This window comes from Notothenia rossii (genome assembly GCF_949606895.1).
Source record: "Notothenia rossii genome assembly, chromosome: 9".
NCBI classification, from domain to species: Eukaryota; Metazoa; Chordata; class Actinopteri; order Perciformes; family Nototheniidae; genus Notothenia; species Notothenia rossii.
This window is the reverse complement of record NC_136907.1, coordinates 58940782-59012870: the sequence shown is the minus strand read 5'-3', so window position 1 is coordinate 59012870 and position 72089 is coordinate 58940782. Positions and strand designations below refer to the sequence as shown.

The following is a 72089-nucleotide window of genomic DNA, read 5'->3' as shown; positions in this document are numbered from 1 at the left end:
TTTAGACAACATCTTGTAACTAGCCTGGTAAAGAAGTAAAAGCCATAGACTGTCTAGATCATTATGGGGATGTACATTTAATTTAAAGTCATAATAGAAAGACATTGGATGACAGTATGTTGGATTTCTGTATTCATTTTTCAGCTTGATAATATCCAAGCAGTGACAGGTAGAAGCAGTCTCGCCTGGAAATTATTCACTTTGTCAGTATCATGATTTTAGTTGTTTTTAATCCATAACATTAGTGTGTTTCTTTACCAGAAACATTAGCAGTTCATATTATATTTAGATTTTAAATGGGATCTCAAGGATTTCATTTATAATAACACAGATGCTTGTCAGGAATTCAGAGCTATTGAGATATGTTATTTAGTTCACCTGAAGATGTTGGGGTTTATTTTGTTGACACAGGCCAAGTATTAGAATTCTGAAGCGGCCTACCAGTGGTGGGTCAAACACCTGAGGGCCCAGAAGCACTGAGCGTAGACTTGAGGGGTGGGTATCAGATTTCTCCACACAGGTTGCTGACGCCAAAAGGGGGACCCGAGGAGCAGGAGGCCGACACAGCGGAGTTCGTCAGGCCTACGTGACTCAACCCCAGGTTCTCCGGCCTCTACAGAGTGACCCAGAGGACATCTCATGCCGTCCGCCGAGGAGCAAAGGGGGACATCTGGTACTACTGGAGCCAGTGTGCGGCGAGGAACACTCCGGCTAGGACCTTGGAGGACATCAGGATGGACCTGGCTATCGTCAACGCGGACATCCCTACAGCAGACGACTTGGAAGCAGGCATCAGCGGACTGGAGGAGAAGGACCTCGCGGACATCCCTACAGCAGACGACTTGGAAGCTGGCATCAGCGGGCTGGGGGACTTCTCGAGGCAGCAGAGGAGTCTACTTCTCTCTGATCAGATTCATCAGTTCCACCTTTGAAGGAAAGGCCGAATCTCCCCCTCCCTATCAGCTGCCCTTGTTGGCGTATTCCGCTGAGGGGGGGCCCTGATGATTCAACAACACGCAAGGATGCTGCCGTCTGGCACTCAGGCTCTCACTCTGATAGTTTCTTCACTGTCATTGGAGGTTGTTTTCTGTTCTCAAAGGTTTAATGAAGGGGGACAGACACAGTATCAAAGAATGACAGTAGTTTGTTTCAAATGTCTTATGTGTGTTGGTCTCGTTAATGCGAGACCAAAAAGGGGGAATTGAAGGATTATTTGAATTATTTGAAGTATTAAAGTAACGGGGTATGACAGGAAAGTAAAATCTGGTATATTCATTTTGGTGTCACCTTATATATGTTCATGTGTGTTAAATTTGAAGGGACAAAGTATCCTTTCCTCCCCCAATATATTGAGGTGAATTCTGTGTGTTTACAGAGAGATGGGAGCAGGGGACACCCTTATTTGGGAATAAGGCCAAGGCTCTGGAATGTTTCCCTCGTAAAAAAAAGGGTGTGCGTGACACAATCTTGTAGCAGATGTGTATGTGTTTTCATTGAAGTAAATATAAATGCTACATGATTACTGGTCAACTATACCTCTGTTCTTATTCTTTCATGTGTGGGTACTAAATGGCTACAAACATTGTGGAGAAATTAGCTTAAACATCTTTTATTACTCTATATGAAATGGAAGCAGTTTTTATGACAGGGACGAGAGAGGTGGGGGAGGTAGCGCATTCCGAGGAGTTTCAGCATGTCAATTGTCAGGGGAATCGACTTGTTTTCAATAGAGGTGTGTGGTTGGTTACTTTGTATTAATAATAACAGTATGTGTAAAGGAAGCTGGAAATATACAATGTGAAACCTTTTATTTGAAGTAAAGATGTGAACAATAGCTCAAACAAATGGAGGGGCTATAGGACAAATGAGTGTGTTCTCCATAGGTAAGCCTGTGTGAAGTTTGACTATTTGAAAAGCATCTCTAATACTGCTTAAGAGTATAGGTAATGTGTTCCTCGTTGTTATTGATATGAAAGTAATTAACATGTATTACGTATATTTAGCCAACTATAACAACTATATCTTAAAACATACTTTTAACTTGTGTGTGGCAGTCAGGAGGCGGGAAGATGGACTCAGGGACAAAGGGCCATAAAGGAGATGTGTGTGTGCTGGCTACAAGCTGCTGTGTCGCACTGATTGGGTGCGACAGGCCATGTGTTGGTCTCTGCCAATAAGATGACCTCTGGGGGAAAGCACGTACACCACCTCCTCCTGTGTTTTAGTATGAAAGCCTGTGTTTTCCTTTGGTTCGCGCTCTTGTTTTTCACCGGCCGTTCCTGAGACCTGTCTCACACGGGTTGAGAACCTGAGCCCGGAGTACTCTGCAGAGTGCTTCGTGATTTCTTTGTATTTGTATCGTTACTGTATATCATTAAAGCAGGATTATTGTTTAACTTGTATTCTGGTGTTTCTTAATCCCTCCCTTTTTTACGAATTCACCCAGCTTAGCAAACGACACGCGGAGACGAGGTTGGTTTTCAACATCCTCCAAATCTCCAACAACCCTCACAGGGGGAAAACAGTATTTCCGGTCTCGATGTTTTCACAATAAAACCGGAACTATTCCCCTCACTGTCAAATGATTACACAGGGATATCTGCATTACTCATCCACTAAAAAACATCAGTTTATCTGTATTAATTACACAAAACTGATTGGTTTAAATTGTGTACAATGCTTTTGTGTTTTTAACCTTCGATTCGGAGAAACAAAATAGTTTTTTCGGAGTTTAGGATTGGCGAAGACACTACACTACCCATAGTCCTCAGCTATCGTTTGGGACTACAACATCCGCTTTGCTTGACAAACCCTGTGATTAGTCCTCAAGCTCTGTGATTGGATGTTGGATATGCAGTGCGCCAAGGTTACGCCGAGCTCTTTGAAATGGAATGAATCCACGGCAGACTATCCAAAACTGGACTCCCCCCTAGAACTAGCTAGCTGGCTATAGGCTCTGTGCACAAGATGGCGTCTATCAACTTCCGGTGGCTGGGTGTGCGCACCAGTACTTCCGGTCTGCGGTGTTGTGGAGTTTGAGCGGGTGGTTAGCGATACATACAATAGATAGAGAGAGAGAGATAAATAGATAGAGAGAGAGAGAGAGAGAGAGAGAGAGAGAGAAAGAGAGAGAGAGAGAAAGAGAGAGAAAGATAGATAGATAGATAGATAGATAGCAAGATACATAGCATACAGATAGCAATATATAGTTAGCATAGATAGATAGATAGAGATAGAGAGAGATAGACAGAGAGAGAGAGATAGAGAGATAGATAGAGAGAGATAGAGAGAGAGAGATAGATAGATAGATAGATAGATAGCAAGATACATAGCATACAGATAGCGATAGAGTTAGCATAGATGATGAGCGGTAAAGAAAAGCGATTGGCCTTCCAGCGGGTAAGAAAGTCGGCACTACATTGCTGTGTGCCCCTTTGTACACATTCGTCCCGTTATAATCGGGAGATAAGTTTACATGCATTTCCCATTGATGCTGAGGTAAAGGCTCAGTGGCTGATCAATCATACCCGTGTGTGTAGTAGGCATTTTCGACCAGGAGACTTATTGGTCACAGCTGGAGGACTGAACAGAGTAAAGAAAGGAGCTACACCTGTTCTCTTTGCTTGGAATAACTACGAGCTACCTACACCAAGACGTAATGTTTGGGAGCGTCGGCCGAGGGCAGAGAGTCCCACCCCGGACTTGACAGCTGAGTACGAGCTGGAAACAGTTGCGCCGCCGGATCATGAATACTCTGTACATGCAGCGACGGCAGTGATGGCAAATCAGGTGGCCGACGAGAACGAAGCCTTGAAAATCCAGGTTAGGGAGCTCCAACACCAGCTGGAAGTGTTACAACTGAGATCTCGTTTCGGGATACAACGCCTGGCAGGGTCGGACGAGGACATTCGTTTCTACACCAGGTTTGTTTATAAGGCTATCAGGATGTTGTTATGGGCACTAGTTTGAAAAACATGTTTCATTTGGGGAAGCTAATTTAAGAAACAAAACAATGTCTAACATGAATATTATTACATTCTTAGATTTGCCACATACAAGCATTTCCTCGCCTTTTGGAAATTGGTGGAGCCAGCAGCCAACACGAAGATGGTGCGGATCACCAACGCCAAGGCATCCTCTGCCAGCAGCTCGGATTCCTCTCAACCATCAACAACGGTAAGCAGCATACTGTACAAGCATGGATGTATATTAATAATTATGCACGCTGCGCACTATACCACCGTTTAACAAGTGCATCACCACACACACACACACACACACACACACACACACACACACACACACACACACACACACACACACACACACACACACACACACACACACACACACACACACACACACACACACACCACACCCACCCACACACACACACACACACACACCACACCCCCCCACACGCACACACAGAGAGAGAGAACAACAAACCCCAGGAAAATGTGTTACAACTGTACCCGGTCTCCCCTATAACAGTATCTACAGTATGCCTAACACTTATTTGTTTTCACAGAAACTTCCACCCATAGATGAGCTGCTGCTGTTCCTCATGCACCTGTCAGTGGGCCTACATCTGAGGGATCTAGCAGAACGGTTTGGCATTCACCGCACCACAGTCAGCAGAATTATTTCCAACTGGACACACTTCCTCTACCAACTGCTTGGAAGCAAACGTCTGTGGATCCCACGCGAAGTTGTCAGAGCTCACCTTCCACCAGAGTTTTCAGCTTTCCCTGACACACAAGTGGTGCTTGACTGCACTGAAGTATTCTGCCAGACTCCATCATCTCTCCTGCTGCAGAGTGAGGTGTATTCGACATACATGGCCTTAAATGCATGCTACATTTAAGGCCATGATCTAGTTGATGTGAGCTAATTTATTGTCACTATTATCACAAATCTGTTGCAAAACGTCAGCTAGCTGGGCTTTTTTGAATCCTAAATCACAGGCTACCTACTCTAGCTACATCAAAACCCCAGAACATGAACCCGATTGAGGCTTTGAACCGATGAACACTTTATATTTTTCTCCCTACTCTGAGATCGTGAGGCTTTTCATGCTTTCTCATGGACCTGTAACAGCTAGCCCTGACGCTCACTCTCCCTGAAGGTAGATCTTTGTTTGAAACTGTGGGGAATTGGACATCATTCATGTTATCCAAAACACGTAATAGTACATCATGTTTTGCTTTACACTGTATCAAGACTGTCAAGTTGTCAAAGTTAGCCAGTAACTACAGCTTTGTTTGTCATTTACCTTCATAATTGTCGATGTAACTGGATATGTACATCTTGAACCCCTTTTCTCTTTTGCTCCTCGGGGCTGAGCTTGCCGCTTGTACCAGCCGATGTACATCACTGATGTTAACCTTCTGTAGGTCTTGGAGACATCGAGTGTAAAATAGTGCCATCACGTTAACATTAGCCTTCTCACTTTGCTCTACCGCTATCTGTATGCTATCTATCTATCTATCTATCTATCTATCTATCTATCTATCTATCTATCTATCTATCTATCTATCTATATCTCTATCAATCTATGCTAACTATATATCGCTATCTGTATGCTATGTATCTTGCTATGTATCTATGTATCTATGATCTATGTATCTATGTATCTATCTATCTATCTATCTATCTATCTATCTATCTATCTATCTCTCTCTATCTCTCTCTCTCTCTCTCTCTCTCTCTCTCTCTATCTATCTATCTATTAATCGATCTATCTCTCTCTCGCTATCTATTGTATGTATCGCTAACCATCCGCTCAAACTCCACAACACCGCAGACCGGAAGTACTGATGCGCACACCCAGCCCGCCGGAAATTGATAGATGCCATCTTGTGCAACTAGCCTATAGTGTTTTGCAACATGGTCTATGGCACGTCTCTACTGGGAATTGAAGTTTTAAAATACGTCATCGTATTTCCCATAATTAGAACATCCCTGGAAGTTTAGGGGATACGAAACACATTGGTGTTATCAAATGTAAAACATATAATTCATAAATGGTTGAAAATTGCTTGTGTCCATAATGGGCACTATTAATATACCCACATGACAGCTAAGGTCAGAAGAGCTTTATTTAACAGCTGGTCTTATATCTGTGACCCCTCCTGTTGTTAATTGATAAGCCTGAAACATGCACTTGTCAAGGTTCAGAGGCAAATTGTGCAAATATGGCAGTAGACATTGATCATCTTAAGATAAGATAAGATATACTTTATTGATCCCAAGTTGGGAAATGTTTTTGTTACAGCAGCATGTACTACTTTGTTCTACTCCATTAGGTTAACCTGGTATTCTGGGGTTATTGCACTTGATGAAAAATCAAATCAGAAGTCATTAGGATGTATCCAATAAACATGTATGTCTGTACATAATTTAAAGGCAACCCATCTCATATCTGCTGAGATAATAAACTGTCATTGCAATTCCTAAAGCCCTGGTTAAAAAGTCCTCGAACAGGTAAAGTAGCACCAAGCTTTACAGATACTGTTGCAAAAGCTTTGGCCCTCAGCTATACTTGCTTCCGAGTGATGTCTAAAAAGTGTTTCCTTCGAGCTTAGGGAACTATCTTGCAGAGTTTAAAATATTGGCTACAGGCAATATTTCATGTGTTATTTGTTGCAAGGGTTGGATTGATTGTTGATGAGGAGACATGGGGAGTCTCAGGAAACCATCAATGAGGGCACCTGCGTTCAATTAACGCTTATTTGTATTATCTATGTCTCAGTAGATGCTTTTAGAGGAGCTGTTGGTCTGCAGCCATGTGCCAAAGATGCTACACAGTGTCAGTAAGTAGAGTGTATGAAAAGACTGTTCACTGATGTATTCCAGAAAGTGGAGCAGTAATAGGCTCCTGCCTGCAGCATGCACTTAAAGTATCATGAAGTGTTTTCTGTTTTCCTTATTGCTAGATAAAACAGACAGAACCAGAAGTACACTAAAGTAAGGAGCAGGAGAGATGTTCCTGAAATTAAAGAAAAGGATAATTATTTCATGTCTATCATCAAACTGCACTGTAATCTCCTTGTTTTCTTAGAATTGCAGATCTAAACATTATAACCATTTTCTCTTTCACACACTGTCTTTGCTTATCTCTAGGTCCACTGGGCGTTCAGCATTGAGCTTATTTCATTTATTCATTTCATTACATGGTGTCGGTTTCAAAAATATATTGAACAAGTAGTCACTACAATGTAGACAGGCAGCGCACACTTTTTACTTTAAGTCATCTTGCTTTCTTTCTTCCTGCTTCACTGATGGTAAGGACGCTCACTGCTTTTTTACCATCAAAACATTGACTTTGTCAACCTGAGTGATTTTTGCTAGAAGTTTTGTTTAGGTGCTTCAGTGCATTATGACAACAAGTGGAATGGCCAAGTCTTGCTTCAAAGGGTTTGTCAATCGGACCGGCCAATCCATCCAAAGTCCAATAACATTGAAAAGTTTCCATGCTTATTATAAGTTTTGCAGTAGACTGGTTTGTTTGAGTGATTGTCGTGTGTGATTGGGCCTTAATAAATCAATTAATCAGTATTGTATTAATCCAAAGGGGTAATTAGATTTTGTTGCACCCTATTAGAATAAAATAGCTACAAAAATGTGCATTAAAAGTTGTTGTAGCCCTTATATTACAATGGGGATAGCCATAGTTCCAACCACTGTGCTAATGTAATCAAACTACACACAAGTGTACATCATTTCAAATGCAGTTTATTTAAAGGTCTACTATTAGGAAAAATCCACCTTTTCATGCCTTTTATACATACATACATACATACATATAGTATTGTTTGTGTCCTCTCTGTGATTACAGAAAAAAAGTCTCATTAGTGTTGTCTTGATCCATTTATAAAAAAACCTGTCTGAAAATGAGCTGATCAGATTTTGGCCACTCTTTTTTGGGTTGTGCAACCATTAGCCACTAACCACCCAAGGTAACACCCGCCCACCTTATCAAATTAATCCTCCTAGAGCACCATTGTTTTCTTTTGACAGAGGGGTGTGGCCAGCAGCAGGTCATTAGCATTTAAAGCAACAGACACGGAATCAGCACTTTTGAAACAGGGCTGAAACAGAGGGGTTTATGGGATGCTACAATGCATGATTTGACACTTCAGAGACATGTTTTGTATATATCTGAGACTTATAATATATTGTTGAAAAAGAGTATAGTAGGGGACCTTTAAAGTTTACAACATGCATTTCCTGCTCCCTACAAATTCTGTTCAGCGTTGAGATGCCATATCTCAGCAATTAACTTGAGTGACATTACTACCCCTGACAAGATATCTAGGATACCACGCACACTGTCTATGACTAAAGGGAGATAACTTTCTAGATACTGAGACACTGAAATACTTTTTAGACAAAAGCCAACAAATGTTAGGTTGGAAAAGAAAATCTGAAAAAGTTGTTTTGTTGGGGTGGATTTGTATGGCTGATTCATTCAGTATGCAGTTGACGTTAAGAAGCTGAGCAAAAGTAAGGGAAGTGTGAAGAGGAAAATCCCCCCTTCGATGCTTAGACTATATACTAGGCCGTCACGGAAGGTTTCTTTGTATAGATGAGAGTCCACTGGGGCACCTCTCACAGAGAGAAACAGATATCCATAATTCTGCAACCACTAGCTGTGCTCTCTGTCTCGAAACAGCTGAATGCTTCGGGTAAATTCACTTTTTGTTTAGAAAGTAATGAGGTATAACATAAATCTGAGTATGGGGAGTGAGGGGAAAATGGAAACTAGCTTTGTGAAAGAAGACGCAAGTTTACTTGTACACTCAAAATTCAACAATGTGTCGTCACAAGGTTGACAGTAATGCAGCATTAATCAAAAAGATAATTTATCATACTGTGTATCGTGGTAAGTACATGTTCAAGAGGAGACATATGATGCATGATGATCCTCAAGTTACAACATTACAAATAAAAGATTTACAGTGTGATAATTAATTGATATAACTTCTTCCTAATTGTACCATATGTGGCATTGGCAGAGAAAAGTCTTGCATCATAGATGAACATGGTAATTTGTCTCATTAGGACAAACATCCATACTTCTGCAACCATCAGTGGTGCACTGTAGTCTGCCAAGCTTATATACTGACAACTGTAGCATTGGAGAACTGGCTAATTCAATCTACGACAAAGTAAGACACATATTGAAAAAAAAAAAAAAATCTTTGCAGTGCTTAAAGTGTTACTCCAGTGTTATGTAGCATAGGGTGTGGAAACTACAATAAACACGAGTCAACCAAGAGTCAAACTGCATTTCTGATTTCACATTTTTCCAACAGCAATTTTGAGGACAGCAACAAAAAAACATCAGTGAGAAACGATCAGCAAGAACGAACCTAGTTATTATAAAGGATATTTTATTATCCTTGCTCCATCCTGTTTTTTGTATCATTGTTCTTATAATTTTTAAATTAGGAAGTATTCAGTCTAAAACAGCATGATGCACACAAAGAAAACCTAATTGAAAAGGCAATCTTTTTTGTTTATTTCATCTTCCATAATTATAACTTTGATGAATGATAGTGATAATAAACATGCTGCTTTATATGCAGATCTTCTACTAAGGATTCTTAAAACAAGACACAATTAAGCAGTTATGTGTGATGAGACTGCAGCAGATTTTCACATTCCTGTATAATCACGAGTCTTCCTCTTTCCTATCTCCACGCACAGGCTGAGTCAAATACATAATAGAAGCCTGAAGTGTGTTGCTCAAGGACACTCTTGTAAGGAAAAGGCCTAATTCTGCTAAAACTGGATGACATTGCCAAGGTTGTTCATTTGGAAAGCAGCCGGGAAGCAACATATTTTCCTTTTGACAAACTAAGATGCACTACAAGTTGGCAGCAGTGAATGTGAGAGCAGGGAACACACACACAAAGCATCTCCGTCAGACACACATGTTCACCACCTTCTTGAATTGAGTTGCAGTCCAGTTGGTTGCTGCTTGCTACCTGTGGATTACTTAATACTCCAAGTCTCCTTTGAATCAAACAACTCTATGTTACTGACACACACACACACACACACACACACACACACACACACACACACACACACACACACACACACACACACACACACACACACACACACACACACACACACACACACACACACACACACACACACACACACACACGTACTGATAGAACCATCATTGATTTCAGTGAGTGGACTAACCAGAAATGGTGCGTTTTGAAATCTAGGCAGCATTCATCAGCTGTGAAGGTCAGCTAAAGGTCCTTTCGATCCCTCTCCGTAGTGCTGAGACACTGCCTTACATTACTCACTTAACGTCACTTTGAGAGCAAGGATGGAGGACGGTGATTGACTGACAGATACATATTGCTCTTGTCATGTGGAAACCTAAGAAATCCATCTTAAGTGTTTAGCTAAATGAAAGACCATATCATCAGTGGCTTTGAAAGCTACGCTGGATTAACTCCAAGCTAAATGCGAATCAAGGTAAAACAGCGGGAATCAGAAGCTTGTACTTCCTAAGGAGGCCCCTGTTGTTTGTCTGCAGCACAATGCTGTTGCTCATGGTCTGCTGAGAGCAATGGTCCCCAACAGTTCAACAACCTCAATCTACAGAGTATAATGAAGAAAACCACTCACCTCTTTCACACCTTTCTAAATGAACACAGGAGCACCTTCAGCGACAAACTGACACAACCCTGCAGGGCTATTTCTTAAGGGACTTGTCACTATGAATAAAATGGTGATGACAGTTAAATAGTATAAATTGATCCAGCAGAGCCGCACTACAGAGCAGCCCATCCTGTGTATGTGTTTTTACAATATATACTGAGAAACATGGGAAAAATACCATCACTTTCAGAATGAATAATGGTAGTATGATGTGTTTAGTTTTGTTGTGTTTTTGCTTCATAGCTTAACATTTTCATACAACCAAATAACTACTCCTTCTCATTTTCTTATTTGAACATGGATACTTTTTTTCCTCTGTTATTTAAACCGTTAATGGCTACCAAATTTGTGTTTTCACACAGAAGATACAATATGTCAAATACATGATCATTTCTGACTTGCCGTGAGGATTGTGTCAGTATACAATCATCAATATCAATAGGAAAGGTCCATACTTCAGAAGATGTGCAGATATGCAGAATAGTACATTTTTTGGCAGTTTCCCAAACCTTTCCTAAATATTTGAGGTCAAACTCAACTGAATTAAATGATTACGCACGGTGAATAGATAACTTTAACGGACAAAATGAATGTTGAAGCTATAAAGTATTCATGTGACAGACCCCCATGCCAGCAGCACAGTGATGGATGTCTGGACTTTGTTTGAAGACTTGGGGCCTCATTTATAACGCCGTGCATAGGATTCACGTGGGAAGGTTGCTTATGTAGTAGAAATCCAAAAAATAGGTACAGAAATGTTCCGACATTTTCCGATTCACCAAACATTGCGTACCGGCGAGGAAAGTGCGTATGGCACTTCCTAGGCCGGTTTCCCTTTATAAATCACAATCGACTCGAAATGCGGTGCAGCTTTTGCGGGCTTCACGAGCGCCCATATTTGCCTATAAGTAGTCCAAGTAGGGCCCATTCATTCATCCATTTTGACTGACTGCATGGAGAAGATAGCAGGAAATGACGACAGAACAGTTAAAAAAGACATCTCACACCGTGTCAGATTTTGGTTATTTTGGGGAGGTCGAGATTTATCATATTGTTTGGTGGATGCAGTTTGAACAGAGTAGCAGCATGGAGGTCGGATCGTCACCAAAATAAATAAATATGTGGTCCGAAAAAGGTAATGACAAAAAAATACACATAGCCTTCCTCAGGCAGTGTGTTTGTACCGGGGACAGGAGACCCCCCCTTGATGAGAAACTGTAAGAAATGATCGGGGAATCCCTCCGGAGTGGAGTCATGACGACTGGATCTGAATTATTTTTTTGTATTTGGTGGTTTGTGTCCCAGCTGTCGATCAGCTGTGCGCAGCGTCTCCACTGCAGCCTGTGCATCTCAACCCCCCCCTCCGCATCAACTCTATATCCACCAGTTAAAGGAAATACAACTGATGTGTTGTGTTATACTAGCTGTACAATTGACCACATGTTGTTCATAGTTTCCATACCTCCTGTGTTTTACGAGCGACGTATCAAGTCTTGGCAAACGGCATAAAACACGATTAAACATGATAGTATAAAACCATGCTGCTCGTATCTACAACCTATAGAAATGCAAAACGGCGTCAGTTTAGACGTAATTCTGTCCTCCTGCTTACCGCATGATTTATGAGAAAACATTTCATAACATTAACACAACATATTCGAGGTGGTTTTAAATAACATATCCGTATTTATTTATTTCTCCCAGTTATGTTTTTGTGTGCACTGAGGAGTCTCAAACAGGCGTTTGTTAAATCATTTTAAGATTGGCTTTAATCAATGTTTGAAAATGAATTCTTCATATATGATAAATGAGAGGTAACATTTTATTTATGGTATTATTTCCACATATTTCTCTCCATTCTTCCTTCTGCCAACGATGTCGCAGTTTCTCGTCTCTCCCGTTTTTGTGCTTAATGCGTACGCATGGGTTAGAGTTTGCGTGGAGGACCGTACATTTTTCCCGTCAAGTTAGTATTTTATAAATCGCAAACATTGCGTAGAAACTGACGTACGCCATTTTTTGAGCGTAGGCTATACTGTATCCCTTTATAAATGAGGCCCCTCAGCCTCACAAGAAAGATATCTATTCGGTTGGTACTGTATTCCCACGATACATGCATCTGATATTTCTGTCTTCATCCTGACTCCTCAACTTCAACATGGACATTCCTCATGACCTGATTGCTGCTTTCCCGCTGTGATGCTACGCTCTGTTGCCCACTGAAACAGATATCAGGGCATCGGCTTGACATGGAGCATGGAGTTAGGAATGATGGAATAATGAAAAAAAAAAGGAAGGATGACGACCTGTTGTGTTGGAGCATGGAACACACACTGAGAAGTAGCCTGTAAGCGGTTGGGCCTTATTTTTGTATGATTCTCAACTTCTGTAATTATCCATGTGCTAATTGTGATTCATTAATGAGAGACTGAATCAAGTTTGAATTAAATCAGGAGATAACTAGAACAAGTTAATGGATGTCAGAATGGAGATGAGACATTTTCCTCAGTAATTAAAATGTGTAAGATCCTTTGCAGGTGCCACAACATACAGTATTTTTCTAGTAAACATTACAGTTATGTGTAGCATGGGATCATTTTTGGTAGTCCTTCCCTTCAACTGCTATTCAAATTCATGTTTTGTACAAAATTGCAAAGTTAGCAATGTGACCTTTTTTAAAATTCTTTAGTAGCAATCCTGCTAACAAGGAGATCATTTTTAATCCAACTTTTCTCGGAATACGGTGCAGCAACTAGTCTTTTTTCTGTCTACTGCAGTAGCAGTATGCACCTTAAGAGAGAAGATACTGGCATTCAGTGCGATCTGTGTTTTATTATCTTTACAAAATCTCTAGCTGTAGGCTACGTTAAGCCAGTGAGTTATTAGTGTTTTACATAGTCACTGTTTTCACGATTCCAGTCAGACTCTAGTCATGTAAATTCTTTCTGTTGTACCGACTTAATCTCCTGCCGTCTCCTGCTCTTTCAGTGCGCATTCTGCTCCACTCTGTCTCCTCACCTGCATCCCCTCACTGGCCTTTCAATACTTATTCTGATTCATTTTCATGCATTGCCTATAGTGTTCCAGCATTCAGTTTATCAAAGTGAATAACAGAATACTGTGAAACGTCTTAAGTGTTTTTACAACAGGTTGTTTTATTTTAATTGCTGGCTGTCTGGTAATACAGAAAAGCTGCGTAGCAGATGGTGTTAGCCGTTGTCAATGTTGGACTCCGACTGCAGAGCTGTAGCTATTTCCTGGAGACGGTACAGACCAACAAAGAAAATGTGTATATACTCCTCCAAAAATAATCCATAGAAAATATTTCCTTGCACTTTTTTGCCTGCACTGACGAAAAGCATTTGAATCAGATAACTAAGTAGAGGAGCTTTTATCACATCTGTACTTCTGTCAGTGTCAAGTCTGAAAATGACACAGATTGCTTGTTTTTTGTAGAAACAGGTGTTCCCTGTCTGTAGATTATTTTTCCACTCTCTGTGTTTGGTTGAAACCAGGCTCTGGATGTGATTCCATCGATGGCCCGGGGGACGGTGCCCGGCTGAAGGGCTGGCAGGGTAACATACACTCAGCTCCTGCACTTCACTCTGGAGGAGAGAGGTTGGCTCGGCTGACAGTCATTTTCTCCATGAGCTGCTTCATCCACTGCAAACAGACAAAACGTTCGTGATGGCAGGGTACCACAGCACTGATTAATATGGCAGAGATGGAAAACAACACTCCCTGGCAGTGGCATCATTCCGTTCTGCCATTAGAGTTTGTGCAAATAGTGTGATACTCTGACTGAGGTCTTCCCATACTTGATTTCTAAAATATTCAAAAGTTAATTTCTACAACACACCAAGTTACTTGTCAAAAAGAAGGCCTGATGTTTGGAGTTGTTGTGTGAATACAGTCCGAAAGAGCAAACAGAATGATATGGAACAAGTTAATTATGCACACACACTACATACATTTGCATTAAGCAAGGTTATGAATATACTTCCATTTTGAAAAAAGTATTGAATACTATAAAAATATATTCCTTCAGGGTTTATTTTGGGATGTGTAATCACTTGTGCCATTACCCATTATTTGCAAAACCAAAAACTTTGTTTGGGAAAATATAACAGTTTTTCTAATCAGATACACATTTCTTATGTTGTTTTTTTTATAACCAAGGAGACATTAACATGACTAAAGAGCACAACAATATTTTTTCCTCGTTGAATTAAAGAGCATGATGCAATGTGATGTTTGACAATAGGAAAAGCAATTTCAAAAACAGCTTATAATTGATAAACCCTTAATACTGCTAGCATTATTCACTGCAGTCACAGATTCACATGCTTTTGTGGATATTCGCTGGTCAAGCTTAACTCAAAAAATGTAATATATCTTCCTTGGCAATTCTTGCTCAACCTGTAGTACGAATAGATAAAGATGCACAGAGAAATCAGCCATAGTAGCAGATCTTCAGGGTCTCTGTATTTAAATGAAGCGGTAAGGTTGTAATGTGCAAACAACCATAGCATGTTGTGAAGGAGCTACAGTAAGGAGAAGCGTTCAATGAATTCCAATCAGGACATGCCCTCGGTCTTTTGGCAATATATTTTTCCTGATTAAAATGCATTGAATGCTTCTCCTTTCAACACTGTGCCTCCTTTATAACATGATGTATGCACATAGGGATGACAGTGATAGATATAAATAATATTTGTAGATGTGTATTCTAGACCAGTGGTTCTCAACTGGTGGGTCGCGACCCGGACCCGTTTCGAGTGGGTCGCAGATGGATGAGTGAAAAAAAAAGAATTTGAAAAAGAAATTGCTGTGCATGCAGTAAGCGTTGGACTGAAAGTACCGGAGACCATAAACGTTTTGAAAACTTTTGTCAAGTAGTGATCACCTTCTCAATAAAGCATCTTTGCTGATGTTTTTTCAAGTCTTCTGGCCAATCAGAATCAAGATTGTTGCCGGAAGTCCCCACGGAGAATAACTTTGCGGTAGAACTATTCTTTATACACCCATGGGTACAACTTCAGATCAAAATGAACACATAATGAAATATGACCCCCGGTTTGATGATTGACAGGTCACAGAACAATGGGGGCTATCTACCCTTACTCACAATTTAAAGTATCTCACACAGACTATCTCCTCTTTGCTCTTCTCTCTGTGTGGAGCAGCAAGGGGGTTGTCGACCCTCCGCTTCGCGTCGGGCCGAACCACGCCCCTTAGCTGTGATATAATGAGCATATAACACGGCCTGTCGTGAGCTATTGCTTAATTATATTATAACTTAGTACTTGTTTAGCATATTGTTGTGTTGTTTGTTTATTATAATATAACTTGGTACATTTTTTAACGCATTTAATATATGCAACAATAAGCTGTCTGTGGCTCTTATCTGCTGTAAAGCTGCAAATTTCCCCTCTGTGGGACTAATAAAGGTATTCTGATTCTGATTCCTGTCACATTTCAAATGTTTCATTAATTGGAGTCTTTTTTGCAGGCTTATGTTTTTTTGCTCATGTTTTGTTAATTGATACTTTATGTTGTATTGCAGTCATGACTACTAATTCATTTATAATGAAATAACCCCTTGGAAAAATGCTTTTTACCTATAATACAGAGCAGGCATATAAACACGAACTGTATTAATTGCTTGAATCTCTCATTTTGACAATATCTCCTTAACATTCTTGTAACATTCTTTTGGACCTTTATTGAAATCCAGTTTTCCACTGTTTTATATACACGCACATGCATTATTATACAAGTACATACATACAAATACACACAGTGATGGTCGTGCACACATGCATTTTTGTACAAATACACACATGCACATGCATTTGAGAGGATCCAGAGCGGGAGCAGTTGGGTGCCTTGCTCAAGGGCACCTCGGCAGTGGCCCAGGAGGTGAACTGGCTCCTCTCCAGTTCCAGTTCCCTCTCCATGTTTTTGGTCCGATCGGGACGTGAACCGGCGAACCTTCGGCGACCTTTCGGTACGTAGTCGAAGACCCTTTGGACTGAACCACTGCCTTTACAGGGAGATCTAGATATATTTGACCTTGCCATGAATTGATATTTGTAGGGAAACTGAACATTACAAGAAAAAAATGTTTATGGTAATAATGCTAAGAGGTGTAACCCAGGGAGGTTAATGCTATCAACTGCATCGATTGTATTAAGGGCTAGATTTAAATGTTTTGCTTTTAATGATTGGCTCATTAGCTGCTATCGGTTTGTTACATAACTACTCTTCCTCACAGCTGATTCATGAAACTAACCAACCTTTATTATTATTACAGTATGTTTATGGAAACACTCTGCCACCCTGCTGTTTTAGGGCTATTTAGATTGTAAATAACCAATGTGGCTATTACACCCCGGGTGCCAAAAGCATCTGCCTTATTTTATGTTATGGGTTTATTAGGGTTTATTCAAACAACACATTATATGAGTATGCCTTAATTGGAGCCTAATGTGTTATTTATACACTCAAAATATACTGAGATGGTCCTAATGACTGACAACATTTGTGGTGTTTAACAACTCTCTCGCTTCTCCACCAGTGAAGCGGCTGCTGCCACTTCCTTATTAAAGCAGAAGGTTCAGTGTGATGATGGATCTTGCCTTCTCCATACATCTATTAACAAGTTTCTGCATACCAAGAACAGTGGGCTCCAATATAATGTTCAATTACTTCCTCAAATTACTTGCTTTAATTACTTACTTGGAATTCAATCACTTTTATATTAACTCATTTTGAAGAGCAATATCAACACTATTAATATGATTATGCAGCACTGGGGGATTGTGTGAGCCTCTCGAGCCAGCAGTAACTCAGTGACATAATTAGCAGGTAATGAGTGTTTGTCAAATACCATTTCCTCCATCTAGTTCAGTAGGATTTTCTAAGCAGACGTGAAATACTGTATAGCCATTTTCTCGGTTTTCCCTTTCACACAAAACACACAAGGTGATTGTTTGTTTGAGAAGTGTTCTCACTTCCAGGAATTACTCCTGTCTGTGAAGGCTAAGAGTAGCACCTGGACAGAAGGAAAACATAAAATAAAAACACAGCTGCACATTACTGGTTCCTAATTTAGTCATAAACGACCAAATCTCTTGAATTCGCCTAGGTTTTGTAGACCTTTTCTTAAATAACCCATCTTTTTCACCCTCCAAGGTTTGTATTTCCTTCGCTTTTGCTACAGTGCCTTGATAGAAATGTTGTAAAAGCACCAAAAGGCTTGCTGTGATTTCTCCGGACCCAATCTACAACGAGACAAAATTCGAAATCACACAGACTTTGTTCTAATGCTGATGGGGCAAAGTTCACAAACATGTCATATCTAACTTATTTGGATAAATGCGTTCTCACATGCAGCTGCTGTACACCAGGTAATTTCTACAATAGTTCCGGTATTGGTGCATGTTTGTTGAAGTCAAAACTAAACCAAATAAAGGAATAGTTCATCGATTTCGGAATCATGCTTCCACTTTCAACTTGCTACTTTGGAGGTAAACAGGGTTTTGGCAGGGTATGATAAAGTGAACATTTCTAATGGAAATTCATCAACGTTATGGCCACTTAGAGAATATTGTTTTTTTGTTCAGGAATAAAACACACTAAACTAAATCTGACATCAGTCTGATTTATGTTTCCTGAATAAAGCTGTATATATATATAGAGTTCATCATTGCTCCTTTTTGGCATTCCTTTGAAATACATTAAGTCAACTGCACAGACATCCTGTTTGTGAATATATTCTGTGCTCGTAGTCAGTCCTCCGAATTACATTAGAGTCACTCCAAAGCAGATGATTAAAACATGCTCTTCCTCGCCCCCCGAGTATCTGTGTGACAAATTTCCATTTTATGTCCTGCTGTGACACAAACGGGAATTACTGTGACCTCCCACATTGATTGGCTGGGACATCATTTCCAGGAGTCCCATAATTAGGATTGGAGTTAATCCGTCTCGTCCCTGCTGCATTTTCCCTTTCGAGAGCTGACCTCTGTCAAAGATAAGGAGCACACCTTCCTTGTCTCACTCTCGTTTCTCCGTTCACACGGGCACTTCTGAGCCGAGCTGATAAACCTTTCTTTTGAGGAGACTTTTTGTTCTAACCTCGCCCTCCATTTCTTACTGGCTGGTTGTCTCTGATTCAATCAGCAGCTAATTAAGAATACCTCATGCTGGTTCTATCCTCTCCTCTGCCACCCTTTCTGTCCTTTCACCATGTGGATATCTTGTCTTAACATAATTTAACTGGTGGCTGTGGTGGCTGGCACAGAAAACTCAAACTATGTTGTACTAGTAAGTTAAAAATTCACTAACGATTGGCTTGAAATTAGTGCAGATAGGTGCCACCTGGGTAACGGACCCTAATTCAAGAGATCCGATTCTTTCCAGTCTAAACACATGTTGTGTATCTGGAAAATAAACACCTATGCTGGGCAATACTCCACATTTACACTGCCTACCATCCTCAAGGAAAAGAGCAATACGACCCAATTTAAAACGTTTAATAAATAAAATAAAAAACTGTGTGTATCCTTGGATTTCAGTGTTGCTGGAAAACTAATAAGGGAAAATCCGAATGTGATTAAGTTGTGACAGGAGGATCCTCAGGGTGTCGTGGAAAATGCACCGTACAAACACCTCAGTGAAAAAGGAGTTACAGGCATTGGCTGGGTTTCTCGTACCACTGACCAAAACAGCTAGAAAGCGAAAGCTAAGTGTTTTGGACATATCACAAGAGCCATCGGGTTGCTAGCAAACACCATAATGCACGGTGAAGTTGGTGGAAGAAGAGGTTCGGAAAGGCCAAGGGGAGAATGGCTGACATTAAGAGGTGGACAGGGGAAGAGGTGGTGGAGTGCATGAGTTTGACGAGAGATCGGGATATCTGAAGACGGGCGGTGATGTCATGGAAGTGCCCCAATGGCACCAGGGAGTGACCTGACTTGACCGTATTAAGTTAAAGTGGACTTATCATACTATTTTCAAGCAATAGCATAGGTCTCAGATATATAAAAAAATATAAAAAACATGTCTATGAAGTGTTTTGCTCAAAATACCAAACAGATCACCCATTCTAGCCATGCCTCATATCCCTCTAATTCACTTCCTGTTTCAAAAGTGCTGATTTTGGGTATAAAGCTTTAAAAAAATAAAAATTGATAAAAAATAAAAAAGGAGGGGGCTGAGCTCATGCGGGACCTGGCAGAGCTGTCTAAACTAAATACTGTGGTGATGAAACGCCATGTCATGGATTATCAAGGATTATTTCTGAAACAGTATGGAGCTCAAAGGCTTTCTCTCTTGCCGGTTATACCAAAAGGTGAGTTCCTTTTTATTTCCTACTTCTTCACACACATGCTCTGTGCAGTACAGGTTAGCTCTGAGTGTTAGCGATGCTAATGTAAACACCGACCATATTACGTCCAAAACAGTCGGGCATTGTTTCTGATAGCAACGCTTCTGATTGGGCCGTGAGTGTAAAGCCAGCCTACATTTACGATATTACGTCATATCGGACGCAAATCTGGATCAGCTCCGTTGTAGCCCCGTTTTTAGAGATTTGGGTCCGGAGAAAAGAGAGAGGGTTTTATTTTCTGATGCGGCGTGAGTTCCCTGACACACCGGGGACACATATTTATGTATAAAAGACATAAACAAGTGCATTTTGCATGATAGGTCCCCTTTAAATGTGTTTTGAGGATTATCAAATTCAACCAATAAAAACATCCGGACACTCAAATCTCTGCAAAAATCGTTTTAAAATATTTCGAGCAGAGACCTTCTTCAAGGCAAGAACACATAGCAAGTGAATGTGAAGTACAAAGTAATTCAAGGATCATTGCTAAATTAGCCTTAATGTAGAACATGTGAAATGTTTTAGCAATACTAGTTACATTCTCTTCACCCTCACTGTGTTGAAATGGATACATAAACCTCATACTATGAGGTTTATTTATCCATTTCAACACTGCATATACTGCATACTGCATATGTCATATGCAGTATACAACACATTTGCCTCAAACCACCAAGAGTATGTCAGAAGATATGTTTTTTTTAACAAACAATTGTAAGTTACTCTGCAAGGGTTACACTTTAAGATTTGTATTAAATCCCTCTGTCTACTCAACACATTATTTCTCACTCCTCTATAAATATAATGTATCAATTTATTAAAAGAAGGACATTTCTAGTTTCACACATTTCACACTTTAAATAAAGTGCTATGACTTTCCCGTTAAAACAGCACTAAAGCAGATGGACAATATCACAGGAAAAAGTCGAATTTCATGATCAGAAAAGGTCACTTCTGCAAAGATCTGCCATGGCTTCAGGCACTGTTGAAGTGTTGCTTAATGAGTGAGGAACAACTTTCTGATGTGAGAAGTCTACTGCTGTGGCACTTTATTCCATCTTTGACTCAATGATGTGGGGTTTAAATGCGTCAAGTTTATTTTTTAACAAGCTGCCAGACAGTATGATGTATTCGCTATAGCTACTTCTAAGGTTGTTTTAACAGATGGGTAATGTCACATAAAGAAAAACAGAACCGGAAAATTCATCATTCAGCATGAGCGACAGAACTGTGTCTGCTTCTATTCTGCTCATTCAAAAATGTTGTGTTCTTTAACAGGCAGCAACCCGCTTTCTCCCCGTCTTGTTTTCTCTTGTTAAGTTAATTTAAATGTTGGATTATATCACTCTAAAAAACAACCTTCGACATAAGATCATAAGTCAGCGCGAGTGACAGATATGTGCCTGCTCACAGTCATGAAGGGAAGCGGCTAGCACATCCTTCCTTTGCCTTAAGCTGTCTGTTTATTCTCTGTTAGTCTCCATTATCTATTTGTGATGTCTGCTATTATTTCTTCAAACCACAAAGTATCATGGGTTTTGAAGCCAGTCGCTAGTAGCCTAACAGCATGTGGTTGTTCCCTCGCCCGCAGCAGCAGTGCAGTTTATTCAGCTGGTGATAGTTCTTTTACAGCTACAAAAGGCTGCAAAAATGAACCAAAATAAAAATATGGGTTTGAAATCGAAATCATTTTGCAAAGACACGAACATGAACACTTCCTAAAATACAGAATAGGGTGATCCAAACTCCATTTTGCATGTTCCCTGCATTCATTTTTACTTCTTTATATTGCAGGTGTTTGTAAAAATCCTTGTATTTCTTTCGTTGTTAAAATATATAGGCTCATCCTACTTTTAGGTTTGCAGAAATGTATCAACTTTTTATTTAAAGTAAATCAAAATAAATATAATCTGACAGATCTGATGCTCAAAAGGCGGCAATTTCAGCACCCGATGCAGTCTATGAGTTGGTTCTATTTCGTATATCGCTTCGCCCTCTAAGGCTATCGCTATTGGGTAATCCCCCTGCGCACCCGCGCAGCACTGAAACACTTGTAATCCACGCCCACCCGCAAGGTGGGCCCCGCCCTCGGGCCTCCTTCAGGTATAAATAGGAAGGAGGCCCGGCAATCTGCTCCCTCTTTTCTTCAGCAAACCTCGGCAGTTACTGAAGCACAGAAACATTAAACATCATGAGCAACAACTGCGTCCGAAATTGTCCCTCATGTGGCTCAGGATATATCATGAGCTATGACCAGCACGCAATGTGCGAATCCTGCCTGGGGCCAGAGCACGCGGACGCGGCTCTCAGCCAGCAGGTCGCTTGCTGACATTGTGCCCGTCTCCCATCAGCTGACAGGAAGTGAAGAGCGGACGCTCTAGCTGCTGCGGCCGACGAGGATGATTGGCCCGTCAAGCACGTGGACGACTCCTACCCCGTCTTCCTCCATGGTTCACTGTGCGGTTCTCCCCTCCCTCCTCTCCCCCGGACGAGGGAGACAGAGTAGGAGCAGGGGGCTGGTTTGGCGGCCGAGCATGCGGTCCCCCGCCACCCCAGAGACAGGGTCTCCCGGCGAGTCAAAGGGGAGTGAGGCTCCCCTGCTCCTGGTCTGCTCCGCGAGAGCCTCCGAGGAAGCAGAGCCGGTAATTAAGCCGGCTGCCACTAATTTGTTGATTAAGTAGACAGCAGGGCTCCGTGCAGAAGCCTGCTGGTTTTAACCTATCGGTTAATAACCTGCAGAGCTCGCGGCATTCCTCCGTCCGAGATACGCCTCCTACACACGTTCTTAATAACCCATGAGCGCCGTTATAATGCCTCATGTGGACAGCACTGCACACACCTCCACTCATCCTCTAAGCGTGTACATGCCTCATGATGACAGCCGGAGTGAAACGCAGCGTGTGGAGGCTTCCTCGCAGCCCTTTCGCCTCACGGGCAGCGGCAGTGAGGGCAATGGCGTGGCTCGTCACCATGACGACCAGCACAGCACATCACAGAGAAGCCAGAACGGGGGAATGAGCAGTATTCCAGGCTGAGTGCCCCCAGCGGCAGCGCCCGCAGTGCCATGGCGCCTAGGGCTTGCTGCAGAAGCCTGCTGGTTTTAACCTGTCGGTTAATAAACTGCAGAGCTCGCTAATTAAGCCGGCTGCCACTAATCTGTTGATTAAGTAGACAGCAGGGCTTGCTGCAGAAACCTTCCGGTTTTAACCTCGGTTAATAACCTGCAGAGCTCGCGGCATTCCTCTGTCCGAGATACGCCTCCTACACACGGTCATAACAAACCCATGAGCGCCGTTATAACGCCTCATGTGGGCAGCACTGCACACACCTCCATCCATCCCCTGAGCGTGTACGCGCCTCATGATGAGAGTCGGAGTGAGACGCAGCGTGTGGAGGCTTCCTCGCAGCCCTTTCGGTCCAAGCACACCTTGGGTTTCCTCACGGGCAGCGGCGGCAGGGGCTCTGGCGTGGCGTGGCTCGTCAACATGACGACCAAAAACACATCTCGAGCACGTGCGCCCGCTCTCAGAATTTTTCTCAGAGTGGCAGCGCGTGTGTCTGATGGACAGATGGATGAGCAGGCTGATCAGCAGAGGATACGTCCTGCAGTTCGCCTCTCCCCCCCCCACAGTTCAATGGGATACAGGAAACACTCCTGTCCTCCCAGAAGCTATGTCTTGCGCTCCAATCCGAGCTGCTGGAACTCCTGTTGAAAGAGGATATTTCCAGGGTTCCTCAAAGGGAGGAAAATCAGGGGTTTTCACTCCCGTTATTTTTCTAATCCCGAAAAAGACTGGGGGAATGAGACATCCTCGATCTGTCAGTATTCCACATGCTGACGATCAAACAGGTGCTGGAATGTTTTCACCAGGACGACTGGTTCACTTCCACCTGAAGGATGCATACTTCCACGTACCCATCATCCCAAAACTTCCCATCCCAGAAATTCCTGCGTTTTCTCATTTCAGTGAATATCAGACCAGACAATCGTCTGCCGTTCGGATATTTCCTGGCTCCTCGCATTTTTGTGTAGAGAAGGCTGGAGCCACTACACAGAGGAGGGATGAGAGTGTGGTTTTCTCTGGACGACCTGCTATTTGCTGGCTCGCTCCAGAGAGGAAGTCGCTTTACAGACGGTACATCTCGTATCGCATCTGTCAAAGCCTGGGTTTCATAATAAATTCGAAGAAGAGCTGTCCTCTTCCCTCTCAGACAACCGTTATCTGGGAGTGGAGTTAAACTCAGCCAGCATGAGAGCGCGGCTCTCGCGGCAGCGAGTGGAGGAACTGACAGCTCTCCTCCGGCGTGTCACAACTCACACAGCCCTCTCCGTGACGTAGCTGCTCTGCGTTGGCGTCAGCTGGTCACGTGATGATACCCCTGGGTCTCTTCCAACAGGGGGACTCCAGAGGTGGATCATTCGCTGCAGAAGCCTACTGTTTTTAACCTATTGGTTTATAAACTGCAGAGCTCGCGGAATTCCTCTGTCCCAGATATGCCTCCTACACACGGTCATAATAACCCACGTGCACCGTTATAAAGCCTCGTGTGGACAGCATGCACACACCTCTCATCCCCTTGGCATGTACGCGCCTCTTGGTGAGAGACGGAGTGAAATGCAGCGTGTGGAAACTGTTGCCTCACGGGCAGCGGCAGTGATGGCGTGGCTCGTCACCATGACGACCATTACGGCACATCACAGAGAAGCCTCTCCCCCCCAGCAGTTCCATGGGATACAAGAAACACTCCTGTCATCCCAGGAACAGTGTCTTGCGCGGTTTTTACGCCGCTATTTTTCTAAATCTCGGAAAAAAACGGGGGAGTCGCCCCGTTGCTGTACAAACATGTGTTGATTTGCACAGACAACAGGCCACGGCTATGGAAGCAGCCTACCTCAATCGCCAGGGAGGAAATCCGATCTGAGCAGCTTCTGAACGCAGCCAGGCGGCTGCTGTTCTGGGCGCGCACACACGTTGCTCTCATCAGAGCAATGTATATTCCCGGCGAATTGAACAGAGGGGCTCGCAGAGCGCAGCAGCCCTGTTATGCGAGGAGCACGGAGACTCAGACCTGTGTCACACGCACTGGCGCCTCAGTTGGCTTTGGTGTTACGCGCACTAAGCAAAGCCCCATTTGAACCTTTAGACCAGGTTCCCCTTAAACTGTTGTCAGCCAAAGTAGTATTACTTTTGGCTCTATCAGCGAAAAGGGTGAGTGACTTGTCTGCTCTCTCTGTGGCTCCGTCATGCCTCCGGATCCAAGGAGATAGCAGTTCAGCTGTTTTAAGCCCTAACCCGGCTTTTATGCCAAAGGTCATCACAAGCTCGTTAGAGTCGAGAGTGATCACCTTGGATGGCTTCTTTCCCCCTCCTCACAGGTCGGAGGAAGAAGCTGTGTCTCACCTCCTCTGTCCTGTGCGCGCGCTGTCCTGCTAGTGGTGCGCACGGCTGCCTTGCGCCATTCTCAGCGCCTGTTTGTGCACTGTAGAGAGCGCTCGATCGGGCAGCCTCTGTCTGCACAACGGCTGTCACACTGGCTGTGTGAAGCTTTGTCACAGGCATATGTCTCCTCATGGGGTGGATCCCCCGGAGAACATCAATGCGCACTCCACCGGAGAAATGTCCTCCTCCACGGCTTTGCACGGAGGAATGTCAGTGGAAGACATTTGCACTGCTGCATCTTGGTCTTCCCCCTGTTCATTTATTCAATTGTATTTAAGGGATGTCTCCCATTCCTCTCTGACACACCCTGTACGGAGTGTCTTGTCAGAGTGAGTGACGTCCGGGATCCAGCTGTGCGCCTCTCTCCTGCCTCTCGCCACGCGGAGAGCGGCCCTTTTTCCTTCCTATGAGAGGGATGTTTCCTTTTTTTTCTTTTTTTTTTCCTCTTGCACATTTTTGGTAAGGAGTGTCTTGTCAGAGTGAGTGACGTCAGGGATCCAGCTGGGCGCTCTCCTGTCTGACACGCAGAGAGCTGCTGTTCCCCTTCTATGATCGCTGGGCAAGGTGGGACCTTCGTCTCCACTTTCTCACAGCCGCTGGGTATATATTGTTCCCAGCCTTCATCCCGTCAGGGAAGATAGGCATGTTTTGATACGTTGTGCCCGTGATAAATAAATAAACACACACGCATGCACACACACACACACACACACACACACACACACACACACACACACACACACACACACACACACACACACACACACACACACACACACACACACACACACACACACACACACACACACAGCATCAATCAATCTAGATTTTTTGCCTTAATGGTCTGTTTTCTAATATTTCTGTGTTTCTGAACCACTCCTGATTTTAAATGGGAATCCAATTATTTGAGTTTTCCCAAAGAACCGGTGTTCTGCAGTTTGTGAGGGCCTATGTACTGTTGCACAGTTTACTGTAGAAACTATGTCCAGGACAAGGTATTTGGAAGTTTTGGAAGATTCATAGCTAACCACACTGAAGATTATGGAGGTATTGATCAGTCCTCTCATATCTCTAACATCACCAGAAGTCATAATTTAAGGGGTCATTTCTCAAAATATTCCCCGTGTGGTTTATTCACCAATACAATAGCCCCACCTAAAATAATTTCCACCAGCCGCCACTGACTGTCGCTCTCTCTTGTCTTTCTCCCCTTTCTTTTCTTTTTTGAAAGCCCTCTAAGGCTATCGCTATTGGGTAATCTCCCTGCGCACCCGCGCAGCACTGAAACATTTGTAGTCCACGCCCACCCGCAAAGTGGGCCCCGCCCTCGGGCCTCCTTCCGGTATAAATAGGAAGGAGGCCCGGCAATCTGCTCCCATACAAAATAACTTTTCTTCAGCTATTCGTAGAGCCAGTGGGGCCCAGCGCTTAGAGGGCTACGCCATTTACTCATAGAAGCTGGGGTTACAGTAGGTAACCTCAGTTCAATCAGGAGAGACGTGATGTATGGAATACATGTTTATTATCGGGTCACATTATATAAATGAAACATAATGATGACAGTTTATAACAAGTGAATGAAATGGTGTTTGGCGATTAGGCCCAGGTTTTGTAGGATGTCATTCGGGAAGGGAAGAACCGTTTCCGATGAACCCCCCCGGGTCTAGACACTGGTGGTGGTGATAAGTGGTTAGGTCCGGTTGGAAGGGAGAAGGTTGAGCTTGGCCCTGAGTTGGAAGCAGGAGGCGAAGGGGTGGAGGAGGGTTGCGCGTTGACACCTGGAAGACAGCTGATGGAAAAGGGGAGAGCATATATGGAGGGATTAACAGGTGCGATGATTAGGCTTGTGAACGGAGGGAAGTGATAGGTTAGCTGAGGAGTGGCGCTCCCTATCATTTAGTGAAGGGAGCGAGTATTGCCATGACGCGCAATACAAGTGATAGGTCTTCCTGCCTGAACTTGCGCTGAGCTTCATTTCAATCAGGAGAGACGTGATGTATGGAATACATGTTTATTATCGGGTCACATTATATAAATGAAACATAATGATGACAGTTTATAACAAGTGAATGAAATGGTGTTTGGCGATTAGGCCCAGGTTTTGTAGGATGTCATTCGGGAAGGGAAGAACCGTTTCCGATGAACCCCCAAAAGAAGTGAAAGTATGAAGTACTGAACGTGATGAAATCTTACCTTGTGGGATGCAGTGGAAATCTATGGATGAAAAGAGAGGTTAATACATGTGGGGATTGAGACGTACTGATGCCTCCTAGGCATCCTCCCTGGACGTACAGGGCTTCCTGGACGTACAGGACATCCCGGACATACGGGGCGTCCCGGACATACGGGGCTTCCCGGACGTACGGGGCATCCCGGACGTACGGGGCATCCTGGACGTACAGGGCGTCCTGGACGTACGGGGCATCCCGGACGTACGGGGCAACCTGACTTCGCAGGGACACATTTTATACAGACCCGAAGGTTACAACCTGGACGTACAGGGTTAGACATGCAAGGATAAACATGAGCCGCGGGGCGAATATACGTGCTGACATGCTAAGAACCACCACCAGTTATATGCATACGTACCAATTTGAAGGTTGGAGAGACCTTTGGATAGCCAGCACGGCACTGAGGTTCGGACGAATGTAGGATGAGAAGCGGTTGTTGTAGGGAAGAGGAACAATTACCTTGATTGCGGCAGGTTTGCTGCACCTATCCTGAACGAGCCCTGAAATGCTCTTAAGACACCACCACCAGTTATATGCATGTTTACCAGAGGTAAGCTGGAGAGATCTTGGATAGCCGGCATGAGCCGATGCCCGGCGAAGAGGGAGATGTAGACAATGTAATGCGGCTGTTAGCTTGAGTACAATGATGCATGAATATCATACCCTGCTTAACATAAGCCATGTGAGCATGAAACCAAATATATGAGTGCAATATGAGCAGCATGAAATAATATTTGCTTAGGTAAATGCTGAGACATGACCCATGATATAGGCAGGGCTCAACGCTAACTTTTAAAAGTGGTTGCCAGGCTGGCAACCAGGCATCCACTTTTGGTTGCCAACTGAAAATACGGTTGCCCTTTTTTTTGATACCTTATATTTTAAATAATTAAGATGCTATACAGTTATACATCAACTTAATAATGAACATGTGACACAAGAATGTTCAAATGCTTTACAATAAGTAATTAACGCACTTATTTGAACCTAAGTGGTAGTAAACTTGTCCACCCTCAATTGCTGGTATACAAAATACCAGTAGTGCTGCTGTTGTCCTGTTCTTCATAGATCCCTCACAAATGAATTGAGCAAGTCACCAGTTTCTTGATCATCCGTTGTCTCCCTTTCAAATGTGGGTTTTCTTGACCTTGTGCTGACCCCCACCATAGACCCATTGGCCCTTCAGCATTGAAGTCTTGGATTGGCCAGACTAATACATTTCTAATGTTAAATAAATGAAAACCATTCATAGTTAAACATTTGATATTAATTATTGATGCTGTAAATTACCTTTAATATGTCTAACTATATTTAAAATGTGTTACCTTTTTATAGAAGTGATTATAATTTAATGCAACCATTTTCTATGGTAAAGTTTCGTTTTGCACTTTTATTTTGGTAGTAATAAGATCGGGACTCTTATTTTGAAGGAACTTTTACCGGAAGTGAATGGAAAACATTCCTCTTTGTTTTTCGTTCGGGTTTTACCTTACGCTCCATCAGTTGAATCACTTTGAACATTCATTGGAGAAGTTGAGGTGTTGGCTGAACTTTTTATCACGCAGTCAAGCAACTTATTTTTGCTTCGCCATTTTGTTGAAAAACAAACACACGGCGCACCGCGCACGCGATTAAACGTGCATCGCTTTCTGGCTCCGTAATCACGCCAATGCACGTGCAATTTAAGTATCAGGTTCCGACTGGTCACAACAATTAAATATCACTCTTAAAAACGAATATGAACATTTATCTATTTTGGGGTGCACGTTTTGCTGTCCTTATTTCTTATGTTAAAAACTGGTTGCCACTGATGGCAACCAAAGTCCAAGAAGTGGTTGACATTTTTCAAATGGTTGCCAATGGCAACCTGGCAACCGTTACTGTCGAGCCCTGATATAGGACTAGCTTAATTAGCAGTTTAATTACGCCACGGTGAGACGTAGATGCTGATGTGCTGGTTGGGTGATTAGACTGTCTTCTATCCTCTTACATGAGCTTCTCTTTCTCCCTGAAGGAAACCCCCCAAAACCACGGATGGCAGCATCCGTGGCTGTGTTGCAGCTTGAGACAGCGGTACTTACTGAGCATTGTGACGGGTAGTAGTTACCCGAACTGCATAACTCCATGCTGTAACGCGTTACACCCATTACGTATTGCGCCGAGGCTTCGGAGCGTGTGTCGAGTAATCCCTGAATCTTTTTGTGAAGCATGTATCGAGGCTTGTATCGTTTCGGACCAGTGACGTCATCGATGACGAACGAACCTCGCTGCCTGTCGATACCACGTGACTGCTTCGGGAAGCGATTCGGATCATTTGAACCGTTGAGCCACAACGCTCATAATACCCATGAATGTATAACAAGAACCATATTACCCCTCCTGTACCCGGGTCCGCTGGTGACACGATGGAATTAAAAGAGCTCAGACCCTCACTTATATAGAGGTCGGAAAATGTCATAAGTATAAATAGATACAAGCATAAATAAATGTAGGAATAAAACATGAATAAATAAATGAATAAATGCAGATAAGATATATCCAGTGTTTTTTGGGTAGATTCAGCGTGTGGGCTGTGGCTCGCTGGAAAGCAGCCGACCCACGACCGCAGGGTTTGCTTATAGAAGCTACAGCTAAATGAAATAATGCAGTTAATAAATGTATTCCTGATATGGTTTAGCCTTCTCAGGCTACAACGTGGTTAAGTTTATGAATAATATTAAGGAATACGAATCCCTCTTTGCAATGTTTACCAGCCTCCTATAGGATTTTCAATCACAATCGTTCAACTGGAATGAAAACAATATTGTTAACATGAAAATAGGATTTTATGTCCGTTGTTTAGAGTTATTCTAAGGCTTTACTCATTGGGAACTCGGTATGAGATAGAGCGCAACTGTTGAGATTTCCAATTTGCCTGATTTACACGCTTTGACCAACAGGGGTTTATGTTCAAATGAAGCCCATGATGAAGCCTCATGAGATGAACCCTTTGCGAACCAATTGGCTGGAAAGCTTCAAAGCTTCATAAGGCTTCATCTCGCCATCACTACCTGCTTGCCACCTAAGACGCACTTAGAGACCAGTACTGCTACTGAGCCGGAAGGAGAAGTAGCTTCGATGACATGTAGCTTGAGCCCTGCCTGCCTGCAGGAGGGGTTGTGGTTGAAGCCGGAAGTGGGTGAAGCTTCGCAAGCGATGAGGGCCCGTTCCGCGTGAAGGCCGGAAGCGCCGCATTTGAGCGGCCCTGATGCCAGTGATGCCCTCTCGAGAGACTGAAGGCGTGTGTCAATTGTTTGCCTGAAGTAGCCCATTTCCATTAAGCCGGAGGAACTTCCGTGGAGCTCAGTATCCTTGTCTTTTTCTTCCGCATCCGGGTTTGCGGGGTGGCCGGCTAGAACCGCTAGCCAACTGGGGAACGCACCCTGTAGCTTAATCCGCAAGACTGCGGAGCTGATGAATAAATACCCGGAGCTGGGACGAAGCCCTGCTGCTGCTTGCGCGTTGACACCTGGAAGACAGCTGATGGAAAAGGGGAGAGCATATATAGAGGGATTAACAGGTGCGATGATTAGGCTTGTGAACGGAGGGAAGTGATAGGTTAGCTGAGGAGTGGCGCTCCCTATCATTTAGTGAAGGGAGCGAGTATTGCCATGACGCGCAATACAAGTGATAGGTCTTCCTGCCTGAACTTGCGCTGAGCTTCATTTCTACTTTGTATATGGCTTCGCTCTCTAAGGCTATCGCTATTGGGTTAAGGGCGAAGCATGATGTAGTCTGCGCCCCAATGGGTCCGCCCGGCACTAGAAGCACAGACACACCTGCTCAATAACACCCATGCCTGTTGTGCCATGCGTAACGGCTCATCACCGTACCTGGAACATAGCAAAACATGCCTATCTTCCCGACGGGGTGAAGGCTGGGAACAATATATACCCAGCCGCTGTGAGAAAGTGGAGACGAAGGTCCCACCTTGCCCAGCGATCATAGAAGGGGAACAGCAGCTCTCTGCGTGTCAGACAGGAGAGCTCCCAGCTGGATCCCTGACGTCTCCGCGTGCCGAGAGGCAGGAGAGAGGCGCACGGCTGGATCCCTGACGTCACTCACTCTGACAAGACACTCCGTACAGGGTGTGTAAGAGAGGAATGGGAGACATCCCTTAAATACAATTGAATAAATGAACAGGGGGAAGACCAAGATGCAGCAGTGCAAATGTCTTCCACTGACATTCCTCCGTGCAAAGCCGTGGAGGAGGACATTCCTCCGGTGGAGTGCGCATTGATGTTCTCCGGGGGATCCACCCCATGAGGAGACATATGCCTGTGACACAGCTTCACACAGCCAGTGTGACAGCCGTTGTGCAGACAGAGGCTGCCCGATCGAGCGCTCTCTACAGTGCACAAACAGGCGCTGAGAATGGCGCAAGGCAGCCGTGCGCACCACTAGCAGGACAGCGCGCGCACAGGACAGAGGAGGTGAGACACAGCTTCTTCCTCCGACCTGTGAGGAGGGGGAAAGAAGCCATCCAAGGTGATCACTCTCGACTCTAACGAGCTTGTGATGACCTTTGGCATAAAAGCCGGGTTAGGGCTTAAAACAGCTGAACTGCCATCTCCTTGGATCCGGAGGCATAACGGAGCCACAGAGAGAGCAGACAAGTCACTCACCCTTTTCGCTGATAGAGCCAAAAGTAATACTACTTTGGCTGACAACAGTTTAAGGGGAACCTGGTCTAAAGGTTCAAATGGGGCTTTGCTTAGTGCGCGTAACACCAAAGCCAACTGAGGCGCCAGTGCGTGTGACACAGGTCTGAGTCTCCGTGCTCCTCGCATAACACGGCTGCTGCGCTTTGCGAGCCCCTCTGTTCAATTCGCCGGGAATATATATTGCTCTGATGGAGAGCAACGTGTGTGCGCGCCCAGAACAGCAGCCGCCTGGCTGCGTTCAGAAGCTGCTCAGATCGGATTTCCTCCCTGGCGATTGAGGTAGGCTGCTTCCATAGCCGTGGCCTGTTGTCTGTGCAAATCAACACATGTTTGTACAGCAACGGGGCGACTCCCCCGTTTTTTTCCGAGATTTAGAAAAATAGCGGAGTAAAAACCGCGCAAGACACTGTTCCTGGGATGACAGGAGTGTTTCTTGTATCCCATGGAACTGCTCGGGGGTAGAGGCTTCTCTGTGATGTGCCGTAATGGTCGTCATGGTGACGAGCCACGCCATCACCGCCGCTGCCCGTGAGGCAAAAGGGCTGCGAGGGAGTTTCCACACGCTGCATTTCACTCCGTCTCTCATCATGAGGCGCGTACACGCCCAGGGGATGAGAGGTGTGTGCATGCTGTCCACACGAGGCGTTATAACGGTGCTCGTGGGTTATTATGACCGTGTGTAGGAGGCATATCTGGGACAGAGGAATTCCACGAGCTCTGCAGTTTATAAACCAATAGGTTAAAACAGCAGGCTTCTGCAGCGAATGAACCACCTCTGGAGTCCCCCTGTTGGAAGAGACCCAGGGGTATCATCACGTGACCAGCTGACGCCAACGCAGAGCAGCTACGTTACGGAGAGGGCTGTGTGAGTTGTAACACGCCGGAGGAGAGCTGTCAGTTCCTCCACTCGCTGCCGCGAGAGTCGCGCTCTCATGCTGGCTGAGTTTAACTCCACTCCCAGATAACGGTTGTCTGAGAGGGAAGAGGACAGCTCTTCTTCCAATTTATTATGAAACCCAGACTTTGACAGATGCGATACGAGATGTACCGTCTGTAAAGCGACTTCCTCCCTGGAGCGAGCCAGCAAATAGCAGGTCGTCCAGAGAAAACCACACTCTCATCCCTCCTCTGTGTAGTGGCTCCAGCCTTCTCTACACAAAAATGCGAGGAGCCAGGAAATATCCGAACGGCAGACGATTGTCTGGTCTGATATTCCCTGAAATGAGAAAACGCAGGAATTTCCTGTGTTTTGGGATGATGGGTACGTGGAAGTATGCATCCTTCAGGTGGAAGTGAACCAGTCGTCCTTGTGAACACATTCCAGCACCTGTTTGAGCGTCAGCATGTGGAATACTGACAGATCGAGGATGTCTCATTCCCGCAGTCTTTTTCGGGATTAGAAAAATAACGGGAGTGAAAACCCCTGATTTTCCTCCCTTTGAGGAACCCTGGAAATATCCTCTTTCAACAGGAGTTCCAGCAGCTCTGATTGGAGCGCAAGACATAGCTTCTGGGAGGACAGGAGTGTTTCCTGTATCCCATTGAACTGTCGGGGGGGAGAGGCGAACTGCAGGACGTATCCTCTGCTGATCAGCCTACTCACCCATCTGTCCATCAGACACACGCGCTGCCACTCTGAGAAAAACTCTGAGAGCGGGCGCACGTGCCCGAGATGTGTTTTTGGTCGTCATGGTGACGAGCCACGCCACGCCAGAGCCCCTGCCGCCGCTGCCCGTGAGGCAACCCAAGGTGTGCTTGGACCGAAAGGGCTGCGCTGGGGGCTCCACACGCTGCGTCTCACTCCGACTCTCATCATGAGGCGCGTACACGCTCAGGGGATGGATGGAGGTGTGTGCAGTGCTGCCCACATGAGGCGTTAACGGTGCTCATGGGTTTATTAAGGACGTGTGTACGAGGCGTATCTCGGACAGAGGAATGCCGCGAGCTCTGTAGTTTATTAACCAACAGGTTAAAACCAGGCATCTGCAGCGAACCCTGCTGTCTACTAATCAACAGATTAGTGGCAGCCGGCTTAATTAGCGCGCTCTGAAATGCATTAACCGACAGGTTAAAACCAGGCTTTAGCAACAAGCCCTGCTGGCTATCAACCGACAGGTTATAGGCAGCTGGTTTACGCAGGGCGTGAGGCAACCCAAGGTGGGCTTGGACCAAAAGGGCTGCGCTGGGGCCTCCACACGCTGCGTCTCACTCCGACTCTCATCATGAGGCGCGTACACGCTCAGGGGATGGATGGAGGTGTGTGCAGTGCTGCCCACATGAGGCGTTATAACGGCGCTCATGGGTTTATTATGAACGTGTGTAGGAGGCGTATCTCGGACAGAGGAATGCCGCGAGCTCTGCAGGTTATTAACCTAGGTTAAAAACGGCAGGCTTCTGCAGCGAGCCCTGCTGTCTACTTAATCAACAGATTAGTGGCAGCCGGCTTATTTAGCAAGCTCTGCAGTTTATTAACCGATAGGTTAAAACCAGCAGGCTTCTGCAGCAAGCCCTAGGCGCCGTGGCACTGCGGGCGCTGCCGCTGGGGGCACTCAGCCTGGAATACTGCTCATTCCCCCGTTCTGGCTTCTCTGTGATGTGCTGTGCTGGTCGTCATGGTGACGAGCCACGCCATTGCCCTGGCCGCCGCTGCCCGTGAGGCGGAAGGGCTGCGAGGAAGCCTCCACACGCTGCGTTTCACTCCGGCTGTCATCATGAGGCATGTACACGCTCAGGGGATGAGGGGAGGTGTGTGCAGTGCTGTCCACATGAGGCATTATAACGGCGCTCATGGGTTATTATGACCGTGTGTAGGAGGCGTATCTCGGACGGAGGAATGCCGCAAGCTCTGCAGGTTATTAACCGATAGTTTAAAACCAGCAGGCTTCTGCAGGGGGCCCTGCTTTCTACTTAATGAACAGATTAGACTAGAAAGGATTTTCTTTTTTGAAAGGCTGACTTTGTTCGTCGTTGAGACATCGTACACACGTAAGTAGCATCCCTCCTCACACGAGAGGCTTCTCAATACTCAAATTTCCCCTCCTCGACTTCTCGACTCCTCGGTCCTCCGGTAGGGACCCGGAAATGAATTTCAGCGCGCCATGTTGAAGGACATCTAATTTCCATAAATGCACACCAAGGACCGAGGATCAAGCGTCGAGGAGGCTCTCTGGAGGAGCTCTAACCGAGGATACACTGATGGTTCCTACACAGCTCCTCCGCGGATGCATTTCCGGAAATGGTGGAGGCGTGACGCACGGCCGGACTTATCTCAGCCAATGACAGCTCTGCATGCATCCCCTGGATATTATTTTAGAAACTGCTTTCATCGCGTCGCGATGTTTCCAGAGAGAACAGCTGTGAGGTCCATGCAGAAAGCAGAGCAGTGTGTAAAATATATATCACTCAGTATAACAGGCCCAGCGCCATATAGAATGAGAGTTACGTCATCTCCGTTCACTCCAATGGACCACTTTTTTACAGCAATGGCGGATCGTGGAGCCTCTCAATCGTTCCCCGGAAGTTAGCGCCAAGGCTAGCAGAGCTGTAGAGTTGCAGCATAATAGACCGTTCATGACGGACTTTTAAAGAGCAACTTCCAGGTTAAAGACACCTGTGAATAAATGTGTAGGAAAATGATGAATACACTAGATTTTCAAAAAAATACACAGAAATATACATTACAGTGAAATCTGGCATCGTTTTTGTAAGAAATGTTCACTTCCGCATAAAAAAGCCTCGGCACGTGACCTCCCGCGTGTGACGTAACACGGGGGACACAAGGGGGAGAGCGGCCGGTGTAACGTATTAATAAACATGGATCCCAATGCTAGTTTCGACACAGAAGACACATAAGAAGTTGAACATGAATATTCTAATGCATATGACGGACCACAACCTTATAATTATGAGCCTGCTAGGCGTCCAAGAGACCAGGAGCAGCCAAGGATTAGAAGAAATAACGGTCATCGGAGAGAAATTGAGCTGTGGTGTGAGGAGAACCAGTGGAGAACTGGTCAGCTATCTTGGTGAGTGACCGGCGTTAGCTACAGAATGTTAGCTAACGTCACATCACAACATTGTGAAGTTAGCTATCATATATCAGGCTATAACTAAAGTAGCATTGATAATATAGTAACGTTACTGGCAGGACTGTTGATACTGATCCATAACAGAAACTAATGCGCAAGTATCAGCCGTATCTCGCGTTACCTAATGCAACTCCACACTACGGTGCTGTGTACCGGAGGAGAGACGCGAGATACGGCTGATACTTGACGATCTGGCGGAGAAAGGTTGTGGAGCCTCCGTTGATATGTCGTTGTAAATGGCTTGATGGAAAGCAGGTGTGTAGTCGGGGAGGGTGCACAGCTGATTGCAGCAGGTGAGTGGAGGTTGAGCCGGGAGCCAGGAGTGACAGCCACCACGGACACACAAACAACACAGTACCGGAGGGGAGAGAGAGAGAGAGCAGCGAAGGGGGGGGGGAGAGAGAAGTAATACGGTTTCCTGATAAAGCTGTGGAGAGTATGTGCTGCAGGTAGGTGGATGCACGACGCACCCAGGCAGGGCCGTGGGAAGTAGGGGTGTTGAGGGTGCTGCAGCACCCCCTGATGGAGGACAGGGAATCTGCACGTCCACAAGATTAAATGGAAATATAATACAGAAAAACGAATTTTCAGCCCTGATGTAACAACATTCATAATTAAGTAAAGATAACACCCTTTTCACCCCGGTTACATTTTCCATTTGCCCTGTACGATGAAAGTGGGGGATATTGGCTTATCAGGCGCCCGCAGCTCACACACAGGACAGATATCAGCTGTCTGGACAGGACTGATAGCCAGACAGACTGAGAGGCTCAGTGAGGTAAAGGACTGAGTGTTTAGATAGTTCACTTTAGTCTAAGTTATCTCAGAGGGTCTCAAATGGTTTGTTAACAATTTATGTAAGCAAATATTTCCAAGGCAACCTTTATAATTATTGGGATAAATAAAAACAGTTTTGAAATCCTTCCAGTGCATACTATAGGACAGTAAAGCAGAAATATTGTTTAAATCTGGAGAGATTAAAGAATATGCATAAATAAATAAATGTTAACTGGTAAAATAAGAAATAAATGAACAACAAAAATTAAATAAGTTACATTTACTTGTTATTGGCTATGTTAGGTTATTGGTTATGTCCACATACTTATTTGATCATTAAAATGTAAACCGATCTTTTCGATATGGGTGTTTAGAATTGTACCCCTTAGATCTAGTCTCCGGCAATTCAGCTCAAAGTGCACCAGATTGAAGCATTTTACTTTATAATGTTGAAAAAAAATCTTCCCCCCTGACCCCCCTAGAGGATGTGATCCCCACAGCACCCCCCATTTGAAACATGTTCCCACGGCTTTGCACCCAGGAACAAACGCTAGCTCCGGTCCTTTTTACTGTGGACTCGATGTCCTGACAGGCTGGTATTTGTGCAACCTGCACAAACACAATACTGCACCATGATTACAAATAGTGAAATACAATGTAAAACTACCAAAAAATACCAGCTCCTTAAAACACAACCGTTCTACTCAACGCAACTCTACTATACCCGCGGTCAGAGAGCGGAGATGTGTCCCCTGCGTGATGTAATATGACGCATTTGACGTATGACCTTAAAAAAAAGCCGTTTTTAAGAGCAGACCTCAAAATTGCTCCTTTCCCTCTGAATTCCTGCCCTTATGTCTCGTAAAACATATCAAATCCTGCATTCACTTTTTTTATTGTTATTTTCAAGCAAGTTTAAGCATAAATGTAGAAAAAAAAAAACCCTGCAAGATGCTCTTTAAAGGTAAGAAGAAGTTTAAAGATTTATATTGCGGATATTATCAGTCCATCTGATTCAAATGAACATGTGTATTAAAGGATGTCAGTGCATTATCCCTAAATTAGTAGATTTAGGGAACGTTTAAAGATAACAGATTAAGCTAGGATACCATACCATAGTACCATACACTATACCATAGTGGTTGAATACACAATATTAGGAAACACTTTATACTTACTGGATATGTTATACTCATTACATACTGTATATAAAATATGACCAAGAATGTGAGACAACTTTATAGAAATTCATATCACATCTGTTACTGATGCCATTTGTCATACTTTGTTAAACTCACAAATAATAAAGTTCCATAACTTCAGTTGGGAACAATAAGACCACACCTTATCTCCCCAAGGCAATTTCCCATCCAATAGGTGTGCTATATGGGTGTGTATAACCCTTTCTCCTGTCTGTTACTCCCTCTTTCAGCACAAGAACCAGAGGGGGATTCAATGGAGCCTGAATACCTGCACTGAGACCCTCACCCTGCACCCTGAGTCTCAACTCTCAAGTGTTTTTCAAGCCTTTCCCTGTTTTTTTTTGTATTAAAAAAAACATTAAGCTTTCCCAATGGTGTGGTTTTTGTTTTGTGAAAAAGTGCAAATGCAGTGTTTGTATATAATTACCTCACATATTTTTTTGCTGTTGGTCGTGAAATTGCTCCTGCTGACTTGAGCCAGCCATTTTTTCCTCCGCTCTGTGTCAGTGGGGAAGCCGTACATTCGTACTCCTTTCTTGGAGCGATTTGAGCATCCCCAGGCAGCACAGCAAACCATGGTGGCGACTAGGAGGCAGCACAGCAAACCAGGACAACACGGAGGAAAAGGCACAGACAAACGGCATGATATGCTATTCAATGTGTATTGAATTCCATGTATTTGCAATGGATGTTCCTAAAACAACACATTTAACATCATCATCATGCTGCTGCTGCTGCTGCTGCTGCTAGTCCTTTGATAGTCACCTGTCGGTCTCCTGTCCTTTCTGAAAGCCATAAAGATGACATTAGTCATTTCGATAACTTGTGTCCTCAATTACCATGGGTTTACTGAAACTACCATGAATTTAAGAAAATGGTAGAAATGAATCTAATCTGAATGTTGAAGCATTCCTTTAGATCCCCTCCCTCTAAATATATCAATAAACATTAGAAAGTGATGCTCCTGACTACCATACAAGTTTAAGAAGATAATATTGGTTTTAAAGAATCCAAAGCTATAAATAAACAGCAACAGACTCTTTAACCAAGGCACTGTTAGCCTAACATGTAAACTAGTTGTTCACACTAATCCTAATATTATCACTTAATATTAGCAAATTCTATTTTATTTTTTAAAACATATGGATGTAAATACATACACATATCGATTTGTTGTATAAATATTGCAAATCAAAACCTTTATTCACTAATAATTACCAAAAATCGTAGTTCTATCTCCTGTTATGAATGCATTCACATTGCCCGCCATGAACTTCCGGGGAACGATCCTCGTCTACATGAACCACGTGACGATAACCGTTTTTGGACTTCCGCTGTCGTAACTCTTCTATCTATATGGCGCTGAACAGGCGTACTCTCTTTATTTGCTTTAGTTTAGTAGATAACTACAAACAAAGAGTCAATATTTTTCAAAGACCATTTAATGCTTCACATAATAAAATACACAACGGTAGCCTGATTATGCTTTAGGAGCTGTAGATGTGTGTGGTACAGTGTGTAGGTGTGTGTGTGGTACAGTGTGTAGGTGTGTGTGTGGTACAGTGTGTGTTGTACAGTGCGTAGATGCGGCGGACAGACGGGTCTCAGTTGGTTTGGTGTCCTCTGTTTACTTTTAATACTTGTAAATACAACTTTTGGCCCGTAATTTCAATTCCCCATTTCAGCGACCAGAGAGAGGGGGGGATATATCCAGTCTCTGATTGTGTTACGTTATTATATGAGACTGCTCTCATACTTTAAATTGTATATATTTATATAAATACATTTGTGTGTGTGTCCGCATCTGTAGCCTATTGTCTCATTATACCGCACTCTCAATGAATTCAAAGTAAATATGTGGGGGAACAATGTTCAGCTGATCTAACAGAGATTATAAAATACAGCGCTATGACAAAACACTCGACAGCTGATGCAGCTGTTGTCACGTAATAATGAACGGACGTCGCTTTAATATGACCGCTCAGAGGAGAGGAGTTCTCATTTCTTTAAACGTCTGCTGCTTCCCCTCCTCTTTCCTCGGTCCTCCGCTCGCATCTCCTGTGGGCGGGACTGAGGCCCAATCCCAAACCACTCACTCGACCCTACCCCTCCGTGACGGAGTGAACTCCGTCTGTAGCCACACTCGCAGCTCAACGAGGCTCCCTCCTGTCAGGTGAAGGGAGTAAATACAGCGGCAAGCTTTGGGACCATGGATGTATAATAAGAACTGGATACAGCGTGGGAGGCGGGGCCTCATTAATTCCTATGAGAGTTGCTCAATGGCGCATGATGACAAAATGACCCAACTTTTGAGAGAGCGAAACGTCACAGATTACCTGGCATGCCTGAGAAGTACCCGTATGTGCGGTCATAGAGCATGCGCAACTTTAACCACACCGCCCAAAAGGCTCGTTCACATCAAGCACGTGAATTTGCGTACACGTAACAGCACCGCGCGTTCATGACAGCATGGTACTGGATTTTTATTAACGAGGCGGCAGTTAGCAGCTAGCGGCTAGCTAGTAAATTATGTTAAGTTACACATCAATCGTTATGTACTTTTATATTACGCTGACATCAGGATCTAGTGATATCCAAGCAACAGAGCTTCATTTAGCATGATACTTGTGTGGGTTGTACATGAAACCACTTAATAATAACGTAATATTAACTTTATGTAATACAACATTTACGGTACAAGATTTACATCATACAGCTCATGTAGTATAATATTTTACAAATGATGAATTACAGCAAACATGTGCAATATATCCATTATTACAGCTCCGTGGGATGGCAGTAAGGCGATATGGTCCGTTGTTATTGTGCATCCATGGATAAAGACAAGTACTGAACATGTCACATGAACATGCCGGGCGGCACGGTCCCGTGGGTTAGATGCGCGTTCATAATGCCGAGGGAAATAACTCTCAGAATAACGTTATTAGCACATTTTTAGAACTTGAGGAACGAATGTTTTTAATAAGGGCTATACAAACGTTCATACTGGGTAGTTTAAAAAAAATTATCCAACGAGTTACAGACCACTCTTTCCCCATGTAAGTCAATGGGAAAAAGTGTTTCCGGGACCAGCAAGCAAACGGAAGTGTAGTACCGCCGTTTGGCCACAACGAATATTCTCATCAGACTCCGGCGCACTTCCTGGGGGCTTGTTTGGGACGGCCTCCCCTCTCTCCGGCAGAAACAGGAAATGCCGTAACTGTATGTAACAACGGTTTCAAATCAGCATCTCTTAGACAAAAAATGTAAATTAATAACTCAAATAAAACTCCAAACATATTTCATTGTGTTACTTTTTTGTAAAGCTCTTTTAGTTTTATACCTGATGTTTATAAGCTTCTTAGTTTTTGCAACAGTCTGTAAATATACACAACTTTATAATAAAATGCACACATTTACCTTTTTCTAGACTAAACACAGGTATGATCCTAAGTTAAAACATATGAGGTTATCATGCGGTTGTTAACATCGCAGTTTATCAGTGGATGTTTTGCTGGAACTACTTGTAAACAGCGTGTTTCCTGACGGACACACACAGCATGACTCCGGTCAGGTAGAGTGCGTTCCGATAATCCAAAAATCAGCTCCTAAATTCTAACCCTATCTCCTATTCCTTGACCTCTGAGTGAAACATCACAGGGTTAAGGGATAGTGGATAGGAGAATTCAAAAGGACTTAGGAGAAGAGACTGCGGTAGTAGTACTTTTGAGAATCCGAATGCACTTTCACTATCTGACGTGTTTATGATGCGACAGCAGACGTCATGGTGTGCGTCTGCTGCTGTGGTGAAACTATGGAAACTACAGTGTTCTATACAACGGACTACATGGATGTTTAATAAGAACGAGGGACTCATCTAGAGACTCTGCACCGTGCTCTGATGCTGTTGTTTTATGCTTTATGAACGTGGACAACAGAGAAACATATTCTTCATGACCAAAGTTGGAATTGAAATAAAAAAGGAAAGTGAAATTTATGCTCGTCACCCTCTCCCTCCGGTCCACATTAATACTAATGATCCCATATGTATGATTGTATAAAAATATCTTAAAATCAATACAAATGTATTTATTATAAACGTTAGTCCTTAACACCTATCACTGTGTATATCGCCATTCAAACATCTTTTAAAAGTTGAACAAACCCCACACAGCTCAGTGAAATGTTGACTTTATTTGATCATTTCAGTAAAAACTAACGTTCATATTTCTCTTTTTGATTATAATACTGATGAACGTTCAAAACAAAGCACTTTGGCGACTTACCACATTTTTTACCACGTTTTAAAATGCTTAATAAGCACCGTAACTTTCATGATAGAATTTCTCCGTCATAATCGTTTGTTTCCGTGAACGGCCGACTGTTGTGTGACGCAAATGCTGCGGCTGCAAGGCATTGTGGGGCAGCATTTTCTCCTCTCCTTTCGGTAAGGGAGGTCCAGTGTTTCCTAAGCTAAAGGAGGTTATAAAGGAAGTTTGAAACCTCCTTTCCTTTCATTTGGAGAATTGGAACGGCACTTAACATGGCTGCCACTGACATACTTCCGGGTCATTTCACTTGGTTAGGAAGGTTCCTAAGCTAAATGGACTATTGGAACGCAACCCGGACCGGTCTCAAGCAAGCCCCTAAGACAGGGGTCTGCAACCTTTTTGACCAAAAGAGCCATTTTGCTCCTTTTTCCAAAACATGTTTTTGTCTGGAGCCGCAAAACATATTTCATAGCTTGATAGCTAATAAAGTTGTATTTATTGTTATATCAGACAAAAACTACAGTTTTTTTGCATTTATTAGGCTATGTATTACATTATATAAAACTGTTAACCTCTAATAAGAAACAAAGAACTCCTAAGGAGAATTCAAAAATAATACACAGGCCTACTTTAAAATAAATTATACACAGCACTTGGGAAGTCCTCTGCACATTTGAAGCTAAAAAAAATATTATTCAAATGGGCCCACTTTGAAATAAATAAAACCTATAGCTGCACCCTAAAAAGAGTTAAAGGTAGGGTAGGTAAGAATGGAGAAACCAGCTCGAGTGCGCTAGAATTTGAAAGTACACCGCCGGAAAAAATCTGCCTCTTCCTTCAGACTTCCTCCTCCAACACACATGAACGCGCATCATCAATGAGGGCACGAGATAAGTTTGTGCACAGATGGAAGGCTGACAGGCAGGTAGGCCATCCAGTTACTTTAGCCGGGCCGGCTCAGATGATTGGTCGTGCTTTTTACAGTACTACGGCTTCCAGAGATAAATTTTTGTATGTATTTATTGTCAAAGCATTTAATATATTCATTGCTATCGGGATGTTAAGAGCATTCCATGGAATATAACAAAAAGTGTTTTCTGAAATAAATGACATACCCCATTGAATTATGACTGAAGATTGTCAGCTGTCTTCCTCTCCCTTGTTGTTCCTCGATACGTAAAGGCTGCAGCACCTTTGGCAACTTCTCTCTACATATCAAACATACCGGTAAACCAGCATCGTTTGCTGTGAAAGCATATAACTCTGTCCACACAGAATTAAATCCTGTGTTCCTCCGGTACTTTTCTTTGATTTATCCATAGTTCGCTCATCGAGCCGGGGGTCAGGTTATTCACCCGCAGGAAAAGGCGCTCGCGCGGGACCGTAGCAGGATATTTTAGTTGACCTAATTAAAACCGTTTTGTTTTTTATTTACGTGTCACAGTATCACCTCAAAATACAAGATATGAAACATTTTCAACCGTGCAACAAAATATAAATAGTCCTACAAATACTTTTATTTTATTTCCTTCTTATTTTTGTCTAAGCTCAAGGGAGCCAGAGCAGAGACCGGTGGGCCGCGGGTTGCCGACCCCTGCCCTAGGAAGTGCGCCGGAGTCTGGTTAGAATATTCGTTGTGGCCAAACGGCGGTACTACACTTCTGTTTGGTTGCTGTTCCCGGAAACACTTTTTCGTTTTTTCGTTCCTCAAGTTGTAAAAATGTGCTAATAACGTTATTCTGAGAGTTATTTCCCTCGGCATTATGAACGCCCATCTAACCCACGGGACCGCGCCGCCCGGCACGTTCATGTGATGTGACACGTCACATCACATGAATCAACAACTTTGACAGTTTGCTCCAAAAGGAAAGAGACGGAAACATATTGATTTTGTAACCTGCCTCCTTAATGTCTGTATGTAATGTAACATGTTCTCATATAAAATAGTAAAATAAGCCAAACTACTCAACAGCAACCGCTACTGTGGCTAAGCTAATGTTGGGTGTTTGCTCAGTAGTTTTCCATACTTTTCATAGTTAACCAAAATGCTAGAAATGTATGCATGCCAGCAGTTCTGCAATGTTAACTCTGTATGCATTAGCTAACTTTCTAGAAACCAGACTTTGAATTTATAATTCGTTTTATATATATTTTTTTATTTAAAATCTATAAATGTGAGATGAAAAAACTAAAAATGACATATCTTTGTCACAACAAATGTCCAATGCAATGTCGCTACCATTGTAAATGACGATGCATACAGAATCTTCAAGAACACATATTATTTTTAAAGAGGCGTGAAGAGCTAATCATTTGTACTTTATTTATAGATGGCAGAAATAGCCGGATCAACATCCAATCCAATCCTGAAGGAGAGTGGGCAGCCCGCCATACTTGGACAAGGTGCTGTATAGTTCTTAAAAGCATTTTTATTCATTTTGTTTCAGTAATTTGTTGATTGCATACCCTTTGATTTCATATGTACCTTATTTTTACATCTGATAAGTGAAATCAGTTGATTGTGACCTTATCACAAAAACTCAGTGACTTAATACATCCTGCTTCGTAATAATGCATGCAATCGTCATGAGTCATGCATTAATTAATGTAATATTAATATATAATCTTAATCCTTATAAAGTTTCATCATGATTCTATATACAATTATAGAGTTATATATAATATAAACATTAAACTTGTGTAGTCTTCGTAAAACAATATGACAACTTGCCTTTTTCCAAAAGATGATCACCAGTAACCACTTTTTTTTCATTTTTCAATATATTTTATTCTATCTAGGTCCCAATGTGTGGATAATAGGGATCAGCTACGTTCGACGTGGGGAAGAAAGAGCCAGACACACCATGGGAAGCAACCTGGGTCTCAATTGCCGTGTGTGGTGGTTTGGCAAGGGTGGTCTGAGGTGAAGGAACCTTCTTCCCTTTTTCTATCAGTCCTTGAGAGGAAGAACAGCCCCGGATGTCCTGCTCATCCACTGTGGCGGCAACGACCTTGGCAACATCGAAGGTTTGGAGCTTGTCACAGCAATGAAGCAGGATTTTGGATTCTGTTCTTCCTCTCTCTTAAACTTTAGTCCCCCTGTCTTGTTTCTCTCTTTCCCTCACTCATCTTAGTCCCCCTGTTTTGTTTCTGTCTTTCCCTCACTCATCTTCCCCAGCCTCACCCAGCTGTGGTGTGTCTGTTCTCTTTCTTCTCAATTTTGGATGTGGCCCAGAAGGAAGCGCAGCCACTTCAAGACAGTAGGCTTGTTTGAGACAAGCGAGACCTGCGCAGACCTGCGCATTTTCGATCAACGTCTTGCTCGTGCGTTGCATGATGGTTAGTCATTTCGTCCGACTTGCTCTGGAGGGTCGCTCACATGAGACGTTGAAATCTCGCGGGACAAAGACGCCCGCAGCCTTGAGAGCGAGGCGCGGCGAGGCGGCGCAGTTCCTCTCCACGGGCTGCGGAGGCGAAATGCTTGATGGGAAACGACTCGCTGGTATCTCGAGCTGAGCGCTCATTGGTGGTTTTTACCCCGTGCTGCTGATGAAACTCTCCAATTGGCTCGGCAAAAGTTGTTGTTTGGTGTCAGTTTTACGTCGCCACTTCCATTCACATTTTTCATCATTGTTCCACAATGTTTATCATCATGAAATTAATATCTATATACGATACTTGCACTGCTTACCGTTTTTATACTTTATATATCTTAGGATATTCATACACACTGTTCATACTGCTCACAGGCTGCTGTGTATATCTAGTGTATTCATACCCCTCACTGTTTATTCATCATTCACTTCATTCTATCTTTTATTCTGTAAATTGTGTACATTACTTTTCACTTTACTGCTTGTTGCACTCCTGGTTAGAAGCTAAACTGCATTTCGTTGTCTCAGTACCTGTAATCTGTGCAATAACAATAGAGTTGAGTCTAATCTTGAGCAGGAACAAATGTATTTACTTAGTATATCTGACATTAACAATTAAACACATGTGTGCATTCTTTATAAATGCAAACCGAGTCAAGCCGACTCCGGAGGTGGCGGTATGCACCTTAAAGTTGTTTGCAATCCGCCAAAAAACCGAGAGAAGAAGAAGAAGAAGAAGAAGAAGAAGGCGAAGCAGCAGAAGAAGAAGAAGAAGAAGAAGAAGAAGCCAACTCGGAGCTGTCCGACTTCAGGTGAGCTTTTTGAGACCTCCCCCGGCTGCGATCGGCTATTCTCGTCTACTTTCGAGGCGAGCCGCAACGCGTCTCAATCAAGCCTACTGGTACGGGCCTGCGTGCTGACGACACGACCGTCATCGGCCAGATCACAGAGGGCGACGAGACGGCCTACAGAGAGGAGGTCGAAAACCTGACATCTTGGTGCCAGGATAACAACCTCCATCTCAACGTAAGCTAAACCAAGGAGCTGATTGTGGATTGCAGGAAGCAGCAAAGAGAGGGACACGCCCCCATCGCCATCAATGGGACTACGGTGGAGAGAGTCAGCAGGCTTGTTTGAGACGCGTTGCGGCTCGCCTCGAAAGTAGACGAGAATAGCCGATCGCAGCCGGGGGAGGTCTCAAAAAGCTCGCCTGAAGTCGGACAGCTCCGAGTCGGCTTCTTCTTCTTCTTCTTCTTCTTCTTCTTCTTCTTCTTCTTCTTCTTCTTCTTCTTCTTCTTCTTCTTCTTCTTCTTCTTCTTCTCTCGGTTTTTTGGCGGATTGCAAACAACTTTAAGGTGCATACCGCCACCTCCGGAGTCGGCTTGACTCGGTTTATCTGTATCCATTTCTTATTATACATCGATGGTCTCAAGTCAGCACCGCTGCAGACTCGCTGTTTGAGGGCTTGATAGCCCACTCCCCCTCCACACCGCTCCACACTCGTTGGTTTTGGAACAGCCCTCAATATGGCGGACCCTCCGCGTGAACGCGCAAACGGAGGGGAAGGGTGTAGGGGGCGGTTTGGGAATGGGCCTAAGTCTCGAGGAGGGGAGTCGAGGAGGGGAAATGTAAGAATTGAGAAGCTTCTACGGTCTCACTCTCTGCTGCTAGAAAGAGCGGTGCTGCACAGCGTTTGTAGCAGGACCAAACCATTACATGTAAATAGAGGGGGGTGTACAGAGGCTTTGGATAATTAACTTTTGGAAGAAAAAAAGTGAAATGAATTGTAAGTTTAGTGAGTACATCATCAATATAACGTTATTTTAATATTAATTATTGATGATTGATGAAAGGTTACTTAAACATTTTTTCTTAATGTTCTAAAAATGTTTGGGGCCCCTGTCAGTCACGGGCCCTTAGAATCGTCCTAACTTTTAACCCCCTTACGGCGCCCCTGGTTATACACCTGACTTTTAGTTAGGGGGGGAAGCTCTGGGTCCTACGGTCCATGGTATGGCTGGCTCAGGCTCCCTACACCCTTTTGTTCTTTTTGGCCAGTCCTCCAGACCTTTTTCATTTTAGATGGCTTGTTTAAAGGAAGACAGCTCAATAAAAGTAAAAGGAACTTGTTAACTCTTCTGGTTGTTTGGTGTATTTGTATGTTGCGGGTGCCACTACATCTATGTACTGTAGACGTTGTGGCCGTAACAAGGGTATGCAGCTCCACTGTGAGGAAATGAAATAAGATTTTGTATTATTATGTTATTATTTCCACTACACTGCACTTGTGACAACAAAAGGTAGATCTTGCATTATTCAAAAGAAGTCTGAATGAAAGTCTTTAATATTTTTGAGGTTTCCAAAAAACACATCCACAGAAAATATGTACATTTAAAGCACATTACCAATGGTATATATAGTTGGTTAGAATCTTATAGAAACACAAATAAAAACAAAAGATTATGGCTGGGCGCTGAGAAGACGCAATTATAAATCTGTCTACTGCTTCAGCACCAAGGGCAGTGCTATGGATTCATGAAAATATACAGTTAGACAACACATATTTCAGAGCTATGGCCAGGGCCATAGATTCTAACTTGTACAAACCTCAGTAAAGACTAACATAATTTGCTTAAAAAACCCTCTTAATGTGCACTTCGCTACAAGGGGGGACTGCAGGTTAACAAGGGACATACATTTGACAGTTTTGCTATTTGCTAACAAGGGGGATGCCATTAAAGATGGAGGGAGGAGCATGTCTAGTAATCACACCATAATAAATATTGTTCAAGTAAATGAAAAAAAGATATCAGCACTTTGCTCACCTATGTTCGAAACCTTACTAACTGTGGCAAATAACTTTAAAATATGTTTTGCCTTCTGTGTTAGTTTGTTTTCTTCTTTATGAATGCATTGAACATTTCTGTGTGTTGATAGAACCACATCCTTAAGTTAACTCAGCTTAAAATAGTTACTTTTACTTCCCAAATATGACGCCATGCTGCAATCATAACATTTCAAATATAACAAGCAATACAAAGTGTATATTAGTCTACAGTCCTAAAATTGTGTGTGTACATCTGCTTGACTTGGCTTGGTCCTTTATCTGTGTAATTACAGCATATCTGTGTTTTTTTTGAGTGGCTATCAAATCATAAACATCCAAGAACAAGTGTTTTTTCCCCAATAATGTGTATCCTGATGTCGGTACGACAATCACTGGATCTTTGCATGTTTTTTTTTTGCATTTTCTTTCTCTCTCTGTTTTTCTTTGATTATTGAGTTGAGTGCCCGCAGCCCGTATCTGCTGCTGCACTGCTTCATAAATCTGGACAGATGGAGATCACTAACATTTTTTTGCTCTTCTTATGCTTGTATCAATGTTGTTGTTCCAGTGCTAGTAATGGTATAGTAAATCAATTATATTCAAATTTGTTTTTCAATCATACAATTTACACTGAATGAAATGATCCAGTATTTCAGCTAAAGAATGGCTCTCCTGCTGTCCCTCTGGTCTTTCTATCAGACAGACACTTTAAGTTGTTTGTTGTGTAGGTTACTGGTACAGGTGGGGTGAGGCTGAGATGTGCAGTACAAGACATGGAACAACTCAACACAGTGGAGACAATCAGGCTACAAAGATTGAGCTGCCTGTTAGCTGCCAACAGGCAGCTATTTAAAGTGTGAACTACCCCCTCTTTAAATAATTTCTTCCCCACAAAGATGCTTCTGGGACTTTTAAAAAGCCCTATGACAGTACCTATTTGTTTGCATCTGTGTTTAAAATATGGTATTAACATAAATTCAGACAATAAACATGTTCTTAGCTCAGTCAAATGTCTGCATCTCAATGGCTTAATTATCTTTATCTTCATCTTGAGGGAAAGTACTGTCACTGTTTTCCCCAAAAAATCTAGTCACTTATCCAAACAGAGACAGACCCTTAAAAAAAACTGAATGAATACACCTGACTGCTGTGATGCAACTCGTTGTGTAAATTAGAGTTTGTTTAACATATTAAATATCATTTTCTTTTCAAAGAAGGCTTCACAACAATGTCATATTCAGTGATCATAGAGCTGAGGAACACTCACTAGCTTTACAGCCTATGCTCACTAGTCAATAAAAACATAATCTCATAAAAACTTAAACTAATTTATATCTATTTGAAACTCTTGACCTTTCAAATTTTTTTAACAGGAACACCTGGACAAGATCAAGGCAGCGTGGAATACCCACAGAATCCGGCCAACAAAGCGGCATCCCTGACATGTACTGTGCCACAGCTGTGGGACTCTGAGGATTTTATTGTTCCACACAGAACCCGGTATCACGGCAAGACGTGAACATGTGACGATTTACCATGCTGGGAGACATGAAGATGTCACGATTTCGTCCCTTCAAACGTGACAGTTACACAGTATTGTTAACATGGCCCAATCAGTGGAGATATACCCGGAAAGACCAAGCAAATGCTACCCTGACGGTCGGTTGTTATTGTCAATATTAATGTAATAATGATTTATTTTTTAATAGTCACACTCGATTTAGCCGATTTTCTTGTTGCCCCAGCTGCTCGACACCTCTTTTAGCAGAAACAGAGGCTACATTAATGAATTAACTCGATTTTAATCTATGTGTGTGGTTGTGGAATTAACGGACGTGACATTGTGCGATTGCGATGCCAGGCAACAGCTTCGGTTCATGTTAATTTACAAACTCTTCAACTAGAACCGTAGTTATATTTAAAAACATTTTAGAAGGCCTCATGAAATACTTCAATGTAAATTAAAATTGAAATGTGAAGGAATGTGTGTATAACAAAATACATCCGTCATTGACAATCCCGGAAGCAGACGTAGGCAAGATCCTCAGCTCGGAGATTCGATGGTTTAGCCGCAATGTACGTTGGGAAATGGTGTTTATGCGATGTGAAATCCGAAAACATTTAAAAAAAATAAAACAATACTTCCAAGTTTGCTTGCTTTTCTCTTTGAAAGTCATCACATAACGGCATTGTAATACACGGTTCGGCTGCATTAAATATTACATATCTGCCGTAGTTCTCTATTTATAGAGCCCTGATGAGAAGAATTCTACACAAACAGGAAGAACTGCCACCAAAACTGAAAACGTGACGTGGATCATAAATATATCAGCAATTAAACAACATCTTCAATTTCTCTTCACACAATACGTCTCTTTGCAGTATCAATACTAATTCGGCTGAGTTTCATATTTGATCCAATTGGTAGATTATTATATTTACACCATAACGGTGCAGCTGATAGAAAAGGACTTGTAGTTTTTAAAGATATTACTGATTTTCTTTGAATATAAGAATGTAAATAATGAGTTGAGAGAATAGTCAGGGGTTTTGGGTGATGGGAGACACATCTATGGATTCCAATTTTCAATAGCTTACCATTAAACACGTACAATTATGTGAAAACATGAATGAAACTACACATCTTCAGATGTTATACATACACAAGTGTCCTACACTAATAATACAAAGTTATTATGGCTGTGTGTACCTTGTGTGTACCTTGTGTGCACCGCCTAGTGGTTAAAGCACGTTAATGAATTAGTTGTGTATATGATATGTCAATAAATCTTAGAAAATCTTGAAATCTTGAAAGGGATATGCAAAATAGCCATTATATACAGTCTTTAATTTACTATTAGTAGAGAATAACGAGTAATGAATATACTTTATAGGGATCTGCAGATAAATGTTTAATCTTCTCAAGCACCAACTATCAAATATCTCGCCTGATTGTTGGCATTTGACAATCACCTTCACTGAATTTTACTCAGGTGTAACTAAAGTCTGATTTAAGGGTTGTTTATATTTCACATCATTAATCAGAATCTGCAAAGTAACTAAAATACATGTAGTGGAGTAAAAATACCAGGTTAACCTCTCTATTGTAGTGGAGTAGAACAAAGTAGTAAATGCTGCTATAACAAAAACATTTCCCAACTTGGGATCAATAAAGCATATCTTATCTTATCTTATCTTAAGATGATCGATGGCTACTGCCATATTTGCAAAATGTCCCTCTGAACCTTGACAAGTGCATGTTCCAAGCTTATCAATTAACAACAGGAGGGGTCACAGACATAAGACCAGCTTTTCAATAAAGCTATTCTGACCTTAGCTGTCATGTGGATATATATTAATGCTGCCCATTATGGACACAAGCAATTTTCACCCATGTATTAATTGTATGTTTTACATTTGATAACACCAATGTGTTTCGTATCCCCTAAACCTCCAGGGATGTATACAGTTTAATACTGGCAACTTCTAATTGTGGGAAATACGAAAACGTCTTTTAAAATTACAATTCCCAGTAGAGACGTGACATAGAACATGTTGCGAAACACACAATAGCCAGCATGTGTAGTTCTGGGGGGGAGGGCTGGGCTGGACCCGTCCAAGTCCAGTTTTGGATAGTCTGCCATGGTTTCATTCCATTTCAAAGAGCTGTATGCAGTGGTGTTTTCTCCTGGAGGCCAAGGGAAGCCAGGCTTCCCCTGTTTTTTCGGATTGTAGTTATAATCTTAATAAATAAATAAAAACACTTCGTTTAGTTTCGGAAATTCTTTGTTGTGTGTTGCTGCCGGCCCATCTCTCCCCCATTCTCAATGGGTATTTTACAAAGAGTGAAACAGCGCCCCTCTAGATGTTATGGTAAAACAGTAGATTGCACTCTCTGTTGCAAGAGGAGGCTAGCCGAAATTTGCTTCCCTTGGTGAAAAGAAATGGAGGGATTGACCAATCAGACAAGGCTCACGTCATGCCCCTTCCAACCTGTGATTAGTCAGGGCCATGCGAAGGGATGCCAGAGGCGGCTGGCTTCCCTTGCCTCACAATCCAATCAAATCGCATCAACTTAGTGTTGCAGTTGCGCATCCTAAAACCCGGAAGTAAGCTGCGCTCGGTTTCCCTCGACAAAAAAGCAATGGGATATCTCTCCATAGGATTTTGGAAAATAGCTCGAAATAAGGTCAGTGGAAAACTAACCTGTTAGATAAATGCACGTTTTGTTCAGTCGGATAATATCAACATAAAACAAAATCTGATGACAGGCCAATGCCCAAACTGGAGCTGTGTACAGCGAGGAAAAAAGGAGCGAATCGGACTTAAAACTTTAAAGGTCTCCTGATTTAGTTTGTGAATGAATGCTTATTAGAGTTTCGGCTGGAGAGTGCGTGCGGACCTGTCGGTTAGATAACAGGCGTGTGTACGTAAGTCCTGCATCTGTATGATACAAATGTGTGTAAAATTATACCGGGCGCTGTAATCACTCATCTGGTTACGTTATTACATTGACCACCTCACCCCCGACCCAAAAGAAAGGACGTATTATTGGCTTCCCCTAATTTTGTCCCCATGCCACACTACTGGCTGTTTAATGCTCGGCGTAACCTTGTCGCACGGCCACTCCAACATCCAATCACAGGGCTTGAGGACTAATCACGGGGTTTGTAAAGCAAGGCGGATGTTGAAGTCCCAAACGATAGCTGGGGATTCTGGGTAGTGTAGTGTATTCGGAAACTCTGTAGTGTCTAAACTCCGAAAAAACTATTTGTTTCTCCGAATCGAGGGTTGAAAACACAAAAGCATTGTACACATTTTAAACCAATCAATATTGTGTAATTAACAAGGTTAAACTGATATTCTTTTGTGGATGAGTAATGCAGATATCACTGTGTAATCATTTGACAGTTAGGTGAATACTTCCGGTTTTATTATGAAAAACTGTTTTCACCCCGTGAGGGTTGACGCTAACTTTACATAGAAGCTGCCGCATATACACGTTCTGCTGGCGAGACCTCAAATCATCTTCGTAATATATCAAAACTATAGATCCTACACATCCACTGGACGTTGTTGGAGATTTGGAAGATGTTTAAAACCAACCTCGTCTCCGCGTGTCGTTTGATAAGCTGGGTAAATTCGTAAAAAGGAAGGGATTAAGAAACATCAGAATGCAAGTGAAACAATAATCTTGTTTTAATGATACAAAGTAACAATACAAATACATCATCGAATCACGAAGTACTCTGCAGAGTACTCCGGGCTCAGGTTCTACCACGTGTGAGACAGGTCTCAGGAACGGCCAGTCAAAAACAAGAGCGCGAACCAAAGGAAAACACAGGCTTTCATACTAAAACACAGGAGGAAGTGTGTGCGTGCTTTCCCCCAAAGGTCATCTTATTGGGAGAGACCAACACATGGCCTGTCGCACCCAATCAGTGCGACACAGCAGAAGAAACCCGGAAACAAAAAGTCTCTTTCAGTTTGACGAAGACCAGATACCTTTTGGTGTCACATGTGCTCTAAACAACAAGTTTCCTTATCTTATTTCACATCTTGCAGCCAGCACACACACATCCCCTTTATGGCCCTTTGTCCCTGAGTCCATCTTCCCCCCCTCGGGTTACCACACACAAGTTAAAAGTATGTTTTAAGATATAGTTGTTATAGTTGGCTAAATATACGTAATACATGTAAATCACTTTCATATCAATAATAACGAGGAACACATTACCTATGCTCTTAAGCAGTATTAGAGATGCTTTTCAAATAGTCAAACTTCACACAGGCCCAATATAGAGAACACACTCATCTGTCCTGTTGTCTTTCCAGCCATTTGAGCTATTGTTCACATCTCTACTTCAAATAAAAGGTTTCACATTGTATATTTCCAGCTTCCTTTACAAATACTGTTATTATTAATACAAAGTAATTAACCACACACATCTGTTTAAAACAAGTAGATTTCCCTGATCATTGACATGCTGAAAATCTTAAGAAGAATGTCCCCTCCCCCAGCTCTCTCGTCCCTGTCATAAAAGCTGCTTCCATTTCATATAGAGTAATAAAACATGTTTAAGCTAATTTCTCCACAATGTTTGTAGCCATTTAGTACCCGCACATGAAAGAATAAAAACAGGTATAGTTGAACAGTAATCACGCAGCACATATATTTACTGCAATGAAAACACACACATTTGCCCTAAGCATGTGTAACGCACCCTCTTCTTTTATGAGGGAAACATTCCAGAGTTTTGGAGCTATCCCCAAATTAGGATGTCCCCTGCTTGCATCCCTCTCTGAACACAAAGACTTCACCTCAATATATTGGGGAGGGAAAATATACTTTGTCCCTTCAAATTTAACACACATGAATATATATAAGGTGACATTAAAATGAATATACCAGATTTAACTTTCCTGCCATAACACGTTACTTTAATACTTCAAATAATTCAACTAATCCTTCAACGTAGATTACAAAAGTACAATATACACTTCTTGCTCGGAATCTAATCAAAAAGCATTTTAATGGCCAAACTATTCCACAATTTAGGATTTTCCAGAGAGGGTTATTTGTGAATAAACGACCCTCCGGAGCGTTTGCAATCAACGGGAGCATGTTGTTTCGTACACGACCGCTAGAGGTGCTACACTTTAAAACGTGACTCTGGGTCGTATTAAGCTGCTGAAAAATCGACCTATATGGTCGTTTTTTGTAGGAGGACAGGCTGCTGTGGTCTCATGCAGCCGGCTGATCCAGTAATGAGTGACCCAACATATTTACAACTAGTTTAGGTATTTTGAGAGGTAATTAAAATAGCTAAGGGATCTAACTTTAAGTATGTGTTTTGTTCCGCTCATCACTCCATCACAGGGGGCGGAGCTGCAGGTGATCATGCAGAGCTGCGTGTCTCCTCTCCTGTCTGATTAGACTTCACTCGCGTTTATATCCATAATATCGATCAAATCTAGCTGGAAGCTCCTGCTGGGTGCACTCTCCTGCGAGATACCAGGACCTGGCTCTAAACACTCGGTTGTTGTTGTTGGCGAAACACATCAGCAATAACACAGGGGACACGGGGGTGAGCAGGAGAGGTGGGGAGAGGCGGGGCTATTGCTTCTTCGTTATCAGGAAATGATCGTTATAGAGCGTAATCACAGAGCCGTTTGGCCCCCCAGAGTATTTTGTCCGCAGATCTACCCACCTTGGGACCCGTTATCGTTATCTGCGTTTCCCTGTGTGGCCGAACCGTCTATCTGATAGAGAACTGTAGCGGATACAACCGTTATCTTCTTCGTGTGGCTGCAGCTTAAGGTAGCATCTTAACATTGGTACCTAATGTGCATTTACTATAGAATTCCGCCCAGAATTCTGTAAGGCAGTCACGTAGCACACACACCTGAGCCTTCACCTTCTTCCAGCTCTCCATTAGGATACTTCCTTTTAATGTGCACATCTTTGTTCATCATATCAGGGTCAATAAAGGCTGCCAGGAGGTCAGCATGGCAGTTCCCTCTACGCACCACAATAATGACCTTTTGGCTCCCAAGGCAAAGTATTATCCAGATCAACAGAATGACTAAATGACGTGCCAAAGTTTACTTCATCATCGGTGTAGGTGTTGCGCTGCATTGCTGCATAATGGGCTTCAGGCAAAGCATCTGATACTCCTCTACCTTGGTCTTCTTCTTCATCCTCAACCCTAAATATTCGTAATTTCTAGAGTTACTTGGTCTTGTCTTCTTCCTTCCTCATTGTTGTCACTGATGAACTCCACATTTGATGATTCTTCATACGTCAGTAGCTCTTCATGTGGAATGAAGAGGTTTATCACATCTGGGTCACACATTGAAGATAAGTTGATTATGACTTCTGGTTCTGATGCTTGACTTTGTTGGACATCCTGTGAAGGGTTTCTTACGACCTCTGAGGGTGTTCCTTGTGAAGTATCAGTAAAGCTGTTCGCCTCTTGAACATTTCTCTTGATGCAAAGTTACCATCTGAGTAATTTAACTTTGTTTTTTTCATACAGATCCTCAACTGTACAATCTGGGTCAATCTCATTTTGTGCTAAGTCACGGATCCTGCGGACATGGTCTGTCAGTTTCAGAGACTTGCAGAGACCATTTTGGAGAAAAAGGGACTCAGCCATTTCTTGAATTTCTCCGAGTTTTGTCTGCCTGTCCACACAGACATGCCGGGTCCCACCACCTTTTAGAGTTTGCACCTGTTTGAAAGCATTGTCGTCTTCATTGAAATTCATCCACCCAATTTCTAATCTCTTTGCTTGTCTCTTTGCATTCGTGTTTCCTTTTAATTTATCCCAATTCAGCTGTCTTTTAACTGGAGCACAACAGTTTGCCCTTATTCTTTCCATTTGACCTCGTCTAGATGCTACTGAATCTCCACAATGACTGTTGCGGCAGAAGGCTACAGCTGCCAGTCTGTCTCCGTAATGTGGGATGTACTTTGCCAGATCTTCTTCAGACATCTGTGCAATTACTGACGAATCAATCTGCAAATGTAAACAAAAGTAACAACATGTTAACAGGATCATATTTAAATTGTCATGGGTCACAAACTACAACTGTCTTTGTGTGTGTGTGTGTGTGTGTGTGTGTGTGTGTGTGTGTGTGTGTGTGTGTGTGTGTGTGTGTGTGTGTGTGTGTGTGTGTGTGTGTGTGTGTGTGTGTGTGTGTGTGTGTGTGTGTGTGTGTGTGTGTGTGTGTGTGTGTGTGTGTGTGTGTGTGGTACACACCTTCACGACAGGTGTGAAACATGAGCCTGCGGTCATATTCTGTACCGGTACATCTAGTTAGTTGGCTAATATCTCTATCTAGGGAGGATTAATAGTGTGACCATATTATTCATTGCCATTCAATCTGTTGATAAGTCTAAATAAGAGGCAATGTACTGTACAGGCTGTGACATGATAATTAACTATTCTTTCACTGTATATGCTGAAGTAGATTTATTCATCTTCTATTCATGAATATTTTCTGAAGAATCCATTGTAGTTTTTTAGTTTGTTCAGGATTTCTTCTCCAGTTCCACGATCTTGCAGAAACTGCAACAAGGGGTCCTCGTTGCACACATTAATTAATAATTTGTGGCCATGTAATAATATTTTTCTGGCCAATGTCACCAGGGGGGCTCCGTATATATCATACTGATATCAAACTAATATTTATTTTAAGATATTAGTCAAGCCCCAATAATGTCAGATATTTACCTGCATGTGCCATCCCGTCCTCTGCAGCTCATCCAGAATGCAGCTGCTCGTCTGGTCTTCAACCTTCCTAAATTCTCCCACACCACACCGCTCCTCCGCTCCCTTCAATGGCTTCCGGTAACTGCTAGAATCCATTGCAAGACACTGGTACTTGCGTACCATGCTGGGAATGAATCTGGCCCTTCCTACATCCAGGACATGGTTAAACCGTACACCCCAGCACGTGCACTCCGCTCTGCATCAGCCAAACAGCTCGCTGCACCCGCACTGCGAGGGGGACCCAAGTTCCCATCAGCAAAAACACGTCGGTTTGCTATCCTGGCTCCAAAATGGTGGAATGAGCTCCCCATTGACATCAGGACAGCAGAAAGCCTACACATCTTCCGGCGCAGACTGAAAACTCATCTCTTTCGACTCCATTTCGAGCAATAAAATGAAAAACAGAAAACAAAAAAACAAAATAAAAAGCAGTTACATATTAACAAAGCACTTAAATACAAATAAAGGACTGGCTTATCTAAAGCCTATGGTCAGTTTTCTTCAAGTTTTTGTCTTCTTGGTGTTACGACCCTGGTCGATCTGGGCGTAACATTGGTTGAATTAACTTATTGTAAGTCACTTTGAATAAAAGCGTTAGCTAATTGAAATGTAATGTAATATTTCCTCTACCCTGACCATATTTGACAGTATTTGTGATAAAAGAAAAAACATTGCGCAAAGAATGCTTTTTCATTACACCTTATGTTTAATTAGACACAATTTGTTACCTTTGCCAGGCCTAAACCTCATGGGAATATTTGATAACCTCTTTTCACCCTCGGTCGGAAACCAGAGCAGTCTTCTCTGATTGGTTAGCTGGCTGGCTCTGTTAGCCTATCCCCTACAATGTGTTGGAGCGCTAGCCAATAGAAGCACAAGTGTTACATTGTGATGTCACTATACTGAAAAAGACAAAGGAGTCCAATCGAGGCGTTTCAGGCGGGGGAGAGGGGACTGTGGGAAGTTGGGGATTTTAGCCTTTGCTGACCATTTACATGCACACCTAACAAACTACAAAAGAGGGGAAACCGCAAAGAGCACCTGCATGTGGAGGTGTTATAAAATAAATGTACACAACACAATTTGGAGAGAATAAGGCAAACGTTTTTCCCCTCTATGTCACTATGAGCTACCCATCTGTCTCACAGTAGTTAGCACACAAGATTGATATCAATTCTCTCTTCTCGCTCATTAAAGAAAACACTACTCATAAAAACATGTCATTCAAATATGTCATTAAAATACCATCCATCCTACCTTTTTTAGTATCAGTTCATTTAATCCAGCTCAACTTTGTGTTTTCCTCCCACAGACTCTGGAAGAAAATAATCTGTGAAATCGGTTTGTGTTTTACTGTGGCTGCTCCCACATCCCGCCTCTTCAGTCACAGCTCTTTATTTTCCTGATTAAAAGGGAATATAGTCTTTTCAGATTACAACTGTAGTGGACAGCCTTCCTACGATTATTATTGTTCTCTTAGTTGTTCTTATGGAGCTGTTTTCACAATGCCACTGTGGGGGCTTGAGGGGGGCAGAGTGTGGCTAAGCGATGGCTAATCTCGTCTCAAAACGTAGGTGGTGCTAGGGCTGGCACAATGCTGGCATCGACATAGTTTAGCAGTAATTTCAGGGAGAAAAAGCTTTATTTTGTGAAGTTAAAGGTCCCATGACATGGCCATTTCTACTGATCATAATACCATTGTTGAGGTCTACTATAGATTTACATTGTGCAATTTTCCAAACTCACATTGGTTTCTCATACAGCATCTCTGTATAGTATGTTCACTCTCTGTCCTAAACGGCTTGTTGGAGCTCCTGCCCCCCCTCCCTCCCTGTGTGAGCCCACTGTGCTCTGATTGGTCAGCTCGCCCACTCTGTTCTGATGAGTCCACCACCGTTGCAGCTGAACATTATTGATTATGTGTTACAAATACAATGGCGTTAGCAACCAGAAAATGACACCAGTAATGATAAACAGATGAGAATGCTATGTGGGGTCTGGGTGCCTTGTTGGCGGGACGTTGCGAGGCTCGCTGCTGCGAGGAGCGGACAGTGTGAGTGAGCTGGCTTACTGGTGTGGTTTCCTGGTTGCTGCGTGGGGGCAGCGAGACAGCGAGACACAGCGAAACCCAGCCCGAAACCAGCCAGAGCACATACACACACACCCGCAGCCTGGCTGTGAGTCTATGTGTGTGCTCACACACAGACTCACAGCCTCGCCGCGTCCCGCCGTCAAGCTGAGAAATCCACGGAACTTTAGCTGAGACAAGATTGAGTGTGTGTGAGGCGTAACGTAACGGCTCCGCGGACGTAACGTAACCAAGCCCCCAGGAAGTGCGCCGGACTCAGATGAAAATATTCGTGGTGGCCAAACGGCGGTACTACACTTCCGTTTGGTTGCCAGGCCCGGAAACACTTTTTCCCATTGACTTACATGGGGAAAGAGTGGTCTGTAAATCGTTGGATATTTTTTTTTTAAACTAAACTACCCAGTATGAACACTTGTATAGCCCTTATTAAAAAAAATTGTTCCTCAAGTTGTAAAAATTTGCTAATTACGGAGCCCTGGAGGGTTCGTTGAGAGAAAAAAAAATAAAACGTTGCCACGTTTTACTTTCTCGTTCGCACGAGTTAATAAAGCGTGCGCACGAGTTAATAAAGCGTGGCCTCGTTTTATTTAATTTGAGGGATTCCTATCCGTGATCACAGTATCTGCTGCCCACTGCTGTTTTATAGAAGGAAAACCTCCTTCACCTTATGAAATCTCTGCGGCACCAGTGGCCTGTACTACGAAGCAGGATTTGCTATTTACACTATTCATTCATGACGTATGACGTTGCGCTGTCAGTATGCGTCTCCATGTTTGTGATTGGTCAAATGTTGCTAACCCCGTCCCTTTCACGTGAACGCGCTCTCAGCCGGTCAGAGAAACCCTGGTTGATTTACTGAGTTGATAACCAGCTTCGTAGGACCGCTTATCGACATCGCGTTTGTTAGGGTTAGTTAAGCCGGGTAAATCGAACATATCCAGGGTCTGTTGAACTGGCTTCGTCGTACAGGGCTCTGGAGGCAGTAACGTGTAACTCAGCAGAATCTGAGAAGAGCAGCACCAGCTGCAAAGAGCTGTGCCTTTTACTGTTTACTTCACTGCGTTCTCGTTCATAACACTCCGTTCGATGTCTCACTATGGGATGCGCCTCAACGCGTATGCAAACAGAAGCATCAATCTCATTACGCCAATCCTGATTGGCTGGTGATCTTGACGTCTACGTCAGGGAATCCACCCACCCTATAAGTAGCTTGCGCTACGACGCAGCGTTATTCAAACACCTCTTCTCGCTTCGGAGCACATCTCAAAATATCAGTAGCCGGGCTAGCTTAACTGTCCACAGACTGAACCCAAGCTAACATTCGGTCGACGGGCGCTTGCCGGTTACTTTTTGCTTTGCGGAAGATTGTATTAAATATTAACACACCAGTTAATATTGAAATCTGCCCCGCCGTTTTTTCTTTCGGAATAACGGTAGAGTTTAGATTTTTTCTTCAAACAGTAACATACCTGTTACTAGTTTATCCCTCCGTGCCGACACCACGGCAAGCGAGGACGGATTCTTCTCTCCCTCACACCAGAGGAGACGGAGATAAAAGATATTAACACACCAGTTAATATAAAAAAATCTGCCCGCCGTTTTTCCTTTCGGAATAACGATAAAGTTTTGATTTTTTCTTTCAAACGGTAACATACCTGTTACTAGCGTGTCCCTCCGCGCCGACATCCCGGCAAACGAGGATGGACCCTTCTCTCCCTCACAACAGGGGAGTCGGAGGCTCGGAGGCTCGGCTCGGAGGCTGCAGGTTTAAGATCTCGGGCACGGACTCACACCAGGTCTGCTCGTCCTGCCTTGGGCTGAAACACGGCCAGGAAGCTTTCGATAACCCCGGTTCGTGGGGCATTGTGCCCGCTTCACCGTCAAGAGCCTCCACCGACGGCTATTGCGCCAAGCTAGCCTGTCGGGACAGGACCCCTTCATGTCCGTTGATTTGCCGGCCGGCAATCGGGACATGGTGGCGACCGCCTCGGAGATTGAGCCCCGCGCTGTGTCAGGCTGGGGCTCAACAACGGCGGTAGCCGCGGAATCGGAGCCCCGCGCCGTGTCAGGCTGGGGCCCGGTGGCGGCAAGGGCCGCGAGAGCGGAGCCCCGCGCTAGGTCAAGCTGGGGCTCCCAACTGGATCTCACCATGGTTCCACCCACGGAGGATGTCCTGGAGCTGGACTATATGGAGGAAGATGAAGAGGATACCTCTGAGTTCCTCTTATCCAACTCGGATGAGCACGAAGATGACATCTTCGTTTCATCTGTTCAGGCTGCAAAGCCGGAGGCGATGTCCGCTCCCTCGGGCGAAATTACACCAGCTTCGCCCTGCCTCAGTATGGACTTGCGGGCCGTGTGCCAACGCGCTGCGTCCAGGCTGGACATCCCATGGCCTGAAGTGGCCAAGGAGACCTCCAGATCTCGCTATGAGGGGAAGACCTTGCCCCAAACAGCGAGGATGAAGAGGCAGCTTCTCCCAGTCTTTCCAGAGATGCTGGACGAGGTGTCGGTCTCGTGGAGAGACCGCCCTTTCAGCAACAAGGCCCCAATCCAGGGTGCCTCCTCTTTGGACTGTGACGGCATGGAGAAACTCGGCCTGCTCGCAAGCCGCCCATGGAGCCGGTGGTGGCAGCCCACCTCCAACCGTGGCTGGCTTCGGCACCGAGCAGGAACCACACGCTACCGGCAAAGGCAAACCGCTTCCAGTCAGCAATGACTGAACGAGCCTATAGAGCCGCAGCTTTGTCCGCCAAGGCGCTCAACGTCTCCTCGCTACTGACCGCCTACCAGGCGGAGCTCTGCGAGGACATGACGGTCAAACCTGAGCCTGCCGTGTGGGACGAAATCGTAGCGATCACGGACATTTGACTCTGTGTGCAGCGCTGTGCAGTCCAAGCCACGGGCAAAGCACTGGGGATAATGGATGTATAGGAGAGAGCCAGGTGGCTTAACCTGACGAACCTTCGGGACTGGGAAAAAGCGTTGTGAAGCGGTACGAGTCCAAAAAGAAGGAGGATGAGGCTCTCCAGCTTTGTCTTCCCCGAAGGGTCCAGCCGCCGCCTTCAACGGCCCCGCGGCAGTCCTTCGCTCAGGCTGCCTCACGTCCTGCCCGTTTCAAGGTCCCGAAACAGCAGAGGTCACAGCTCGCCCCGGCGCTCCAGCCCAGACACGAGGACGAGATGGCCAAGAAAGTCTCCGGTTCCGGCAGCAGCCGCTCACGCACAGCCGGTCCAGACTTTCAGCCACCAGGCGAGGAAGAAGAAAAGGGCGGCCTGACAGCCTCCTCTCCTCGATAAAGGAGCTGGGAGTTCCCTGTTCTCAGCTACGCTTTGGGATCCTGATCTGCAGACGAGGCTCCATTAAAATATAAATATTTTTAGTGAATTACTGAGTTTAGGCACGTTAATAACGTTTTAATGAAGTTGAATACAGTATATTCATATGTGTCAGTGATTTCATGTCAATTCGGCGAACATAAACATAAATGATCGTGGTGAAGATGATGATTAAATTAGGATTACAAATCGAGAGCCCGGCTGCATTTCCTCCCGTTCGTTTTTTTTGACTAAACAACATTATTTTGTTAAATAACAACATGTTGATGTTTTGTAAATGATTACATGTCTCTTATTTAGCACAGAGTATGATATCCGGGACATATGGATCTTAACAAAGTTCCGCTGTACATCCAGCGTACTGTATTTGACTTTATTTCACATGAGCTCCAGTGTGGAACCCCACTGCACCCCCTGGTGGATCAATGATCCATTGCAGCTGGCTTCATTATAATTACATTTATCTATCACGTGGGCGGTCTCAAGTCAAGCTGGAGGCTTTCCCTTGAGCGAGGGCAGATCACGTACCAATCACGGCCCTCGCGTTTCAAACTGTCTGAAATGAATCGCTACATCTGTACATCACCAAATAGTCAGAATAAGAGTAACCCAATACAATAAAGTGTATTAGTTGTAAATTGCAAGCCTCTAAAACATAGGTCTAAATGGTACAGGTTTTATTGAAACTGGAACCTTAATTCAAAGTAAAGTATACAAATCATCAAATAATTCTGTGAGAGGTCAAGTATATAGGTACTAGAATATAATGTTAAATGTCAGGTTCCTCAGAAACGTTAGGGGACACATTTTGACATTCTGCACAGCAGGTGCAGAACTCCGTACAGGGAAGGCCAACAGAGAGGCACTGGCACGTTCCACTCTCTCCACACTTTGCATCTTTGCAATACAAGTGACTAATGTCTCTCACTTCTGTAGGTGCTGGGTTTTTTGTAAATAGCACTGGTTGAATGGCCCCATCTCTGACAATCCACCCCATGCCAACAGGACTCCATAACAAGGGTTTGGGCTCGGGCTGTGACACCATATCGCTGTCCAAAATATTGCTCTTTACACACGTTGTTGAAATGCATCCTCGGGTGGCGGCAGATTTTCCGAGGCTGCATCTGATGTTGATGCAATTATGAACCTCAGTTCATCCAAGTTTGTGCACATCAGTCCAATTTCCTTTTTTCCATACAGTATAGCAGAAGTGCAAATTCTCTTGCGAATGGCAAAGACTCTTCCAAGCTGGCAGAGAGTCCAAGATGGGCCAGATCTTTGAGCTCGCTGAGATGGGTCTTGAGTTTGGTGAATGCTGATTGTCTTTCCTATTCTGTACAAACTACTTGTTGTATCACAGCCAGTGAGTGCAAGACATGTTTGTAAACAGTAAGACATGTCTTTTCCAATTTTCTCACATATGGTGTTGATGGGAACATATCTCTCTCTCATTCCATGGCCTGCATGCATGTACACTAGAGATGAACCAAACATGTATTTGTTTTCATAATATATGAGCAATACTTCGACAACTGTGTCATCAGACCTCACAATGATGCGGGAATATGACTCTGCAAGATGTATGGCATGGAGCACCATCCTTGTGTCTGTCTCTTCATGATCACTGTACAGTGATGCCAAACTGCTGACTCCTGCTGTGCAGATGCTCTTCACCTCCTCCCATTCGTCAAATCCTGATTGTAGTCTGTGGGGCAGCAGTGACAATGTAGTTGCTCACAAACATGCACAGTGCAGTCTTGTTTCCACTACTTCCTGTAGTTTGGGACATTTGTTTTGCCAGTGATAACATGTGTAGGCCTTCCATCACTTGCACCTCTCCTTTGCCTCTCCAGGTCTTTGATTGACTGTGGGCCATCATACCTGTCAAATACCACGACTACACATAGCATTTCTTGTTTTCTATATATAATATGTGCCAAACACTCAGTATGATTTTGTGAACGGGTGTGTCAATGCAGGTGCATTTAAAAAAGTTCAGATCTGTAATGAGGACCCAGCTGTTACGAACTCAGACACTTAGGATGTAGTACCCAATTGCAAGACCCGGGAGACAGAGGTAAAGTATTTGTTAGATACTTTATTTTCCAAAACAGCATTGAACAACAAAAAAGGCAACTATCAAATCTCTAACCGAGATGACAAAAATAGAGAACAAAAAACGAAAGCGCTCACGTAGTGAGGAATCAAACTTTTCAAGTGTACAAGAAGCATAACCTGACCATAGCAAGAGACAATAGCACACAGACCTGAACATGACAAGAGATGAAAACGAACTGACACTGAACACTGGGAGACAGGGGAATTTAAACACAGGGTAACAAGACACAGGTGGGAATAATCAGGGGCGGGACTGATGCTGATTAGCACAGGAGACACAGAAGGGGTGACAGGTGAAAACAATCAGGAAATTAGACACACCAGGGAAAACTAACGACAGACAGGAAAACACAGGGAAAAAAGACCAGACAATATACAGGAAGGAAAACATGACAAGGAGAACAGAAAAACACCCACTACCAGACACAAACTTAAAACCGTGACAGAACCCCCCCCCCCCCCCCCCCCTCAAGGGACGGATTCTGGACGTCCAAAAATATCCAAAATCCAAAAGGGTGGGTGGAGGGGGTCCGGAGGACGGGTCCGGAACGACAACCCAGAGGCAAAACACAGTCCATGATGGGTGTCTCGGGCGGACGACCCAGGGGCAAGGCAGAGTTCATGATGGAGCTCTCGGGCGGACGGCCCGGGGGCAAGGCAGAGTCCATGATGGAGCTCTCGGGCGGACGGCCCGGGAGCAAGGCAGAGTCCATGATGGAGCTCTCGGGCGGACAGTCCGGGGGCAAGGCAGAGTCCATGTTGGAGCTCTCGGGCGGATGGCCCGGGGGCAAGGCAGTAGCTGGTGGAATCTCTGGCGGGTCCGGCGTAGACGAGACCCTGGACGGAACAGGACATAGGGTTGGCAGGACCCCCGGCAGAAGAGCAGTCGGCGGGATCCGCAACGGGACAGGACATGGAGTTGGCAGGACCCCCGACAAAACAGGTGTCGGTTGGACCTCCAACGGCACAAGACATAGGGCTGCCAGGACCCCCGGCAGAAGAGTAGTCGGCGGGGCCTCCAACGGCACAGAACATAGGATTGGCAGGACCCCCGGCAGAAGAGTAGTCGGCGGGGCCTCCAACGGCACAGAACATAGGATTGGCAGAACCCCCGGCAGAAGAGTAGTCGGCGGGGCCTCCAACGGCACAGGGCATAGGGTTGGCAGGACCCACGGCAGAAGAGTATTCGGCTGGGCCTCCAACGGCACAGGACATAGGGTTGGCAGGACCACCGGCAGAACAGTAGTCGTCAGGGCCTCCAACGGCACAGGACATAGGGTTGGCAGGAGCCCCGGCAGAACAGTAGTCGTCGGGGCCTCCAACGGCACAGGACATAGGGTTGGCAGGACCCCCAGCGGAACATCCAATGGACCAGGACATTGGGTAGGGACTTGAGAGGGAACTCGAGAGGAGTCTCGAGAGGAGACTTGAGAGGTGACTTGAGAGGGAACTCGAGGGATGACTTGAAAGGGAACTCGAGAGGTGACTTGAGAGGAGACTCGAGAGGGAACTTGAGCGGAGACTCGAGGGGGGACTTGAGAGGTGACTTGAGAGGTGACTTGGGAGGGCTCTCGAGAAGTGACTCGAGGGGGAAACTGAGAGGTGGCTTGAGAGGGAACTCGAAAGGGGACTCGAGAGGTGACTCGAAAGGGGACTCGAGAGGTGACTCGAAAGGGGACTCGAGAGGTGACTCGAGAGGGGACTCGAGAGGGAACTCGAGAGGTGACTTGAGAGGGAACTCGAGAGGAGACTGGAGAGGAGACTTGAGAGATGACTTGAGAGATGACTCGAGAGGGGACTCGAGAGGGAACTGGAGGGGTGACTTGAGAGGTGACTTGAGAGGGAACTCGAGAGGTGACTTGAGAGGGAACTCGAGAGGAGACTTGAAAGCGGGCTCGAGAGGTGACTCGAGAGGTGACTCGAGAGGGGACTCGAGAGGTGACTCGAGAGGGGACTCGAGAGGGAACTGGAGAGGAGACTTCAGAGATGACTCGAGAGGGGACTCAAGAGGGGACTCGAGAGGGAACTGGAGGGGTGACTTGAGAGGGGACTCGAGAAGTGTCTTGAAAAGGGACTCGAGAGGTGACTCGAAAGGGGACTCGAAAGGGGACTCGAGAGGTGACTCGAAAGGGGACTCGAGAGGTGACTCGAGAGGGGACTCGAGAGGGAACTTGAGAGGCGACTTGAGAGGGAACTCGAGAGGAGACTGGAGAGGAGACTTGCGAGATGACTTGAGAGATGACTCGAGAGGGGACTCGAGAGGGAACTGGAGGGGTGACTTGAGAGGTTACTTGAGAGGGAACTCGAGAGGTGACTTGAGAGGGAACTCGAGAGGAGACTTGAGAGATGACTTGAGAGGGGACTGGAGAAGAGACTTGAGAGGCGACTCGAGAGGGAACTCGAGAAGTGACTTGAGAGGTGACTTGAGAGGGAACTCGAGAGGTGACTTGAGAGGGAACTCCAGAGGTGACTTGAGAGGGAACTCGAGAGGAGACTTGAGAGATGACTTGAGAGGGGACTGGAGAAGAGACTTGAGAGGGGACTCGAGAGGGAACTTGAAAGGGGACTTGAGAAGTGTCTTGAAAGGGAACTTGAGAGGGGACTCGAGAGGGAACTTGAAAGGGGACTTGAGAAGTGTCTTGAAAGGGAACTTGAGAGGGGACTCGAGAGGTGACTTGAGAGGGGACTCGAGAGGAGACTTGAGAGGGGACTCGAGAGGAGACTCGAGAGGGGACTTGAGAGGGGACTTGAGAGGGAACTCGAGAGGATACTTGAGAGGGAACTCGAGAGGAGACTTGAGAGGGAACTCGAGCAGGGACTTGAGAGGAGACTTGAGAGGGAACTGGAGAGGTGACTTGAGACGGTCGGTACGCCGACAGGACTCGGGGAACTGGCGTCGACTGGAGAGCCAAAAGGAGACGAGATGCTGGAGTCGGCCTGTACGCTGACAGGACTCGGGGAGCTGGCATCGGCTGGAGAGCCAACAGGAGACGAGGCGCCGGGGGCGGGACCATGGCTACTGGGCCCGGTACTTGAGCCGGAATCATGGCTGGAAGGGGAGCCGGAACCACGACTGTATGGGCTGGTTCTGGAGCAGGGACCATGGCTGCATGGGCCGGTTCTGGAGCCGGAAACATGGCTGCTGGGGCCGGTTCTGGAGAAGGGACCATGGCTGCTGGGGCTGGCACTGGAGCACTCCGCAGGTGAGGGATCAAACGATTCATCTTTTCAGCCAGCTGTTGCAGCTGTGTAGAGATGTCTTCCTGAATCTTTGCCTGGTGTTCTCTCAGCTCTTGTATTCTCTGGGTGGCCATACCCAGCTGTTCCTCGTGGTGAAACACTTTCACGCCGTGTGCTGACAGAGCGGCCTGAAGTGTTCTTGGGTCGGCTGGGTCCATAATGGTCAGTTCGTTCTGTTACGAACTCAGACACTTAAGATGTAGGACCCAATTGCAAGACCCGGGAGACAGAGGTAAAGTATTTGTTAGATACTTTATTTTCCAAAACAGCATTGAACAACAAAAAAGGTAACCATCAAATCTCTAGCCGAGATGACAAAAATAGAGTACAAAAAATGAAAGCGCTCACGTAGTGAGGAATCAAACTTTTCAAGAGTACAAGGAGCATAGACCTGACCATAGCAAGAGACAATAGCACACAGACCTGAACATGACAAAAGACGAAAACGAACTGACACTGAACACTGGGACACAGGGGAATTTAAACACAGGGTAACAAGACACAGGTGGGAATAATCAGGGGCGGGACTGACGCTGATTAGCACAGGAGACACAGAAGGGGTGACAGGTGAAAACAATCAGGAAATTAGACACACCAGGGAAAACAAACGACAGACAGGAAAACACAGGGAAAAAAGACCAGACAATATACAGGGAGGAAAACATGACAAGGAGAACAGAAAAACACCCACTACCAGACATAAACTTAAAACAGCTCTTAAGAATAACACAAGTGTTATAACCTAAAGCAAAACAAATGTCCCAAACTACAGGAAGTACTTGAGGAGTAGTGGAAACAAGACTGCACTGTGCATGTTTGTGAGCAACTAAATTGTCACTGCTGCCCCACAGACTACACTCAGGATTTGACGAAGGGGAGGAGGTGAAGAGAATCTGCACAGCAGGAGTCAGCAGTTTGAAATCACTTTACAGTGATCAGGAGGAGGCAGACACAAGGATGGTGCTCCATGCCATACATCTTGCAGAGTCATATTCCTGCATCATTGTGAGGTCTGATGACACAGATGTGGAAGTACTGCTCATATATTATGCAAGCAAACACATGTTTGGTTCATCTCTAGTGTACATACATGCAGGTCATGGAATGAGAGAGAGATATGTCCCCATCAACACCATATGTGAGAAAATTGACATAATATAATAATAACAATAATAATAATAATAATATTAATAATAATAATAAATTGTATTTGTAAAGCACCTTTCATTGCTAAAAGCAATCCCAACTGCTACAGGAGGCGTAAGAAACAAACAAAATAAACAAAAGTTTAATCAAAGGCTTATTTTAAAGAAAGGTTTTTAGGCCTTTCTTAAAGGCTTCAGTGGTCTGGGGAGTACTCAGGTGGTCTGGGAATCCTCAGATGGTCTGGGGAGTCCTCAGGTGATCTGGGAGGGAATTCCACAGGTGAAGAGCAGATGCACAGAAAGCCCGATCCCCCATTGTGCGGAGTTTGGTCCTGGGGGGGGGGCGAAGCAGATGATTTGTTGTGGAACGGAGGCTGCGTGTGGATGTTTGAGATGTGAGAAGTTCCTTCAGGTATGGAGGAGCGTTCCTGTGGATGCACAGATGGGTGAGGAGTGAGATCTTGTATTCGATCCTGAATGAGACAGGAAGCCAGTGGAGGGAATGAAGGACGGGTGTGATGTGGTTGTACTTTCTCACCCTCATCAGGATCCTAGCGGCATGTACAATAGTCAAGCCTTGAGGAAACGAAGGCATGGACCAGTTGTTCAGCATCTGACAGGAGTTTTGCAATGTTCCTGAGGTGGTAGTAGGAGGTTTTGCACAGGTGTTTGATGTGGGTGTCAAAGGTCAGATGTCTGCTAAATTTAACACCCAGGTTGGTAACTGATGCAGAGAGGGGTATGTTTTGGCCAGAAAAGGTAATGTGGGTTATGGGGGATGACTGGACCTGGTTTGGTGTGCCATCTAAAATAGCTTCTGTTTTAGAGCCATTGAGCTGCAGGAAGTTTTGTTGCATCCAAGCCTTTATCTCCTCAATGCAGGTGTTAAAGGATGTTGATGGGAACGGTGATGATGATGGTGACAGTGAGGAAGCATGTGGGATAGGGTCTGTCTTTACATATAGCTGTGTGTCATCAGCGTAGCAATGGAATGATATTCCATGCTGGCTGATGACACGAGTGTACAGGGTGAACAGAGTGGGCCCGAGGACCGACCCTTGAGGGACACCACAGGTGACAGGTTGTGTCTGGGACCTCGCACATCCCAAGGAGATGTACTCTGTTCTTCCAGACAGGTAGGACTGGAACCAGCTCAGGGCGGAGTCAGAGAGTCCGATGGTGTATTGGAGGCGCTGAAGGAGGATGTTATGGCCGACAGTGTCAAATGCTGCAGTCAGATCCAGGAGGATGAGGAGAGATAGGGAACCAGGTTCAGCCGCCATCAACAGGTCGTTTGTAACTCTGATCGGAGCTGTTTCAGTGCTGTGGGCGGAACGGAAACCAGACTGGAATTTCTCAAAGAGGCCGTTTAGTTGGAGATGGTCCTGAAGCTGGGCGGCAACTACAATGATGTCTACCAGCATGTCATGCACTCACTGGTTGTGGCACAAAAAGTAGTTTGTGTAGAATAGGAAAGACAACAGCATTCACCAAACTCAAGACCCATCTCAGCGAGCTCAAAGATCTGGCCCATTTTGGACTCTCTGCCAGCTTGGAAGAGTTTTTGCCAGTCGCAAGAGAATTTGCGCTTCTGCTATATGGAAAACAGAAAAAGGAAATTGGACTGATGTGCACAAACTTGGATGAACTGAGGTTCATAATTGCATCAACAACAGATGCAGCCTCGGAAAATCTGCCGCCAACAGTGGATGCATTTCAACAACTTGTACAAAGAGCAATGTTTCAGACAGCGATATGGTGTCACAGCCCGAACCCAAACCCTTAGCCTCATTCACACCGGAGTACTTTCCCCATTTTAGTTCCGATATAGTTCCGAAATGTCGCTTTCACACCAAAAAGAGACGGAAATAAAATTAG

At 44.2% G+C, this 72089-nt stretch overlaps 1 protein-coding gene and 2 long non-coding RNA genes across 3 annotated transcripts; 2 read left to right on the top strand and 1 right to left on the bottom strand.

Annotated features, from left to right (window-relative positions):
• Window positions 1-3338: 3338 nt before the first annotated feature.
• Window positions 3339-4867, top strand: LOC307019919 (uncharacterized protein; the record flags this gene model as incomplete). The annotated part of the gene is made up of 3 exons (XM_079651019.1): window positions 3339-3923; window positions 4044-4176; window positions 4532-4867. Exons 1-3 carry the CDS (start codon window positions 3361-3363, stop codon window positions 4865-4867), a joined length of 1032 nt encoding a protein of 343 aa, XP_079507145.1. The 5' UTR covers window positions 3339-3360.
• Window positions 4868-27035: 22168 nt separating this feature from the next.
• On the bottom strand, window positions 27036-41226 carry LOC307018929. The gene is made up of 2 exons (XR_013802545.1): window positions 39750-41226; window positions 27036-39316 (listed from the first exon to the last, which is right to left on the bottom strand). It is a non-coding gene; the product is annotated as an uncharacterized lncRNA (long non-coding RNA).
• Window positions 41227-45015: 3789 nt separating this feature from the next.
• Window positions 45016-50737, top strand: LOC307018930. The gene is made up of 3 exons (XR_013802546.1): window positions 45016-45205; window positions 45602-45829; window positions 50377-50737. It is a non-coding gene; the product is annotated as an uncharacterized lncRNA (long non-coding RNA).
• The last annotated feature ends 21352 nt before the right edge of the window (window positions 50738-72089 follow it).